Source organism: Mercenaria mercenaria, chromosome 2 (assembly GCF_021730395.1).
Source record: "Mercenaria mercenaria strain notata chromosome 2, MADL_Memer_1, whole genome shotgun sequence".
Classification (NCBI taxonomy): domain Eukaryota; kingdom Metazoa; phylum Mollusca; class Bivalvia; order Venerida; family Veneridae; genus Mercenaria; species Mercenaria mercenaria.
This window is the reverse complement of record NC_069362.1, coordinates 118747117-118819205: the sequence shown is the minus strand read 5'-3', so window position 1 is coordinate 118819205 and position 72089 is coordinate 118747117.

Sequence of the window (72089 nt, the reverse complement as noted above, 5' to 3'; positions counted from 1 at the left end):
GTATTTAAAGCCTGGTGATACTACTGAATTATTTTGCTTGCCATACTGGAATTAAAGACACTATACTATAGATATGCGTTTACGCCGACATCTTCTTCATTGTTCAAAATAGACAGTATTAGTATTTCATAAACAAAATATATATGCATTTATTTAATACTTTCAGCTGAAGCTTTAACAAGAAAGTATTCAAAGCCTCTGTGATACTACTGAATTTTATTGCTTGCCATACGTGGTATTAAAGACACTAAATTCTATATTTATGCATTAACATAAAGCGATAATACATGCATGCCAGTCAAATATTTCATGGAAAGGAAATGAAATTTTAAAATATATGTATGTATGATGTAGAAAAAAAATCTTGCATATACTTTTATTTGTCTTTCACTCCATTACATTAGTCAGTAGTGTAATAACATTCTTCTGAACTTGTCTATTGTCTTTACACTGTATTTTATAGGGCTATAAAAAGAAGTTTTATTTGTTGAAGGTACTGATCTAAAGTCAAGGTCTAGTAGGTTTTGTTTCTTGACGTAAAGGTCACAAGAACAATCTGGTGAGAACATCATGTAATATTATACATTTTTATACTTTTTGTTTCCTTTCACAGTAACAACAGCGGGTAATCGATAAGACCACAGTATTAGAAGGAAATCCCGTACTATTCATAAATTTTCTTAGATAATTTTAAATAGGTTAATTTCAATTCTTGCACATGTAAGAAGATATCTCATTGCGACGTATCAAAATTGTAATCTCCTTTATTTTAATTTGATATGCCATAATCTTTATTTTTGAGTTTTGGATAAACCATGAGGAAATGACACTTTATCATCTCATGGCATTGTAAGGATATATGAAATAGCGCGACATCTGTGGAGCACACATCGCTGGGGAGAAAATGTGATGTCTATCATACAAAGGCTGTTTGTCTGGAGGGGTGACCAGAATAAGCCTTGCTATGGAGGTGTTTGCTCTTAAATGCATTACAGCAAACTTCACTTTATCAGTTGAAACAAAACAGAATATTGCACGGCGTTTTAGATGGTTTTTATAAAGACTTTCACTGTTAAATGGCACTAAAATCGTAAACAGTATATCGCACAATTATAACACACGTGACTTTTCCTGTTGAACTACAACTTTGTCCTTGTCTGACATTGCTTACCATTATATAGGTTAACACATTTGTCACAGAGAACATACCCTCGCCTAGCTTTAAAAACATACGATTTTTAAATCGAATATAAAAAATGAATAGAAGGACAAAAAGCTATTTTCTAGACAATTTACAGTATAGGTACTTTTATGTAACATTGCCACATACATGATGTATATGTCTCATCTGGGTCTATGACCTTATGATACTTGAAACTAAATTTATAGAGTAATAAAAGAAGTTTTATTTGTTAAGGTATTGATTTTAAGTCAAAATCTGACAGATGCTTGCTTCTGGAAGTAAATGTCACAAGATCAATCAGGAGAAGAGATCATTCTAGACTTGTTTTTGTTTTCTTCCATAGTAATAGCAATTGGTGTTCGATGGCACCGAACTACCAGAAACATAATATGCATTATTCTTACTGTCCTGATTGTTTCCGAGAAATTTTATGTAAGTACTTGACGGATCATTTTTCATCAGAAATAAATAGGCAAAACTGACGTCATGTCTATATAGAATTGCATATTTATAACAATAGCAAGAAGTGGCCTGTAATGGAGGAACAAAACTGAATAATGGTGCTCACATCTCTGAATATCTCTGAATATGGGTGAAGAGATCTGAAGATACTTTACATATTATCCAAGGAAATCACGAGATTTATACATATGAATGGAATCTAAAATTGCAAATATAAGTACGATTTTCTATTTACACAGGGCTATATCAATTTTCAGACATTAGAAACTTGATATAAACTCTCTTTACTCAAAGAAACAAGCACTTTAAGGAATGTACATTGATGTGTAAACACCATTTGTCAATCCTATCCAAGGCATTTCTATGCAATGCCTAAGTTACAAAACAGGACAATATAGAAATGCATTTGATATTCCTAAACTTATTTTCTTCGATAGGTTCCATATTTGGTCTTTACTTTTACGCCTTAATACAGGCAGCAGAGAATTTTGCCCTTTGCATCAGTAGCTTTGTCAACATAATTCAGTATGTGAAATTCTGTTGGGTTTAGCTGTTTGGGTTAGAAAACTGTCTGTTTGTTTACAAATTTTATTCGAGAAAATGTCACAGTTTCTTCAAGACATTTTTGATTCGATCTTTTCAAATCACTGATCAATGAATACGTAACACTGAACCGAAGTCCAGTATGGAGTAACTATGCATGCTTTCTCAAAGCCTGGAAGGAAGTAACTGCATAATTTGAAGGAGACGAAAAGCATTTGGTCACCTAAATCTCCAATAAAGTTATAGTGGAGTAGATTCCGTTATTCCAAGTAAGAAATCTATTTAACCTAGGTTTCTTTCGGCTCAAATGACGCCTTTCCATGGTCGTTTATTTATTTTTTTAATGTTGTAAATGCAATTCACTACACACATATCTCAGATAAGTATTGCCTAAATGAAGTTTGTATTTTAGTTAAACTGGCAACATACATGCATTCATGATATTATTGACGAACAATTAGCATTAACATAAACAATGTACAGTACAAATATACAACATAGTTAAAATACAATTCTAATGCTTTTCTCTGTTAAAACTCTCTTACGCTAGAATGACGTCACGTTAACGACATCAATGTTTTTGTTGCGACAAAGATAGAGCGCTACTATATTTTATCTACTGGGTTAGATTAAAGGGCATATTAGAATCGAAATAATTTATAGCAAATCCGTGTTTTAACATTATTTATACACCCGGGCGGTAATACGTCGTACAAATAATTTCACTCGGGCTGCGCCCTCGTGAAGTTATTACTCCCGACTTATAACCGCCCATCGTGTATAAATAATGTTAAAACACTCTTTTGCAAAAAAATATTTCTTAATTACATTTTGACATTTATGAAAAGTTATTTTTTTCTATTGTTTAATTGAATAATAAAAACATATACATTCAATTTGTCAAAAAAATCAAAATTTACTGAATGAAAAGAAGCGTACATATATCGCCTACTTCGAGATTTTTCATAGTAAATGGAAGCATATGATAACAGACACAGCGACATTCTTCTTTACCATATAATATTTTTAAACTCCTCCTTTGAAAAAGAAATGCAAGTAATAATAATAATTGAAATTACGATGAACCCGACGGTATGATATACACATAGCAAGAGTATGTATACATGAATATTCGTAACACCTTCAGTGGTATTACTTACAACAAACATACAACCAAATAATAAATTTATCATATATTTTTTTTTATTCTGACGTCATGATTTAATGAAACATAGCACAATAAATTGGGATAGCCGTAAATGATTTAGGATGAAGCTTTATGTAGAGTTTAATTGCAGGAAGCAATGATTATCCATATATGTAGGAATTGTGACTATTTTGGTAGATCTACATGAAAGTTATATGTTGCATCTATGCTAAGTAAGAATCCTGAAAGTTAAATATAAAACGCAATTATCAAACAGATTTCTTTTCAAAATCGTATAACTTGTTGGTGTCCAAATGAATTGTTATTTACCATAGATTTCTGTTACCACCTTTTCAGTTTCTTAGAATGATGAATAATACGAATGGTATTGTCTTATATTTAAAGAGATATCAAATACAAGTGTGGATCAAACAGTAAATATTAACATAACGAAGGACGTTTTAAAATAGTCATCGTCATACAGATAGGATGACGTTACTGCGACCACAGCATCAAAATGATGTATACTTTTGCCAGTCTATCCAGTTAAAGGAGGTTTCTTGATCATTGACTATGATCCTAAATGTTGTCTGATGTCCTATTTAAGTTTTTTGTCAGTTTAGTCTGTTTCAAATATTATTATCATTTAACAAACATATCTACAGTTTATTGTTTCATTATTTTATGATTTTATTAATAGTTATTACACAATCAACTGGTATTAAAATAAAAATCTCATTCGGTGAGTTAATTTCTTATTCTTTTGTTTAGGTACTCATTCAGCTTACTTGATAAAGTAGTTACGAAATGAACTGAAAATATTAAAATGCTATTTATTGATATTTCAACGTAAGCATCACATTATGCTATAACTTGTTGAAACTAATTTACCTATGATAAAACAGTCCCTAAAGGCTAGATTTTAAAAATATCTTCGTATTATTGCCAGTTGTGTTGTAAAAAAGAATATGCTCTCGTACAAATTAGCTAAGTGTGGCTCCTTTCTTTTGTTTTATTTTCTAAAAATTAAACTTCGTGCAGACAAAAGTGTTTGCTGCTTTTGAAACATTATACGCTTTATCTGCAATGCAAACATGGAACACTCCGTCTGGAACAAAATAAAATCACTTAAAAGAACGGGGAATTTATACTTGGAAGAATTGACAAGAAACACATTTCTTTGTGCGTGTGTTTTTGCTGCCCTTGTCATTAATAGAGTTTTTCCATTACAGGATATTTTTATATTAAAACTTCTTTCTCCAGGAGTCGGCGATAAAAGTTGATTGATGCGAATTCTAGACTTAGAAACAATGTTTCTTGATAAAACCACCAGCTTTTAGTTCTTTAAGAGCTGATCACATATTTGTATTACATATACTACAATTCAAGAATCCGACTTATGCCTTCGTCAACTGAATGCTTTACTCCAGTGGATCAGGATCAAAGATTCCTTGTCATGAATACCATGTCAGGCTGAACTTTTTATCTACATTTAAGTTCAAAGTCACATTGAATACGTACATCACATACATGTGATAGTGATAGTATAATTTGAAAACGTAGATCAGTGAAAGAGATCCAGCAAGAAATTTAGATTATATCGGTGAAAAATCTATAAAACTATGGATTATAAAGATTTGATTATTTATCCTTGCTTAAAAAAGAACACAAAAAGCGGTAACCATTGTAATTAAATACACAATGTATTGTGAACATACAAAATAAACTTATTCAATAAAGTTTATTCTTCAATAAATGATATGTTCCGTTCAATGACAAAACCTGAATTAGTGACAAAAATATCAAAATCGAAATGACAAAATATTCATGAAGCACATTAGCTAAAAGTTTGAAGAAATTATCTTCTCTGTTTCAAAGCTTGGATTGCTTTTAAGTAAGCCACCGGAGGCATTTCGAGACGTAAGAACGTCACGAAAGCAGTATGACTTCGTCATGCATGATTTGTATGCAATAAATTATGCGTATCACGGACTAAACATCATTCATTTTGGATATTTAGAAATAGTTTGAAACAATTTTGCTAGAACGTGACTTAACCATGTATTCATACCTTTTATCTACACTTCTACATTCTCGTGATGCATTAATGCGTTAGCATTTCGGTTTCGTTTCTATGACAACACAAATAACGTTTATTTGTAAAATGTGGTAGAATTTGCTTTGCCTAAGATAACTAAATTACAATATTCTAGTTTTAAGTTTCGGCGTAAACATAAGCAAAACAATGATTTTCCAGTATTTTAAGTTGTTTATCATGCAATAAATATATTATTTCACTAATATAGGTTTTCTCATTATTTTTCATAATGATAACAGAAGGCAAGCCATTCTTAGTTAACAATAATTTACATTTAAAGTTTAAAATGAAATAAACTTCTATATCTTTGAATCTTTGTTAAACACAGTCATGAATTTTAGGCCGACTAGGTTATAGACGATTCAAATATAAACCTCCAATTCAGAGCGCTTTTCCATGATGGCTAACCAATGTTGAAAGAGCCTTAACAGTACCGGAAAGAATCGTGAAATATAAAAGTTTGAATAAAAGCCTCTCATGACATTCTTTGTTAATGGTGTTTTGTGAACAGGCCACAATTTTGCCAAAGTCATTAAATCTAGATTTACCTAATCGTTTCCCTCTATAAACTGCCAATTATTCGCAAGGGACTTTTGCATTTTGCATAGCTAATATCCTTCATATAAAAGCATTTCCCAGAGTGTGAATCCGGTAAACAGATAACACACTTTAGTCAATGATCCTGTGTATGCTTACAGCATTTTGAAAAGTTATGTTTCAAAGTCGAAATATTCAGTTTTAACTATGTATCTATATAACACTTGCATATCAATAACTACCATGTTTTGATGAAATCTTGATTTTATTGACATAACCATGGTGCACAGACGGGGTGATCAGACGCTTAAATAATTGCTGAATTCTTTTTTGTTTAAGAACTCACAATAACAAAACCGTTTTCTAGTTCATATTATTACTATAAAAAGTGTAAACAAACTATTTGAAAATACAGAGCGTATTCAGAATATTATTTCGCGAAGGTTAAAAGCTTTCATCCCCAGATTCCATTACGAACTTTTAAATTGAATCACAATTTGTCCTCCCGGAAATGTAGCAGAATTTAAAGTACAAAGTTAGTTCGGAGCTATGATTTTAGACAAAACGCTGTGAGACAATAATTTCATTTGGGAAATAACACATTTAATTTGTACAGAACAGAACAGAACAGATAATTTATTTAGATTTAAGCATTACAGCTTATCATCTGTCTCCATAACATATTAAACAAATGACATGCAAAAAGATAATGAATGGCAAATACAAATATATATACATATACATGAGAGTGTAAACAAAGTGCTGTGTCATTTATACAGTAACATTTATACTCCTATCCCTAAGCTGAAATGCCTTAATGATATAATTTGATAGTCGATGTAACAATACTTTATTATCACTATTCATCAAGTTTATGAACTTAAACATACTAGGGGAACTCGTAAAAACTGATGGTAAATATATTTTTCTCAACTGTCTGTAAGCATCACATACAAGCACAAAATGGTATTCATCTTCTAAGTCATTTTTTACACACATGTGGCACTTCCGGTCTGCTCTTGGAATGTTTCGATGCCTTCCCTGCTCTATATTTAGTTTATGCGATGAAAGTCTAAGTTTTGCTAGTGCCTGTCTATGTTTCACATTGTCTAATATACTTAAGTAGGCAGATACTTCGAAATTAGATTTAATTTCTTTGTACAGAGTCAATGCGCTGAAGTTACGTACATCTTCACGCCACTGTGATATATACATGTCCTTCGAGCGAACTTTAAACATGGATATAATATGTGTTACACTTATAAAAGAATCACGAAATAGCCAAACTTCATAAAAACCTGTTTCTTGTAAAAGTGTTTTAACATTAGTTAACCAATTACATTTGTTATTTTCGCACAGTTTCAACATCTCTACATATAAAGTATACAAAACATGATTACTATTAAAGCTATTCATTAGTTTGAACCAGTACTTAACAATTTTTATTTTTCTGTTGATAATAAGAGGATATATCCCTATCTCCCCGTACAAGGCTAAGCTATTCGTGGCCATTTTTACATTAAGTGACCTCTTTAAAAATTTTCTGTGCACTCTCAATATTATCTGCTTGGGAAAACCCCCAAAGTTCCGAACAGTAATTTAAAATTGATGTAACATAAGAGTCAAATAAGTCTAATGATATCGTAATAGGCAAGAAGATTCCCTTTGTCAGATTTCGCAGTGCAAACATAGGTTTTAATGCTTTTCCGGCTAACGTGTCTATTCCCTTTCGAAATGAACCACCCGACGATAATACAAATTCTAGATAATTAAAACTATCTACGATTTCAATCTCACGCCCATTGAAGGTCCATGCATTATTTCTAGCTATTTGTCCTCCTTTACGAAATACCATGATTTTAGTTTTCTCAACGTTTACACTCAAGCACCACCGTTACCAGTAATCCTCTAATTGGTTTAAATGTGCCTGTAGGCCGTCGGCTGTTTCGCTTAATAAGACGCAGTCATCAACGAACAGAATGAGATAAATAGATAACTGATCAAGTGTTAATCCTGAATACATGTTTTGTTGTAAATTAGTCTCGCGGTCATTGACGAAATGGCAGAACAATATTGGTGAAGTTATCTCTCCTTAAAATAACCCAACATCACATTAAAAGAAATCTGACAATGTGTTCATATGCCTCACACGAGATTTAACTTCACTATACATTGACCGCAGTAACTGCAGAACTTTACCATTAACACCTTCTCGTATCAACTTATACCACAGCCCATTTCTATAAATAAGATCAAAGCATTTCTTGTAGTCTATGAAGGCTGCGTATACTTTTGCGCGATTATCCAAGTAGTTTTTTACGAGATTATGTAGTATAAATATTGCATCAGTTGTGCTGTGCCCAGCCTTAAAACCAAATTGAGCATCTGTGAGCTTGACATATTTATCAGACCACGTTTTAATTCTAGTGTTCAATATGCTTGTGAAGATTTTCCCTTAACAACTAATTAGCGTTATCCCGCGGTATGAATTAGCATCACATGATGGTTGTTTTTTGAGAATAGGGATGATAACACCCTCCGACCATTGTTTTGGGAACTTTCCTGTATTCAGGATATTATTAAATACCACAACAAGCGGTGTGATAAGTATATCCACTCCTTCAATGAAATATTCATTTAATAGGTTTTCTAGTCCAGTCGCTTTATTTCTATTAAGATTTTTAATAGCTTTTCTTATTTCTAATTCAGAGATGGGGACGTCCAGCTCTTCATATATTAACTCCTCATTACGGGGCGAACTGTCGAAATTATTTATAAAGGACTCCACATCTTCGTTAAAGCTCGCCTCTTGAGCTTGACTCAAGGATTTAAAATGTTCATAGAAGTCGGATAAATTGATACTTTCATCGCTAGTTTGTTTATTCCGTTTAAAACGCCGCCAAAACTCCCTTGGCCGTTTCCTTCTGAGTTCATGCATTTCTCTACCTTTGTCTATGTTGTATCTAGTTTTCGTTTGTCGTACTAAATATTTATAACTTTTCCTACATTTTCTCATCTCTATGAAATTTTCGTTAATTCCATCACAATTGTATCGCTCGATCGATTGCCTATACAGAATTCTTTTTTGTTCACATTCTTGATTAAACCAGTCTTTTCGCTCCGTGTACTCAGCATCAACAAATGTTGGTTTAGCCGTTTTTACAGTTTTTTGAAATACTTGTCTGCCCTATGTGAAATATAGTTTGATAATAATGATACCGATGCTCCTATCTATGCTGTTATCTTTTTAAGAAGTTTCTATCAAATGTTCTATTAAAGTGTTTATATCGCTTGATAGGTCATTGAGAAAACTCAGTCTATCCTTTTCATTCCATTTACTAAATTCCCTAGTTTGATAAGTGTTTTTTGTACAACAAGTCCCAACGATTATGTCGAATGATATGGGTGCGTGATTCGAATACTCTTTATAACCATGCACTTTAAAGGATTTTACGAACTTAAAATTGCTATATGACGTTATAACATAATCGATTAAACTTTCTCCATTATGTATAAAACATGTAAAAGTGCCTTTATCGCTGTTCCCATATCGGCCATTTAATTTACACATATTTGTTGACTTGCAAATGTCAATGAGATTATCTCCAAAACGGTTACTTGTAGAATCCATTGATACCCGTCTAGACGGGACATCATTTGTGACATCATTAAAATCAAAATCCGTTATACGCTTGTTTTCTATATAATCACTCTTTTGCCCGACTCGACAATTTAAATCGCCTATCCACATTATTCGGCCTAATTGTGAAAATTGCCCAATTTCGTCTTCTATCAAGCTGAATATATCTTCATCGTACAATTCATGCATTGGCGATCCATCTGGTGGTATGTATGTAACTGCTATATACCAGTCCCTATCAATTTTAAAGAAGTCTTTTGTTAATTTTATCCATACAACACCGTCATTATGGCTTTTTATGAATTTAACCCTTTGCGAATAGTGTCTTTTATATAGATTATTATGCCGCCGCTTGATCTTTTTGCGCGACGATGTTGAACCTTTCTATAGGAGTGAATTAGATTGCTGTATCCATTTAAGTCAATTTTAGAATTTTTATTCGTCCAAATTTCATATAAACAAACAATATGATAGTCTGAGATAAAATCAGTAAATTCACAACTTTTGTCAATCCTTCTATGTTCCATGATAGGATATTAATACCACTCTCATGTAACCCCTAAACCTGTGCAACTGGTTGTGACGGAGGTATATATTCGTTTCCAGCGATATAAAGTTTATCGTATCTGAAGTATGTAGTTATGAATATATTCTTACACTGTACACTTTATATAATCTGATGTTTTATTAATTTTCTTTGAAATGCTACTCGGTACATTAAATTCGTTTATATGAGAAGTTGCTTGGATTGCGACATATCAGTGGCTCTTCCCTTGTCTAAATATCGCATGGAGAAGGCACTTGGTTCTACCTTGTAAAAAGCTAGATAGCTCCCTCTTTTTCTTTGTTTTATATAATCAAGTATTAGAGACTTTTATGTGCTTGTTGTATATGCTTTGTACTATATATATAAGGATTTCAGTAGCAAATGTTATACATTTAGAGACATAATAGAACACACTTTTTCATATCTTATCATTATGCTTGAACTCAAAATACAACTGTTGAACTATCTCATGACATTATTGTATCATAGACTGATTTAATAAACCTCAATCTTAGTAGGTTTATCACATGACCTCTTTTCCCATCATTTTTATCACATTTGGGAATATTTTATCGCGTTTCATATTCCATTTTATGTAAATGGTTTCTTCACGTCTGGCGACACAGGCAGTTTAAACGGCACTAAAAGCTTATTTTAATATTCAAAAATAATAAAAATGCAACATCGCATGCATAACAATAAGATGTATCATGCATAACAAATAGACGTTTTAAGTTTATGTTTGTATGACATAGCGAAACGTGTTTTTTTTCATTCCTTATATAGCTAAATATTTCAATCTTTAGAATTACATGTATCTATAAACTGTACAAGCACCATGTATATCTGGTAACACCAACGCGCACTAATAACAGATCATTTGCTGACCAATACTAAACACTGTGGAAACGAGTACGCGCGTACGGTTATGGAGACATTGTGTTTGAATCGGCATTTAGTAGATGCTCTGGTTTACAAGATCTGGGAATGACAACTAGGGTCCGTTTTGTTTTGTAGGCGTATTTTGCATTTCAGTGGTATTCATGGATATATTTATGCGTATTCCACATTATTTTATCGGTAGTTTGGAGGCTTAAAGCATAAGACATTCAATAATGAAATGAAATTGATAAAATGTGTTTCGTGTACTTTTATTAGGTAACACCAACTTACATAAATGGAGGGCCAACGTTATAGCAAAACTGTGAATTGTCATCATTTGCTCAATGCTATTTGCCAGTTGCTCATTTGCCAAATGTTATTAGACAATTTCCAGTTTGCTGGTTGCGAATTGCCATTTTTTCGTTTTATAAATACCATTTGCCAATTGCCTATTAGTCAGTTTCTGTTCGCTTGTCAGTTGAAACCATTTTAAGACGTTTGTATCCTATTAATGTGGAAACCGTTATTGTAACTCCAGCCTCTTTGGTATAGAACATGTGGTAAAACATTATTAAGCACTACCCACCTTGCTTTGTGATTAGATTTTGGGAGTAATGATATTCTTGGCAGAATTCGTTTTTTACGACTGTAATGATTTGCCCTTTAGAGCTAAAACTGTCATAACAGAACACTCTTATGAAACGGAATGAGAATATCTCTAAAAGACTTGTAATATACGAAACAACACCTCTATACTGGAAGTACAATGTCCACTGACGACACTTGAAACTTCTTGTTCATGTTTGCAACCTAATATTTCGTCATGTTTGTTCATACGTTTAAAACAAATTTCTCTTTAACAATAACAAACACTATATTTCATGTAAACGATTCAAATCATCGGAACAAATCTGTAGAAAAGACAGCAATTTGGCAAGCAAATAGTAATTGACAACTAACCTGCTAATAGCAATTAGAAAATGAGCATTTGGCAAACAGTATTAGCAATTAGAAATTGGTAAAGGAGCAATGAGCTATTGGCAAATAAGAAATTGGCAAATAACATTTAGTAAATGAGCAGACGGCAAATATCAATTAGCAAATGTGCAATCGGCAACTGGTATGTCTGACCTCGCGATCAGCAAATAGTTATAAACACTTGACAAAAAGCAAATGGCAAATGGCAATATGAATGTCCGTAATCACAGGATTGGAAAAACACTTTCAAATATATCATACTTTCCCCATTCTTAGCATAAATGCACATAAATCAGGGGCTAAGACGAACTTTTTGCGGACACATAAATGAAATTACAAGTAGTTAACTTATAAACGAAAGTTGAATGTTTCTTCTTCGTACTGATTTTTGTAATTACATTCATCAATTTGACCTACGTACATGATTTCATTTACATATACACTTCATTACACATTTAAGTGTTAGAGGCTTTTATGTCCTTATTAGGTATTCATTTTATGCACTTTTTCACTTCAAAATATTATACTTCATAATACCACACATAAAGCATTTTTCATTACTTATTAAGCTTGAATTAAATCTAGTAGAATTCTTGAACTAGCCATTCACGTTGTTAAATTATGTATTAACCGATTTGGAATTTATGAGCAGTAAAGCTAAAGCTTAGCAAAAGGATGATATAACTTAAATTTCTCCTCATTTTACACATTTGGTGATTTTTTTTTATCGATTTTAAATTCTAGTTTATGTAAATAAATTCATAATGCACAAGTTTTGAGACAGAAAGAGTTAAAACAGCACTGAAATTTTATATTAATATTCATGAATAATAAAAATGCGGCATCACATGCATACCAATTACACGTTTCATGAATATCAAATAGAAGTTTGTTAAGATGTTTATTCTTGCATGCCCTGTAACATTATGATATAATTTCCCGAAGATATGAGTACCATAGACCCGAAGGTCATTTCTTAGTTTGACGGAGATTACGTGATAATCGCGCAATCAAGCATTAATATCTTTAATACATATGTCTTAATTTATCAGCAGGCTGTCAAAAATAACTGACTTTCATCGCGTCAATTTAAGCATGAAACCAGTGACGTCATATTAGCAACTTCAATATATAGACATGTTTTCTTCTTATAGACTGAATAACATGTTGCTCTCAGTACTGTTTTGGGCGTCAGTGACCGAGTGGTTAAGGTTGCTGACTTCGAATTACTTGCCCCTCGATGTGAGTTCGAGCTTACTCAGAACGTTGATTTTTCCACGTGAGGAAGCCATCCCGCTGGCTTACGGAAGGTCGGTGGTTGTACCCAGGTGTCCGCCCGTGGTGACATAATGCACGGAGGGGCACCTGGGGTCTTCCTTCACCATCAAAGGTGGAAAGTCGCCATTTTACCTATAATTGTGTCGGTGCAACGTTAAACCCAACAAAAACAAAATCACAGTACTGTTTAATTTTCGTCAAGTTTTCTTCAAGTGTTTTCGTACGTTTTGCCGTACAGACTGAAAATAATTCACTTAAATGGAAGATTTTACAAGGAGGACTAAACTGCATGATATCTTGTGGTTAGAAGATGAACACAAAATGAAGAAGACTACTCCGCTAAAACTTGATTGTAGGTTCAGATGACTGAATAATTTTCATCTCCTGCAAACTATGCATTTCACCTCTAGGCATGGAAAAAGCATGCATGAAGTTTTCCAGGCGGATTTGAACAGAAGCTTAATTGTAAGTGATTTCACAAATATTTAACCCAGGATCATCTTTTTCGGCTAAATAACTCCTTTTCAGAAAATGATCCTTTACTTTTGTGAGATTGTATACTCTGATACAGTTAACAACATACATGTCTAAAATAAGTAGTGCATACTAAATGTTTGTATTTTAGTTACGATGTCTTTTCTGTGTTACATTTCTTAGCAAATTGTTAGATGGTTAAAAGTAATGCGAAATAGTCCCACTGAAACTGATATTTAACATGGCGGCCGTTGTAAGATTACTCAGTGTCATTGTACCTAACGATATGTTAGGAAGTTAAGCAGGGCCGTTATGATTTACATAATACCGGGCACGTGCAATAGAAAATGAAACTTGCAGTACATAACTCGAACTGCCACAAACCATTTTCATTACTATGTATAGTTTTTAAGTTCATGATTGTATTAACTAGAGAAATTAATTCTCAAATTCATTACATTAGTGAACATTGTAAGTCTTTCAACTCTGGTATTATCTGTATGCTGTATATTTACTGAGCAATATTGTTTTGCGTCTGTTTTGTTTTGGGTTAAGCGCCGTTTTTAACAGTAATTTAACGTCAAGTTGTAAGCTTTTTAAGTGCTTCGATTAGAAGCTATGTTATTGATATTTCTTAAAGTTAATGTCACAAAAACGATCACGATGAACATCATGTTATAGTTTTTGCTTTCTTTCAGAGTAATTTCAGTCGAGGAATCGATAAAACTGCCATAAAAAACAGGAAAACAAAGGAGTTAAAAACATAGTCTCAGAAACTTTTTTTATAGTTGACTTAGTACTGCACTAGATGTTTTTACCAAAAAATGACGGAACACAAAATTCATTGATTTTAATGTGCTTTTTATATCCGCAATTATTTCTTTATTTACTATCATATGTTTTTAGCTCGACTATACAAAAAATAGTAGAGCTATTGGACTCACCCATGCGTCGGCGTCGGCAACGGCGTCCGCGTCTGCGTCGGCGTCCCGATTTGGTTAAGGTTTTATATGTAAGCTGGTATCTCAGTAACCACTTGTGGGAATGGATTGAAACTTCACACACTTATTTACTGTGATAAACTGACCTACACTGCACAGGTTCCATAACTCTATTTTGCCTTTTTACAAAATTATGCCCCTTTTTCGACTTAGAAATTCTTGGTTAAGGTTTTGTATGTAAGCTGGTATCTCAGTAACCACTTGTGGGAATGGATTGAAACTTCACACGATTATTAACTGTGATAAACTGACCTACATTGCACAGGTTTCATAACTCTGTTTTGCTTTTTTACAAAATTATGCCCCCTTTTCGACTTAGAAATTGTTGGTTAAAGTTTTGTATGTAAGCTGGTATCTCAGTAACCACTAATGGGAATGGATTGAAACTTCACACACTTGTTTACTGTCATGATTTGACATGCACTGTGTAGGTCCCATAACTCTACTTTGCATTTTTTCAAAATTATGCCCCTTTTTCGACTTAGCAGTTTTTGGTTAAGTTTTTGTATGTAAGCTGGTATTTCAGTATCCACCTATGGGAAAGGATTGAAACTTCACGCTCTTGTTCACTTTTTGAGCTGATAAGCATTGTGAAGGTTCCATAATCTTTTTCCCATTTTTACAAAATTATGCCCCTTTTTCGACTTTTGTATTAATTCAATTGACAAGGCTGTTGAATAGTCGAGCGTTGCTGTCCTCCGACAGCTCTTGTTGAAATTACAATGTCTTTTAAAATCTACAAGTTATTAACTTTAAACATAATACTATTACACAAAATAGGAATGTTGTATATAATACATGTCATCATATCTTTAATCTGTGACCATTTAACCACACAATATATTTATTAATCTCTTCGGCGAACGGTATTACATACGTTTATAAAATTTATCAGACACCTTTCTCTTCGCAGGATGGTCTTATGTTGACGCATGTTGATTAAATATACCTAGCTGTCATAATACGCAGACGATACTGGTACCTTTCAGAAGACAAAGACAGCACAGAAAAATAACCATACTACATTAATAACATTAAATAAACGTAAATTATACACTCTTGATACATGTCCATTGTAAACTTATATCTATAATTGAAATTACATTTTCTACTTTTATGGAAAACAACCTCTGCGTTTTACCTCACGTAGCTTTTTCTGTTCAGACTTGATAGTCTTCATAATTCCGTAAGTGCCTTGTTTTTTTATTATACGTATTTTTTGCCTTTGGCATTAGTTAGTCTGTAGCCGTAAGGTAGTCTGACGTGTGCTTCATTTCTGGGTTATAGTAGGTTATATTGTTTCTCTGGTCGATCTGGATATATCGGAAAACAATAGAGGATGTTTTGACTATAATATGTGAAAATGTTGGGCATAATGTTCGTGTCTGCATTCGACACTCTTTGTGAAAGGAGCTTTATTTATGCCAGAACTGCAAGTTAAAAGATTTTCTTCATGAACTGTGGACGTCGATGTTTACTTTTGTTGTCATAGTGAAATTCCTAACGTTTATATAACTGATATTATCCGTTTAATATAGTCATCATTGTAGTGAGATTGTTGCTTGAAGATCATTAGTCCCGTATCAATAAGGCAATTCATTGGTAGGCTTATGGAAGGTCGGTGGTTCTGCCCAGGTGCCCGTCTGTGATAAAAAATGCACGGAGGGGCATATGGGGTCATCAAAGCTGGAAAATTGCCAGAAAGGGCACGTACTCGGCCACATGAAACTTTATTGTTAAAACACCAATACTAAAACAGGAACTGACCCACGTTTTTTATTAAGTCCTTCCTATATTTTTACTACTTCTTTAAAAATAGAGCAAGACATCTAAATCGGAATATTAACTTCCCAAAACACCATATTCAAAAGAAACTAATTACCCGTGTATTTTGTTTTGTTTGTTTTTGTTGGGTTTAACGTCGCACCGACACAGAAAGACCAAATCATAGAAAGAAAGGATTGTTTGACACGAGAATTGAACAGCATATAAAACATTACTACACAGAACAATTGTCAGTATACTGATATGTGTGTTAAATTCCTGAAAAGGACAGATTAAAGGAGCAACACTTTTAGACAGTTAAACACCTTTAAAAACTCACTATTTTTAAAGAACAGTTTACATGTCTTCGTTTTGATTCTTTGCAATTATTTATGTCCCAATTCCAAAATTTCACATATTATTAACTAGGTGGACCGTAGTTTTCGACAAGTGCTTGTTTCTATTTCTTTACAAATGACATTCATTTTTAAAGAGGGACAACTATTTCAGAATGTTTTAAGTATCCGTCGCACGGGACAGTACAGCAGAACATGTAATAATCCTTCCTCATATATCAGACATAGGTATTCGCTTAGTAAGAATTAAAAACTCTTATGTGACGCGATTTACTTATCAGAGCTGTTACGCTTATCTTTAGTGTACATAATGATTTTACAAACACTAAAACGACAGTGCCGTGTCAGTGTTTAAGATACGTAGAAAAAGTACATGTTACTTTTCATGCAATAAAGAAAAAAATCTAATGTCAAAAGATCTTTACAGGTTACTAAATTGCATCCTGAACTGTCCTTAAATGGTTTAATTTATCCAAGTAGGGCTTTAACTGCCTCGAAAACTATTTCAAAAATAACGCTAAATACGGATCTTTCAAAAACGATTTATTTCGTCCCGCACTACCGAGGTTTAAAGTTCTTTTTCTATTTATTGAGTTCGATGATTGTCCAAAATGAAGATTTTGACATTGTATTGATTATTTCTGTAAAATATGCCAAGAGTTAAAAGTTATATTTACTCCTTCGAAAAGGTAATTGGATCGCTATGAAGAAATCAATGTTTATAGCTACATTGTTTTGTGTATGCGACACAGAATTCACTCAGAAGTGGTGATATTAAGCGCATAAAATACAATTTCAAAGGTTCATAGACGCCCATTTTGTATAGATAAGACTAATTGTTGCACAAATGTGTCTTACTTTTCCATTTCTTATCAATATTGTAAATTATTTGAACTATAATATCATCTGTAGGCTGTAGATTGTATATTTAAAGAGCAATGGAACAATTTTATTTGTTATGGGTATTGATCTGCAGCCAATGTCTTGTCGGTGTTTGTTTCTTGAAGTACTGACACATGAACAATAGAAATGAAACATTATGTTATTCGCCGAGCCATCTACCTAACGAACAAAACCATACATTGTGTCTGGATTGTCCGATAGCACAAACTTTACTTTGTATTTACATTGATCGGCCGCACATTAAAAGGTAAAACTGGTTGAAATATTTTTCGTTTGATTAAACAATTTGTCATAGTATGATTTACTTGTATACAGTTGACGTTATCGCATTGATCTCCTTTCCTGCAAGATTTCGAGTTTTTATTGTTACAGCCATTGGTCTAGTTTATACTCATTACTTTATACTTTATACTTTAAACACTTACTTGACATATATTTATGTTGGAATGTAAAGAGTTTCTTATGGTCGTAATACCACATGTTCGACAATAAGATATTTCATTTACAAGTGGAATATCTTATTGTTGAACATGTGGTATAACGATAAACGTTCCAATAACTGACTTTGGTTTCGTCAAGATTTTGCGTCTTAACGATTATAACGAAAATTTTTAACAACCCATTTCTAAAGCAATAAACTCGTTGAGAAAATATTGCACTGGTTTTCAAATTCAAAAATATATTGAAAATCAAGGTTGTTTATAAACTTTATAAATATGTATCAGGTTTTATACTAGTATTTTTGAAGTCGTTGTACTGATTTCGACAAAATCTTCTGTATCTATTTTAGCTCGCTTTTCTTGGCTCTCGGAAAAACTCACATGTTTTATTCCGAAGTGAAGGTTTTCTGCTGCATATTTAAGTTTGGTAAAGGTTTAGTCCTGTGGATGTAACTTGAGTGATAAAGCGACGTACCTGATTTAAATGCTCATGGAAGACCAAATGTGCTCTTCTTACATAATTTCAGGAATGTGTTTTTGTGGCTGGGTATAATCAAACAGGACTTACTTAACAACTCTAATTGGGTCCGTTCGAAATCAAATCAGTTAACACAACCTAACAGCAGCGTAGACCCAATACTTTTCCTAAAGTAGCTATAATATGGAAAAGTTAAATCAGTTTGTACACGGGTTGTATCAATATACAATTGTCTACGAACTATTGTGATAAAGCAGACAGGGCAATGCTTTTTTCATTTTGAATTCTGCAATAAACAGAGTTTACTGTCAAGATGGAAAGCCTCAGCTGTGTTTGCAATAAATCATTACACATAAAAAGCGAAGCGTTCCAGGGGAATTTGGTCGATTCTTTACCCCATCAAATTCACGTTTCATTTGTCGTTGACATATAGGAAATGTTTCTACTGTGCAATTTCTTTTGTCCTGCTAATGGGCTTCTTACAAGTTGCTTTTTAATCGCAGTATGTATTATTTGTTAATTACAAAACGAGTAGTAGACTATAAATTACAAATACATTTCTTCTGCAGGGCTAGAGGTATCATAGATTATGTAAATATTAAACATAAACCAGATTAAGTTTTAGAATTTACTACCAGTTTACAGAAACAACTTTGACGAGGTATATCAAATCCTAATTTATATAAGGATGCTGTTTATCAGCTTTCGGGTCATGGCAACTTTCCAGTTGTATTTTTGAAAAGTATTGTAAGTTTTATAAGAAGAAAGAGTCAACTGTTTTGAGTAAAGCGGAATGTTTGGTGTCCAGCTCTCTTTTATAGCTAGACACAAATCTTTCTTCTTTAATTATCTTAAAGTCCAGATGAATATAGCCATATGGCTTGCTTTATCTGCCATGTTAATATAAGAACATTTTCGGCTTGCTTTATGTCACCGGTATGCGTATACGCGATTCATCTTGCGGTCATAACTCTTATTTACACTGCCCGGAAACTTTGGAATATAATCATTATTATGGTGGTTAATATTGTTTTTCTGCATCATTACCCTGTTTAAATTCTCGAGTTGTTCTTTGCTTCAGACCGCTCCGACCGACGCGGTTGACTATTGTGTTCCTGTATTGATTCCTTTCATCATCATTGACTTTATTAATTGTATGTATATGTGTTAATCAGGTGTACATCCATACATACACTGATACAGGATCTTGCGTACTTGGAACATAGCTTACCGTAAGGCTTGCTTTTGTATACTGACTTTTGTAGCTCATTTGCGCTTTGCATTTATGAATAATCTTTATAACCTAAGTATTGCATCTTTATTTACATTTAAGCGGTTTTGGGTTGTTCCCCTTGAGTTATCATGTTATATAGTTACCCACTCACAGTATCAAATAAGTGATTATTTTGATGCTGGGGTGTTCTGGGGTTTCTTGGGGTAAAAAGACCAGCCCGTTACGGCTTGTTACGATCCGTTATCCATTTTAAATTTGAAAGTTTCAACAACTTTGCCACATGATCATATCTTATATGTCAATGTATATTATGTAAGTACTATATGTACAAATTACTGAATAAACTTTTGTTCTGTTCTGTTCTGTTCATTAAAGTAATGATTTGTAAAATTCGATGCTTTAAAATTATTTAGTACAGATTTGAAATGGCACAATTCAAACTTTCCTTTGAGATGAATATAATTCTTTTGGCAAAGAGGCAGCTACATATTATACAAACGGATTTAAATAATATTAAATGTATATATCCGACTGATTCCTTAATGCGGACAGCCATTTGTTGCGTCTTTCCTCCTACTAAAATGCAAGTAACGTGTCTAAATTCAGGCAAATACAGTTGATAATTCTAACTATTTTCGAAATGCTTTATCATAACCGGGACAACTAGTATTGATTTTAATTGTTTAGGCATTTCCTTTTCATGGTAATTGTATCTACCCTAACATAAATGTAAGTCTTAAAGGTATATTAGATCCAAATTTCATATTTAAAAACAAAAACAATAACTACATATAGTTTATGTGAACATAAATTAACAAGTTTAAGAGTATTAACAGTACTATGCATTAGGTTTAAAATTGTACACAGTGTATAGATAAACACAGTTAAATGTCTACTACCACTAAAATCTGGCTGTTTTTAACAATCAACTGATTCTGCATGACCTTCAATCAAAAATGTAGTTTTATATGAAAACTTATTTTTTATATATTCAGTAAAGTTAAATATATTTGATGAGGATTTTATACATTTTAAGTAATAATCTAATGATAAAATATTTGAGTGAAAGATGACCATTGGATATCTTTAAGGTAAATTTCTAAACTATAAAAACCAATCTCATAGGCTTTGAAGTATAGAAACAAAAATATTACTTGCTTTCATAACTCCTTTAGTAAATATGTTTATAGTTCTATAAACCTTTCCTTGTTTATTCCCTAAATGACTTTAAAGTCAGGTATGGATTTCGGAGAAAATCAGACAAAAATAAGAATGAACTGGTTTTTGCTTGAACGCTATTAAACAGGATATGTGAGTCCTTTAAGTTCAGCATCATCCTTTTCTAAATTTCTAAATCTTTATGGTTCCGAAGTATTGAAACAAAAATATAATTTGCTTTCAAAATTCTATTAATTAATGCGTTTATAGCTCATCAAACATCTGACAGTTAAATTATGTCTTTTATATGTTCAGCACCACCCAATAGTGGAAATTATACCTGTTTTACAAATTAAGGGTTTACAACTTCGTGTCAGCCTGAAATATATTTCCTTTACCTGCCATATAATACGTCCATTCTTTAAGCTTTGAATATTTTTATATCATGCAACTTCTTAAAAGGCAAAAATTGTACTAAACAGCATTACATGCCAAAGATATCGTACACGATCGTGCTGAGAAAAGTTCTTTGTGACATTAAATTAATATTGACATGCAGACGGAACAATAGATTTTTTCAGTTAGACTTTTCTCATGAACAGCAGTTTCTCACTAGAAAACCTCCACTTGCTTTTGTTATGAATCACAACAAATGATACGAGCTGTCAGGAGAACAGCGCGCTTAGCTATGCAAAAGTATTTGTCAATCTATAAGTGAAGTTACTAGGAAATGCGGATTCCATAAATTGCAGTCTTGTTTTAATATGATAAAAATTTATAGATACTTGTCAGGCGTTAAACAGTGAAAGGATGGAATAATGACTGTATGTTTTAATGTATGATTTGGAAGTTACTCTCAATGACCTTGACTTTTAGGGTTCCTACTTTTCCGAAATCTATATTTTCCTCTAAGTAAATTTTTATACCTATTCCCGATGACCCTCCCTTTCTTTAGATATCAGTGACCCTAAACCGAAAAGAGGGTTGCCCCATACTAAAGCCAATCCTTACATCAAACTTGAAAATATGAGTCCTTAGATGACAAGATATATGAAATTGAGTACTTTGTCATTAACTTAAAGGCACACAGACACCTAACGTAGTAGCATTTAATGATGATATAAAAGAGTTTTAACGCATTTAATGTTACAAGTTAGAAATAAATTTGAAAAATCTGAAGAAGTGAAAAACTTAAGAAAACAGTTCAAGTATTCAAGTTTGGTATAATTTTGCATAACGTATTTAATTTTTTAAACTTTAAAAATAATTTTCATTAAAAATAATATTCATCATGCAGTTCACCTTTAAATACATCAAGTAAATTGAGATAATAATTTTGCTGTGAGAACCGTTTTGTATCCTAATAAAGAATAGAATAGAACGTATAAACAAATGCATTGGAACAATAAAATCATAATTTAAGATAATCATGTTTTGACATGATAAATAAAACAAAGACAAATTTATAATCTCCTGGAGCGAACTATTACAAAGCACTAAGCTCTTCTTATTTTGACATGTTGTTTATCTTGATTTCGTTTGAGTATTGATGGAGATGACATTTCGGAAATATCTTGGGATTAAACATTAATAGAAATGACATTACTAAATGTAGTAAAAATATCTTTATTGAATAGGGTTTGACTTGCTAAGACAGATTTAAATATATTCAGATTTGGAATATTAAAAATTCGTGATATTTTCATTAAAAATAATATTCATCATGCAGTTCACCTTTAAATACATCAAGTAAATTGAGATAATAATTTTGCTGTGAGAACCGTTTTGTATCCTAATAAAAAAGAATAGAACGTATAAACAAATGCATTGGAACAATAAAATCATAATTTAGGATAATCATGTTTTGACATGATAAATAAAACAAAGACAAATTTATAATCTCCTGGAGCGAACTATTACAAAGCACTAAGCTCTTCTTATTTTGACATGTTGTTTATCTTGATTTCGTTTGAGTATTGATGGAGATGACATTTCGGAAATATCTTGGGATTAAATATTAATAGAAATGAGATTACTAAATGTAGCAAAAATATCTTTATTGAATAGGGTTTGACTTGCTAAGACAGATTTAAATATATTCAGATTTGGAATATTAAAAATTCGTGATATTTTCTTATATAAAGACAAAGGGAAAGAGTATACACAATTGCAGCATTCGACGAGTTATCTTCCCAAATGATTTAACAGATGTCGCTACGGGCGAATAGGTCCTATCATGCGGTGTACTACTGGCTTTTATCATAGTGTTAAAACTCTTTTGTTAAACTTTCATGCGTTTGACAGCTGAATAAAAAAGTGATTGAATTATTCAAAAAGATATAATTAATATCATCTATTTGATAACTGTTTCTTCTGTTTTTAACATAAAATTTAAAGCCTTGTGGAATTTTCATCATTTCAAAATGCTGGCCAGTAATATATAACTGAAATATTGTTGTAGCATTTATTTTGAGCGAGGCGAGTCACATTTCTATTTAATTTTTTAGCAAAGTGGGGCTAGCTAATTTAGCTAGTTGAAAATATTGCTAAAATTTACAATTGTTTCAAAAAGACAATGATTACTTTACATATTAAGTTTGCACAAAAGTTCCTATCCACTGGCTGCATACTGATTGTTATCACAAAAATGTGCATGCCATGTGTCCTGTTAACTCTAGGGGGTTCAAGAATATGTCCTTGAAGCAGACTTAACACTTCCTGCTCCCACTTGGGTGTTAAATATTGGACAGTCTGATGTTAATGAAATGTATATAATAAGTTTTCCTAATACTTTTAACAATTTGAAATAATGTCTAATAGGTTTCACTTTTGTTTTTTTTATTTTAAAAGCTCTACAAATTTGTGGTCTGTGTATTAAAAATCCTCCCGGACCGGGTGTTTTTATTAAATATAAAGATTTATATTCTGACATTCTTGTTATATTTCCAGTTTGTTTTCTATAGTTAAGAAATAAACGTGTAAACAATGTCAATATTTATGTTGATTAACAATATTTCAACTAGTTGTTTGGGTGTTATCTCAACAAAGCGATGCTTTAAGCCCGACAAACATGCGGGTGACTACTTCCCCATAAAGTACTGTGTCAAACCCACAGTGAACAATTAATTTAAGAGATTGAATCAATGACCATTTTATTGGAAGTTTGTATTTCACTTTATGTGGGCAAGTTGCTGTGAATATAAATTGACTGAAAACTAAAGAGGCAGCACCATGAAATTATAATTGCAAGACCTCATTGCATTAAGCTGTACATGCAGATCTTTCCGATTAAGCTGTAACATAAGGAATATATACTGATAAAAGGATTTTCCAAGGAGGGCATTTTAATATTGAAAAAAATATTAAATAGCTAAACAAAAGCATTTATTGTCATAATTAACAAATATAACAATCATATAGTCCAAAAATAAACTGACACACAGAAAATGCACTTTAAAACAGTCCTTACAGCTAGTCTCATATTTTTCAAAGCATAGAATATCAATAAATATAAATACATTTTTTCCCCAAAATTACTCAAGCGATAAACAGCTGAATTTTGATGACATTGCCGGAAACTTTCCAACTCTACTAATATTTTGAAGTGACGGCGACTGAATCACGATATACATAATGTAAACAAACTTTTCTAGGACCTATTTGCATGTAGTGCTACCTATACGCGCACCTGTTTAATCAGGGGAATTAAATGACCGATATCGACCATGTGACAACACATTCATAGGATGCATTGGCATGATGAGCATTAATTATATATACAATCGTTATTAAAACCAGTTTAAGTTAAGTTTCAAGGCTTCAAGTTCGTTCGGTTAATATTAACATGAAACGATTATTCTTAATAAATTATCTATCATTTTTATACTCGAATGACCCTTTTCTTTGTATTTTAAACTCTTCATTGTTTTGTAAGGTGGATCTTGAACCAAAAATTAAAGATTCAATCTACTAAGACTGAAGGAAAAATATCATATATAAGATAGATAAAAATGGAAAACCACAGGTCGCCCAACACAACAGAAATGAAAATGTTGCAGGCTCGGTTTGATTGAGCCTGTTCATGGACGGTATATTAGTTGTAATAGGTATCAAAGTCCAAATTCATTTTTTTACCAGAAAACGGATTAAAACAAAACTGTGACCTCAACATTTTAACATTTCATTCCTCTGAAAAATGAAGAGAACAATAAAAATACATCAGGTTGATATACATACAATTTTGTAATTATATTTGTAAATTTTGCATTTTCCATGTGCACTGCCATACGAATACATCTGCGGATGTCTCTAAATCACATTCTGGTACATATAACATGTGTAAATGTTGAGTTCTGCTAAACCCGGAGCTAGAGGGCGTGGACGGTAGCTTGCAATTCCACTACCGTCCCTGAACAGTCTCAATAAAACCGAACCTACAACATTTTCGTTTATGTCGTGTTGGCGACTTGTGGATTTCCACTTTTTTATTATTTTACGAGGTAAATGCTAAAACTAAGCTAAATTCCCGGTCACCGAAGTGTTCGATTACTGAAGATGTCAATGCTGCTTTAGTGGTTTAGCCTTGTATTATTTAATTGTATACAGCCAGGTGTTTACAACTTCTGTTATAGCTTAGCTCTAAAGAAGAATTTTTTCTTGTATTACTAACTGTTCCAAGGCAATGTCACTTTTCTCAGCTCGTCTTTCCTTTGTCCCGATTTCAATGTTTGTGTTCGCCTTAATTATTCCTCTCTTCTTTAGGAAACAATATATAATCAGTTTTTGTGGCATCTTCTGGCTTTTTCTTTTCTGTACAAGGCAAATAAGCGTTATAGAATAGGTCAATCAATGTCTTTGCTGTGGAAATATTGCCTCAGAAACATCACGCTTGGATAACAATATCAATGTCTTTGATATACGCTAGACATAAATATTCATTTTTTGGCATGTCCCAGAACATTTGTCACAAAATAAGTAGTTTTTTCTATCCAGCTTTTACCAATACTGATGTAGTCTGTTGTAATCACGGTGAACTCCCGAATCATAAAAAAAATAATGTAATTAAAATATCAAATCAAATAGTGTTAAGATTTATATGCTATATGTTATGTAAGTGGGTAAGATGGTTAGGGAAAAGTACGAAGCAATTGTATACGGTCTAGCATGTAGCAGTTTTGTTCTCTGTCCTAATTGTAGAGTGGGGTTGTGATTTCAAACGCGTAAGCGTACATATAAGATGCCTTTCTTCATTTCAGTAAGCATCCGAGATACCGAAATTTAGAACATAGCAAGTAATTTACAAAATATAGCTTTAAACATTGAATGGAACAAGTAAAATCAAGCTTACATGTTTTCAGTGTGAAGATTTACTTGTAAAGAGCGATTCGACTGAGGTCAAAAAAGTTTGTATTTTGTGATTATTACATGTAGCCTAGGAAGTCACGTTGTCTCTGTTTTCTTTTCATTAAAGTTATAATCCTGGTCAGATTAGATTCCGTAGCGAATGTAATAGGAAGGTCATTTTTCTACAGTAATGCATAAAACTTCCGTTAACTAAGACATTGACTGGATAAATTTACTTGTAAATTGATAGATTCCGCCGATGGAGACCGATATAAAAATGTTACTTTCGATATCAGTGATACAACCGCCATCAGTCGGATACGTCCGTAACTAGGCTAATCGCACGGTCGCGTATGAATAGTGCAATAACCCGCAAGTAGCTATTCTTACGGCAATTTTGTATTACATTGTACTGAAGTCATTCAACTGATATATTTTCAACCGATTTCTTTACTTTTCTTTAATTTTCAGTCGCACATAAACAAGAAGTGATTTCGAATATAAAAAAGGCTAATTCTATGTCTGTGTGCAATAATGTTGTCATCGTAATGATATATATGCAATAAATCAATGATTGCAAGTGTGAATAATAAAAATGTCATCAATAGGAGTTCACATCATGGTTTGAATATCATGTAATATGCTTACTTTTTCCTTCATATTTCGGTTGATAAGGCTGGAAATAATAGTTCGACAATATTCAGAGAGAGTCTGTCTGTTTGTCTGTCTATCTATCTATATCTGTATCTTATGTATGTATTATCTTATTTCATTATTCATGCTGGAGAGCCCTATTCACTATTCATATATCAAGTATATCTGTTTCTTATGTATGGAGTTCAATCCGGATAAGTGAGGATTACTCGAAAGAAAAAAAAACTGTCATCTACAATTATACACCCCATAATATAGCATTAAAAACTAGAGACACTGCTAAATACCTTGGCGTCACACCAAGTAAAAATCTTAGTTGGTCAAAACATATTGATAACATCACATCAAAAGCAAATAATTCACTTAGATTCATCAGAAGGAGTGTCAAAACAAACAACAGGAAAGTAAATGAAACAGCTTACAACGCCTATGTCCGCCCAAAGCTTAGATATTGCTCTTCTATAAAATTGGACTAAAATTTACATGTCTTCACTTGGTGTTGGCAGTGTTCCACAAGACTGGAGGAAGGCTACAAAAAGAGCCCACGAAGCAAAGCCAGCAATTACAGCAGGCATATTTTCTTACTTGCATTGCTTCCAACTGATGGAGCATGTTCTAGTATGAAATATTACGAATCATCTAGATAATAAAATTTGCTTAATTCCTTCCAACATGGCTTCCGCTCAAAGCACAGTTGTGAATCTCAGTTAACTGATTTTAGTCAAGAAAAGTTTGATAACATTGAAGCTGGTAAATACACAGACCTAATAGTAATGGATTTTAGCAAAGTGTTTGACAAAGTCGATCACAATCTGTTGGTCTACAAGCTGTTTTAATAAGGTATAGACAGAAAAAACATCCATGTGGATTAAGTCTTTCCTTAAAAAACGAACACAAAAGGCCGGCCACCAACCAGATATACCACCTATGGTGTCAAGGGTACCCCAAGGGTCTGTCATTATGCCTTGCTTTTTTCTAACAGATCAGTGACCTGCCAGACTCACTTAAAAGCAGTGTAAGACTCTTTGCTGATGACACAGTAGTTTATCTCACTATTAATATCATGCATGATTGTGAGACTCTCCAGCAGGACCTCCATAAATTAGAACTTTGGGGAAAGGCCTGGTCCATGGAGTTTAATTCTGATAAGTGCGAAGTGATTAGGAGATCAAAAAAAAAAAAAAAAGAAAGAAAAAAACATTGCTTTTCCCTTTAATATCCATGAATTAAAAACTATAAAAAATGCTAAATATTTAGGCGGACCATCAGTGAGGACTTCAGCTAGAAAACACTTACAAAATAAATCAAACAAGGCAAACAAGACACTAAAATACATGAAAAGAAATGTTCAAACAAATATTAAATATAAAATCCATAATCACCCATAATTGGAATATTACTCAACTGTTGGGCATCCATGGCTAAAATTTCTAACATATAAAATTGAAAGAGTATGGAGGGCTGCAGCCAGATATGTTCTAATCAAATATGACTGTAGATCAAGCATCACAGAAATGTTAACTGTACTTAAATGGCAAACGTTAGAAAAATAAGAAATTTCACACCCCTAATTATTTTATATAAAATCCATCATTCCATTGTTTTTGCAGATCACCAGTACCTACTGGAATCTAGGGACCTTAACTTTCATATTCCCTCCTCTCGCACACATTATCACATGAACTCTTTTTTTTCCTAGAACCATATATGTTTTTATAATCTTTTAACCTTTAATTTGTAATTTAGCAGTACTGATTTTAATATTGCACACTAATTTGTGTTTTCAATAGCGACGGCCGCCTCCCAGTCATAGTCAGTTATTGACTGTGGGGGCTATCATACAGATGTAGATGAATTGATTGTTCTTACGTGACCGTACAAAGAGCCACGCCAAATTTATTTTAAGAAACACAATAACAACATGTCTAGCACTGCCGTGTCGCATTTTCTGGTACACTGCCTTTACTGTTATTGAACAACAGGCGTAATTTGATAACATAAATGTATTTTTTGTAGAAATGGCAAAGAAATGCAAAATATTTGTAAATTTCTACATTTATCCGCCGTCTTTACACAAATTCCTATCACAGCCAACCAGCCACTATTTAAATTTTCGTCAGGTGACACTGTCTTCTTTGATTTACGGAAATCGGCGAAGCGTAGCGGGTTAGTTAGGGACCCGCGGGTCATTAAATATACTACGATTTTATATCCATTCGTATCTCAACAATATTTGGCCATCCAAGTCAGACTAACGGGCGAATTTGTTCATAAAACTGTTTTCTACAAATCTACAAAGTTATTTGCTTTCTTTTTACGGTGATTTTGAACAGGATTATAACAATGGTAAACAAGAGTTATTAGTAAAACACTCGCGCCGACCAAACCCCATCAGCAGATACACATGCAAAAAAGTGTAATCGGAAAAAAACTTCAATTAATATTTATATTCTTGACAAAATATTCAGTCAATTATAGACGTCTGAAAAAGTTATCATTAATTAAAGATAAATGTACGCGTGATAAATGCTAATTATTCTTGCTCAAGCCTTCTTGTGATCGAAATATATATTTATGTTAGAAAGAGGCTGTTATCTGGTTGCTAAAGAAATTCGTTTTCCTGTTCTGCGTTGTTTGGCTGTCCCAAGTGCAGAAGAGTCTAGGACAAATAATAACTGCGATTAATCATAGTATTAAAGTGTGCAGATGAATGAATACCTATTGTTTTGTAAACTTCCCATTTTGCAAGATATGTATGCGTTATATTAATATAATATATCATTGTATAGTCACATAATTTAAAACTCAGAACTTGAAATACAGGTTTTTAGCCACAAAATAGCAACGTAAATTTATCAGAGGAAAAACCAGAACAATTCTGCATGTGAAACGTCTTTTGGTACATTATTAAAAACAAGTAAATCACTCCCTCTATTTAGAGTTGTTCTGAAAAATATAATTCAAACTTCATATTATTTTGTATGTATTAAATACTTGATGCAACGATTCATCAAATAGTCAGAAAAGGCAAAATCTGACATTTTTTGTGACTCTTGCTTTTAAGATGGATGTGCATTATGTTGAAAAGAAGTATTGTTTGTTTTAAACTGTAATGGTTATAAAAATTGTTAACAACAAAATGTTGCATTACTTCAATGTGTAGACATTGTTGACAACAGAACTTCGCGTAACTTTTGTTTATATTAATTGCTGACAACAGAACGTTGCGTTACTTCAATGTTCAGACATTCTTGACACCAGGGGCCGTATTCATAAAACATCTTAAGTATAAGTGTAAGAAATTAATTATTTACTTAAGTATTTCTTAGGTAAGAAATTTATTTTACTTAAGTATATTTGTTATTCATAAAACAACTCAATAAGTAATTCTTGGCTTTTATTGTGGACGAAAACATTAAAAAAACAAACATTAATTTCAGACAGATACAACATGCACAATTATGTTTTGAAGTGCTTTTATTTGAAAAAAAAAAACAACAACACTTTAATAGTACACTCGACGCCATTTTTTCTGACTTAAGTCATTTCTTACGTATCTTAAGTTTAAGCTGTTTTATGAATAGGACTAGTTTTTTACTTAGACTTAAGCTGAAATCACCGCAAACTTAAGTAAAATCTTCAACTTAAGTCAAAACTTATACTTAAGATTGTCACAAACTGACATAAGGGCCTCATTGTATCTGTAGTGTAAATGCAGGTATTGCATCATCTTTTTGTAAATTTTTGAGTTATTGAGGTAAATCTCAGATTTTATGCATGAAATACCTCTCATGTTTTTCTGTATTTCATAACTTAAATTTCCATGTAAATTTTATTAAATTCGGTTCAGTAATAAGAAAGTTGATATTTTATAAACTTCAGTAATTTATGTTTTTATCCCCAAAACCGTGTGGCAATTGGTCTGCTGATGCGCCAAGTGTGGTGTGCTGTGTGTTGTGTGTTTGTCACCTTCCGCTTTCAGCCTCCACCGCTGGCTAGCCCTCTGGTGAAAAAGGAGCCGAGTGCGTAAGTCTTCCCTGCCAGTACACAGCCTCTCTGCAGACAAGCCCTTTTGCAGTGCCTCCGAGTTGGCGCCACACGGTAACTGAGCACCTTGCGGCCTCAGGCAGAACTGCAGAGGACTCGGAGGAGGTCTGCCCCCAGACATGTGGCATGTCAGGCCCACCGGTGTGTGGACACGCCCAGATGCCTTTGAACAGACCTCCAGCTATGTGACAAATAGCTCCTGTGTTCCCAGGATAGGGTTTTAACTCGGAACTAAGGGTGAGGTAACCCTGAAAGAAACCTAGAGAGTTGAAGACAGAGGTGCTGGGCCATTGGCACTCTCTTAAAGAACCACAGCACCATGCAATATCGCTATGTCTACACAGCCATCCGGTATTCACCAACGTGGTGCTGAATCTCTTAGGTCCCTCCAGGGGATTCAGTGCCGGGTTCTGAGCCGCGACAGAGTCCACCCACAGCTACTGGGGGTCCCTCCTTCAATCCACAACATGCAAAGAGAAGAAGGAGGAACATACCAAGAAAAAGAACCAATCCGCATCAACCTTTCAGGCTGATGCATTGGAATGCGGAGGGTGTCTTCAACAAGAAAGCTGAACTTGAGCATATCCTCCACGAGAAAGACATCAATGTCTGTGGCATTCAAGAGACACACCTACAGCCAGAGAAATCCTTCAAAGTCAGAGGATACCAGTGTTTCCGCTGTGACAGAATTGGCAGACGAAAAGGAGGCATCATGACATTGGTCAGGAACAACATCAGCGCTGTCCAGACCAACACGCATATGGATGACTCCGAGTTCTAAGTTCTGAGCCTCAGAAAGAACGATTTCCGATTGAAACAAAAAACATGTGAACTTACTCCAGAAAGCTCTGTCCTTGACAAAGTTACAACTGATGAAACCAGGTTCAGAATCTACAGGCAAAGTTATCAGAAGCCAGGGAGGAAGCAGAAAACAATCCCTCACAAGAAAATAACCTCTCTCTACAGCAAGCCAAGGCCAAATTCCTCAGGCACAAATGGGAAGCACAGAGGAAGAGCTGGAGAAACAAAACAGCCTCGCTCAACCTAGAGCGAGATGGCCAAAAGCTGTGGAGATTGACGAGACAGCTGAACGATGAAGAAACAGGAAGAGGCTCAGTAACTTTGGAAGAGAATGGTGAACTGTTGACGGGTAAACAAGCGGCAAACACTTTTGCCTCTAATTACAAAGATGTTTCCAACATCCCCATCAACAGGGACCGGTAAAGGGAAGCCCGAAGAGAAAAAAGGGAAAGGCAGACAAGCCAAGTGACACCAGAATGCATGAAGCAGGGTCTTAAACTGCATGAGCTACAGACAGCTCTTAGGCAGTTGAAGACAAAGAAGTCTCCTGGACCAGATGGAGTCACAAATGACATGCTGACCCATCTAGGCACTGAAGCAATTTGCAAACTCCTGGAAATTAACAACTACAGCTGGACACAGAGACTGCTTCCACAGATATGGAAAGAGGCAGTCATGATCCCCATCAACAAGAAAGGGAAGGATCCAAAGAAGGCTGCAAGCTACCGCCCAATCAGCCTAACCAGCAGTGTTGGAAAGACCATAAAGAGGATTGTGAATGCACGCCTGAAGTGGTACATGGAGACTAACAACCTATTTGCAACGCAACAAGCTGGCTTCAGACAATTCCGCTCCACTGAGGACCAGGCCACTTATCTATCGCAAGAGATAGAGGACGCCTTCCAAGAGCAGAAAGTCATGCTTACAGCATGGATTGATCTGCAGAGGGCGTTTGACAAAGTCTGGACTGATGGACTCCTCGTCAAGCTGATGAGGACTGGAGTAGGAGGTCACATGCTGAGGTGGATTAAGTCATACCTCCACAACAGGAGAGCAAGAGTCAGTTTAGAACATGCCAGTAGTAGGAAGTTCCTGTTGCGTCAGGGTGTCCCACAAGGTGGAGTCTTATCCCCTACACTCTTCTTGCTTTTCATCAGTGATCTGGTGTCTGAACTACCGAAAGGAGTTAAGGCTGCTCTCTACGCTGACGATCTGGTGTTATGGTGTAAGGAAGAACATGCCACTACAGCCACATACAGGATGCAAGAAGCCACCAACAAGCTTTCAGCTTGGGCTGAAGATTGGTGTGTATCGATCAATACAGAGAAATCGTCCACCACACTATTCTCCCTGTTGTCAAAGCAGAGGGCGAGTAAAATCAAGATGGGAAATACTTCGCTGCTTGAAGCAGACGAGGCAAAATACCTTGGAGTGACCTTTGACAAACGGCTAACCTGGAAGCCCCACATTAGTCAAGCAGAAGGGAAGGCCCGTAAAAAGCTTGCCATGATGCGCAAACTTGCTGGAACAACGCGGGGAGCAAACGAGCAAATACTCAAGACAGTATATCAGGGAACAGTGAGACCCCATTTAGAGTATAGCTCAACTGCCTGGTACACTACTGCCAAAACTAACCAACAGGCTTTAGACAAGATTCAGAACCAAGCATTGCAGATCATGACAGGTGCTACAAAGTCTACACCAATCTCCTTCATGGAGAAGCTAACAGGCACACAGCCGTTACAAGACAGAAGACATGCAAAGGTTCTGCTTCAAGCAGGCAAGTTCAGGTCTTTTCAAGACCATCCCATGAAAGCCAAGCTAGATGGCTATACAAAGAATCGGCTCAACTGTAGCAGCTTCGTACATGAGGCAAAGAAACTCAACCGAGAGTTCAAAACTGAGCTGAGCATTCCAACGACTCCCTTAGGTAGTGAAGACATCATAAACCCACTAGCGAATGATCTGTCCTCAGTGACTGTGAGACGTGCTGTTCCTCGTCTTGACCGCGGGAAGCAAGAGGATGAAGGCATTCGGAAGAGCCTTACACTTGCTATGATCAATGAAGACTATCCTCCGGAATTATGGACTCATGTCTATACAGACGGATCAGCCACATGCGCCGTCAAAGATGGAGGAGCAGGAGTTTTCATTCAGTACCCATCTGGCAAGAGAGAAACACTACATGCAGCCAAAGGAAAACACTGCAGCAACTATAAGGCAGAGACTGAAGCACTCATGAAGGCCGTCTCAATGGTTGAAGACTCGACAGAAGAAAGCTCCTCAGTCGTCTTTTTCACAGATGCACTGTCTGTCATGGAAGCTCTGATCAACAATAAAGCTCCGCAGCTAGCCAGGAGAATGCAGAGCCTGAGTATAACCTGCAAAGTAGCACTTCAGTGGATTCCATCCCATTGTGGACTTGCAGGCAATGAAGAGGCAGACAAACTGGCTAAGCTAGGAGCTCAGTCAGAACAACCAACAGTACCTGTGAGTTACAAGGAGAAAGTCACCATCAACAAGGCACTAACGAGACCAAGGATGGAGGAAGATGATTTTCATCTCCTTGATCGGTCTGAACAAGTGATGATGGTCAGGCTCCGCTCAGGGCACAACAAGCCCAATGCTCACATGTACAAGAAATACAGACTGACATCATCGCCAACTTGTCCATGTGGTGAAGAAGATCAGACTGCGGAGCATATTACTTCAGAGATGTAAAAGGCACGACCAGGAGCGAGCTGCTACTTGGCCAATAGATACCTCAATCCACCAGAAACTGTATGGAGGCATTGAGGATCTTAGGCAAACCACAAGTTTCGTCGAGGCTACTGGTCTGAAAGTGTAGATGCGAACGACAAGAAGAAGAAGAAATCCCCAAAACCACTATAACGGGCCTCAAATTGTCAATTTCAATCCGCGCAAAAGTAGTCAGATTTCCCGGCTATATCATGATTCCCGTGGAAAAGCAAATAGTCAGAGTTCACGCAAAATTCGTGAGTCCCATGAAATTTAGTATTTGGCGGGACATTACCCTACAAATGGACTGGGCTAGATATGCCTAGCGCACACCACATTTCGACATTAAACGAATCTATGTCAAATTGATTTTCTTGATAGAAATTTATGCTCGATCGAGGTAAGAACTTTATTTGTTAGATTTTTGTATGATTTTTGAATTACGAAATTTATTTAGTAAATGTTCGGTCATTCTACAGAATTTTGTAACAGATTTACTTTTTGGCACGTGATTTTGGCTAGCTTCGGTATGTCCGAATTATTTATTAAATTTTTCAGACTTTTGTAAATTATTCCGAAAGAGGAGTCTATAAGCTGTAAGATTTGTACTGGAATTTGTGTAACGTGATAATTGCAAAGTACTCTTTTTCAAAAACATATGTCAAACATTTCGTTGTAAATTATGGAACGCCATTTCTGCATTGTATTGTAATGTATAAATCTATATGGCAAGTCTAGTACTGTGTATGTAATATTATTGTAATTTGAAATTGTGTGCCAGTCTATAGCATATACATACAATGTCCGTTTTGTTGTATGGCAGTAGATATTATATTGATGCCGATTATGGTATAACGTTTGATTTGCATTGAATTTTGTTAATTTGTAGTTGTAAATAATAGTTGCAGTTTATCATTTCCGTATCTATATTTTTTCATCATAAACTTTTCATATCTTTTCCATACTTTTACTTTAGACTTTTAAATAATTAATTTTGTAATAATGGAAGTAATTAGTAACGTATTTTAATCACGTGACGTATGCATTTAGTAGCACATATATTTTGTATAAGTAGCACGTATTATTTATGGGAGCCTACGGAGGTATGGTGTACCCAAAGGAGCAGTTTTATGCCCTGACTTATTTGTTTTGCTATGGTGCTTACCATTTGGTATATATTTTAGCTTCTTCCACCAGACGACTTTTACCTGGTGATGCTGTCACGACCCGGAAGTACAATACCCGAGGTTCATTTGTCTTCACTCGCCTGGATGTGATTTTTCCAGCGCAGAGCTTTCGTTCCATGGTTGTGCCGTAAACCGCAAAGACGATGATTTTTGTTATCCTCTGAAGTCAGCTCAGGGATGCAATCACCTACCATCATAGGGAGCCAAAACGGAGTCAACGTATTCACGGTTTAAAGGGACTTTACTTGAAGATATGTTGTATTTTGTGCTACTTAAAGTTCGAAATTAACTTTATATCTAGAGATACTGAGCTCAGATTTTTTTTCTTTCTTTCTTATAATCAGATTTTTTTCATTTATCATTTATTCATTGTAAATAATCATTTTCTCTAAATAAATTTGTAAATATTGTAATGGGTGTTGATTTTGTTCTCATAGTTATTGTCGCCGGTACGTCCATCCTTGTCACAAAGATGCTTTATGAATACGGCCCGAGGTCGTCGCGTAATTTGAATTTATATTAAAATTGTTTTGATAACAAAACGTCGTATAATTTCAATGTATAGAAATTGTTGACAAGAGAACGTCGTGTAATTTTAATGTATTTTCCAATATATATTGTTGATGACAGAACGTCGTTATACTTCAATATATGTTTGTAGATAATGTTTGTAGATGAGGAATTGTGGTACAACAGTCTGTTGTAAATTTGAGTCATTTTTAACATAGGGCAAAATATGAACCCCAATCAGTAGTCTGAAGTTGTTAAGAAATATAACACAAACATTAAAACAGTTCTTAAATTTGTCCCCGTATACTATATGAAATAGTTTGTAAACTACGGAAGTTTAAATATGACCCTTTCTTTATTCAAATGTTTGTTAAATGTATTAAAAGATTATAAAGCGCAAACATCTCAAAGCACAGTGCGTATTTCGTTATTGACCACTCAAAGCGGGGACTTATTTTTATTATTAAAGCTGGTTGAAAAGTTTTGGATTGGCATGCCCAAAATGCATTTAAATTCCAAGTTTCATTTACAAAGGTTATTGATCGCTCAAAGGCGATGCTCATATTTTCAACATGCTTTTTGTCCGTTTTGCTTGACTGTCCTCTTTTTACTTGCCTTTTCCCTTCTATATATCCTATCCCCATATATCATTCATATTATCAAAAAAAATTATTGTCGATGGGTGTTTGAAACAACGCGTTTGCTATCTTTCTACTACAGTTTCTTCTGCGCTTAGTTTTTTTTTGGTGATATGTGTCTTTGGTTGTTTATGCTGTGCCTAGTGCTTCCAAAGCGTCTACTTTTGTCTTTCTTTTATTTTCGCTAATGAGTGATGACAGTGAACCAGCAAGTTTTGTTACACATAGTTGCATTACACTATGTCAAAACATCCAACATGAAACGTTTTTACTAATGTTGGTATAACCGTCCATTGTCATTGAAACGTCTGGATAATAAGCTGAATTTCTTTGATATATGTATAATTTTTCACCTCGGCATTTCATAACAATATTTGTCAGAAAACAAGTATCGCTCACCAGTACTGATGTATTCTTTCGTGGTAACTGTAAAACTCCGCCACATAAATATCGTTTATAGCGTACATCGGATATTGTTAGAACTTTAGTCTGCAGGTGAGATTGTCGCGGAAGGATGTACTGGGTCAAGTCAAAAGCAATAGAATGATCGAATTTTCATAAACATTTCTTACTGGGAGAGAAAATTCAACATCTAGTTGTTGTTAAATGGTCATGGGAAAACTTTGTTTATTTGTAAAACATGTCAGAGATAATCATTTAAGAGCAATACTTGCAATACGAATGTATAAACGTTGTTCCGGAAATCATTTTTAATCTAAAACAGTCATTGAAAACAGATGTATAAAATTAACGAATGGTAACGAAATGTAAAGGGTTCGTTCGAAATAGAAATATCAATGGTTCGTTACAAGAGCTAGATGTCTGGTATGACAGGAAAACAATATCAACAACAACAACAACAAAAAAAACAAAACAAAAACAAACAACAAACGTTTTTTTTTACATGGGTACCCCTTATATTGCTAACTACAGTGGTTTAGGGGATGACGGTGGGCAAACCGAGTATGTTCCTTTGTCTTTATATGATGACAAATAAAATCAATGTTTGACACGGATTTGTCCCAAACTCTAGATACTTCGATAATTTACATATTATTTGTTGGCATTATCACTATTTCTTATAAGCGGTCAATCGTTCTGTTTTAATCCTTTTCAAAGCCAAAGAACAAGAAAACATATTTTCGTCTATTTTATAGTGAGATAAAAGAAAAACAACTTTATGCTGTAGTCTCAGATACTAGTTACACGCTAAACTGGCTTTAGAAACCGAAACCATGTGAGTATTATAATAGCATTGCAAATATATTCTATTTAAAGAATGAAATGGGAATGGAGGTAATGACATGATATGAGAACTGTGAAACTGACCTTTATCTTAGCTACAAACAGTCGTAAGCTTACCTACTAATTGTTAAATTTCAGGACATAAGCTTACAGGAAAAAGTAAAGACAAAAGAAAAGTAAAAAAGCCCCACAGATTCTATTCCTATTAGATAACTGTAAAAATTTATTGTATTCGTGCGTCTGAAAGGTCACTACAGTGACATTCATTTAAATACACTAAACATTTTCTTGTCACCAGCAGCAACTACCTTGTAGAGAGATACGCTTCTACAGATTTACTTTTCTTAATGCATATTCTGTTGATATAAAAGCCTTGTTTCAACGGTTCCTCGAGAAACCCTTTTATTTATTTCATGTACCTTTTTGTCCCCGAGAAGCCTTCAGATATATAAAGGGTTGATGTGTCAGTGTCTTGGTTTGTGACATTATATTTATATTTGTTATAATATTGCACTTGAACCTAATAGCTTTTAGGCCTTTTTCATATATTTTCTGTTAAAATAGTTATTTACTGTCTGATAAAACACGTTGTTTTACAACATTTAAACGCTGTTTCCGGGGCTTATTTATCAGTATTTCGCTTATTTCTGGTAGATTTGAGTAAACTGCAAATAATGGATGCAAATGAGGTATTATCTATTGAACGGCACAAAATGTTTGTTTCATTAAATGCGCTTGTTTCGTGTGGATCATTAAAATCCTAGCAGAGATATCATTTAGCTATAGTAAGCAATTGATAATATCATCTGCAAGTAATCTAAGCTTGAACTCATTTCGAATAATTGTCAATGAAACTAAAGTAACTAATTTTATCATGAAAACGTATCTAAGACTACTAAATACCTACAAAACAATAATTGTTAAAACATTTTGATCTGAAGCCAAGATCGGGTCGACGCTTATTCCTTGGAGTAAATGTCACAAACAAAAAGAAAATATAATTTCTTAATTATTGTAGTCAGCCACCGATACGACAAAATTCCGGAAAACGTGTATTAGTTTATCGATAGTGCCCAATACATTCTTTTCTATTTTGATCTATACTTGTTTTACTAATAAAAATAGGAATAAAGCACGAGGAGTCAAAAAGGTTTTGCCTTTTGATATTTGCATTTATATACTGTTTACTAGCATTTGATTTTATGTAACCTTATTTCTAGTTATTTGTTTGGCCGTCCGATAATGTCGACTATGTAAAACACTGAAAAAGCGTATGCGTCTCTGTAACAGTTTTAAACAGTTCAGATAATTTTGTTATTCCCCAAAGCGACATCGAATGTATTCGACAAAAGAAATAGAATACCGCTGAGTAAACACCGTAATGGCTGCAATAAAAATGCCTGTTGGCATATTATATTAGGCTGAATAAACACTAGTTCTGTAGAATTCAGAATAACGTCTTTACTGCGAGTAACATACAGTATTATAAAGCTCTACACATTCCGTTAAATGACCGCATTATTTCGTAATATTGCCTACAGAAATACAAGGTTTAGGACTGAAGCCAGGATCTGGAAATCTTTATTAAATTAATTAAAGCATCACACGTCGTACAATTGTTCTGTCACAGTAACACATTACAAAGCTGTTGGTTGAAGAGATTTATAGACATGAACAGGACACTTTGGTGAGAAAAGGAAACGTTTTGCAGTGCCTTTACATGGCTTATATACTGCAACAATTATTATGTCATCAGAATTACACAGATTCCCATATTTTGAAACGAATTATTGGGCAGAATAATGATTGTCAATTAACATTTTTTTTTTCATCTCTTAATTATAAATAGGCACACGATTGCTATATTAAAAGCAAAGTTATAAAGACCTGCGAAAAAGTCGTAACCCATTTGGTTTTTAATTTCATTGGAAACTTACGGTAGTTAGATAAGCTGGTTTAAGGAAACATCGTAAAGTCTAATCATACCAAGGTTTGATCAAAATAAACTTTGTAAGGTCTAATTATACCAAGGTTTGTTTGGAAGAAACATTGTTAGATATAATCATACTGGGGTCTGATCGTTCCCATGCAATAAAGTATTAATAAAAAATAGAAGGTTCAAAGTTATAGTAATTGATGTTATTAACAGAATTCGACATGCGCATTGTTGTTCTTTTTCCATCAGTATAATTCAATATTTGCCAAAAATAAATGAAATACCATCCTTTATCAAATGGAAACAATAACTTGATTTTCTCGTGTTAATCAGTTCAATTCTATTGATGTAACTGGAAGAGACAGTTGCCCAAACAAAAAGCAATGTAGTCTATTACAGTTAAAGCTTAATGCGTAGTTGTTAAGAATTGCATTACGTGATGAATAGAATTAACCACCCACATAAACATGTAACTATAGATATTGTGCACCGCTTGAGATTCTACACACATTTCAATGATTGACCGTATACACTGGGTCAATATCTTTAAAATGCAGCTGAACAGTTATGTAAATTTGAACGACCTCTCAGTATATACATGTACTAGACTAAGGCCGGATCAGACATTTAAAATTAACACATAATACAAACTGCATAATATACGCTGTGGAAATATATTGTGCAATTCATGGGTTACGTTCAGAACATGAAATCTATGGCAGAGAACTGGTGTCACCAGATACGTTTGTAGTAACTTCTGCAAACGACTTATTAACTTGAATGTAGGACAAGGTAATTCGTTAGTAAGTTTTACGTAGGGCGTACTAACTCAATATGTTTGACTATTTAAATTTTACTCGGGGCCTCCGTGGCCGAGTGGTTAAGGCCGCTGTGTTCAAATCATTTGCCCCTTACCAATGTGGATTCGAGCCTCACGCGGGGCATTGAATTCTTCATGTGAAGAAGCCATGTAGCTGGCTTACAGAAGGTCATTGGTTCTACCCAGGTGCCCGCTCGTGATGAAATAATGCACGGAGTGGCACCTGAGGTCTTCTTCCACGATTAAAGCTGGAAAGTCGCCATATGACCTACAATTATGTCGGTGTAACGTTAAACCCAGCAAAAGAAACAATTAAACCTTTACTCGTTCTCTCTCCTCATTAGACCGCATTGAAATCAGTTTTCAAGAGTACAATCTGATAGAAGGAGCCCTGGATTGTGCTTAAAACTGTTATATCGTAGGGTAAGTAAGTGCTTGGTTATCTGGGACCATCATAGTGTTGTCTGCAAGCAGAGTGCATGATCAAGGCTACAATATGATACTTTTTTTCACCTGAATTTCTACCAATCACACGCCTCTAGAAATATACGACCGGGTAAAATTTAAGCGAAAAACATTGACATTTCTAAAGGAAGGAGAGCCCTAAGTGGAGCTTAATACTATTATATCGTAAAGGAAGTGCTTGGTTACCTGGGACAATCATAGTGTTGTTTGCAAGAAAAACTTGCGGGGACGGAATTTGTCGAAAACCGTTACTATCTTAATCTATGTAAATAGTACACAATTACAAATGTCCATTTTTGGCACTATATTTAGTGAATTGCTGCTCATCCGTTCAACGTCACATATCAAAAGGCTTAATGTCATTGCAGAGTGCATGTTCCAAGGTACAAATTGATACCTTTCACTTGTATTTCTACCAATCACACGGCCCGGGAGAACCGCGTGCGGGATTAGATATGTACAAGCCCGGATGAAATTTTACCAATAATATTGACAACTGAAAGAACGGTAGACCTGGGTAGGTTTTAATACTGTTATATCCTATGTATGGAAGTAAGAAGCTTGACTATCTGGGGCCATCCTAGTATTGTTTGCAATGACATTTTCCGGGCCAAAAATTTGTGGCGATTCCGCTACTTTTTATATTTAGTATATTGCTGCTCAACCGTTCAATGTCACATTTCAGAAGGCTAGATGTCGTTGGAGAGTGCATGTGCCAAGCTACAATATGATACTGTCCTAGCGTTTATTGCAAGTGAAATGTCCGGGAACAGAATTTGGGTCGAAAACCGCTACTTTCTGTGTACATATGTATATAATTACGTATAAGAAAAGTCAATGTGTTTAGCGTACTGCTGTTCATCAGTTCAATGTACCTTACTACAGGAAGTTAGTCATTCTGACAAAGACATTTGTAAACAGTGACATGTTTTCTGGTGATTTATTTTACCGCATATTGATACTCGGATAAATAAGAATGTGTTATGAAAATTACAATTTTTAAATTTTACATATTCAAAATTAACATAACAATCTTTTTCACTTGTTATTTGTTACTGTTTCAACGATGTGACTCACGAGCTTAGGGAATAAAGACTTTCCCGTTATTTGTGAAACCTGAATATCATGCATTTAGAAATTGAAAGTCCTAAGCTAGAATAATGGTTTATATTTCTTTATCGAAAATGTAGGAGGAATGAGACCTGAACAAGAAGCGTCTCAAATATATAATCTATAGGACTGGTACTCTATACTGAGCGAAGTGCACCTTTTGTTCGCACGTCTATATTTTTGAAGTTGTTGAATTCCACATCCACACAAAATCATTAAGCCATATGTATGATGTTTGTTAAGCAAATAACGCATATAGAATAATTAAGCCATATGCACGATATTTGTTGAATTCCACATCCACACAAAATCATTAAGCCATATGATCATGATGATTGTATGATATTTGTTGAACTCCCATCAACAAAAATCCTATGAAGGCATGAATGATGTTTGTTGAACTAATCACTCATATAAAATCATTTACCAATATGTATGGTATTTGTTGAATCCTAGATCCACATAAAATTATAAAGCCATATGATCTTTGTTGAACTCCACACCCAATAAAATCATTAAGCTATGACTGGTGTTTGTTGAACTCCACACCCTCACAAACGCAAAATCATATGTATGATGCTTGTTGAAGTAATCACCCACTTAAAATCATAAAGCCATACGTGTGGTGTTTGTTGAACTAATCACCCACTTAAAAACATAAGTACGTATGGATGGTGTTTGTTGAACTTATCACCCACATAAAATGAAAAGTCATGCGTATGATGTTTGCAGAGCTGATCACTCACTGAAAACCATATAATCATGTACCTAGTATGTGTCGTTTGAGATGACACACATGTTTAATTCATTGACAATGTGCATTCAAATATATTTGTCTGTGAGAATTAATCTGCATGTCTTTCAGATAAATATTATACTTCAGAATTACTTCTGTACTTCTGACATTTCATGGACTTGGTGATGATAAACGTCTCGTTAGATCACAAAATATTCTTAAATCCGCTTTTGTTAAAAATGCTACTTTACGTGACTTCTGAGAAGACGCAGTCACGATCTGTTTCAAATTGCAGGATCATACGCAGTAAACTCGGTGTTAAAACAACGGTGACTTTTATTGTATCAATTTCGTCTCTATAATTAATTTTTGTCACGAATAGTTCTGTATAATGCTCGTCTTATTATTTGATACACATATCTTGTAAGAGAGAACTTCCATTTCTGAATCGTAAAATGCATTATCATAGTCTAGTCATTTTATGAGTTTTTCTTGTAAGTGCTGTCACCTGAAACTATGTGACGACGTCAGTGCATTGAGGCCAACAAATAGTTAAGGGGAAATTGAATACAGCTCATACATATATTTCACCTTTTTATTAAATTTTCGCTCGACTATTCGAAAAGTAAGTAGAGCTATCCTACACACCACGGTGTCTGCCTCGACGTCACACCTTGGTTATGTTTTTTGTACCAGTCCGTATTTTGACAAAACCTTTTGAGATAAAGCTTTGAAACTTTCAACACTTGTGTACCATCACCATGTCCAGTTTTAGGCAAAAGTACATAACTCCATCAAGGATTTTGGCTGAATTATGGCCCCTTTGAACTTACAAATCTAGGTTAAGTTTTACGTACCAGATCATATTTTGTTTAAACTGTGGTTTGAAACTTTTGTCACTTGTTCATTGTAACAGTCTCTATCTGTAGGCAAGAATACATAACTCTGTCAACTATTATGGCCCTTTTTGGACTTGGGGAAATAGGTTATACAGTTTGCGTACAAGTTCACGTTTTGTCAAAAATATTTGACATGTGGCTTTGAAACTTCGAACACTTGCTTATCATCATAATTTCCATCTGTAGGCAAGAAAACATAACTCTGTCAACTATTTTGCTAAATTATGGGCCTGCTTGGACTTGGAAATCAGTTAAATGTTTCATATCAGTCCATATTTTGCCTAACCTGTTTGTCTTATGGCTTTGAAACTTTGATCACTTGCGTACCACCATGGTCACACATTGCCATATACATGTAACGCAAGAGTTATTCAGATCCATAAATACAGGTACATTGTTTGTCTTATACACTTTTCTTCTTTTGTCCGAAAATCTGTGTTTTTTTTACCCCAGTCTTCGAAAAGTCGACAGCTTTAGTTTCATACTTTGTTGTCGAGAAAAGGAATATGATATTGAATGGTAACATAATTCACAGGGCATTAGTGTAATCCATGTGGTAAATCGTCGTAAACTAACATTTCGTCGGATCAGGTAACAGTACAATACCTCGGTTTCAAACAGTACATCTACGATCATAGAAAATGATGCTAAGATTTTAGAAATGCCTTCATGCAAAGCAACAAATTGTATCAAATTAATCTTTTTACAAATCTAATGAATATCTTTTCGACTGCAGTCTAGATTTGTTTGCGAGATACAAAATCAAGACATTGATGGCGTGTATATTTGTTCTAATATTTCCGGTCAAGGGCAGCAACAAGAAAACCTAAAATAGTTTTGTATATATATATGTATGTATACCCAAATCTCGCCCTTTTGCCTTTCAGAATAACACTTTTCACACATCAAGTATTCTTTCAGTAAGCATGAAATTACTGGAAGCAGCCATTCACTTCTGTCAGTGGTGAAAATGTCGTAAAGTAATCATTGCATCTGTTCAGAGAAGTAGAGAAAAATGCAATATCATTAAGTATGAGAGTGAATTATAGTAATGCCTTTCTGATATTGTTACTAGTATTGTCTAACCTGTGTATCACATATGAACGTACAGGTTCATTGTTTTTTGTTTATCATGAGACAGTCAGCAAAGACCAGTGTTACCAAGCATATTGATTTTAACGAAACATGTTTTGCCTGGACAAAACAAACTAAGATACAGAAGTCGGATGGAAATATAATCTGTGTTTTTAAACATTGTGATGAACCAATAATGCAATAGAGCAAGCGATTAAGATATTTCAACATTGCAAAATATCCTTGTATTATTATATCCTTGTCACAATATATTTCATTTATGGTAGCGAATTGATGCATGAGCTTAGGGAATAGATATTATGTCCATTCCCGTTATTTGTGAAATCAGAATGTTATCCGTTTTCGTAAACAAGCAAATGGGTTCTAGAATATTTAATCAGGCATGTAGAAGGAATATAAGGTCAGTAATTCGGTCGAAAATGTGCTTCCGTGGTGTAGTCGAAAGAAGTCCATAATAAATAGATCCTAATGTTTCCATTTTTGCGCAAATTCGTATAGAATAGAGCTTTAATCACTCTTTTTCACTACTAGAATCCATTCTGCATGAAATGAGACGGTTTTTATGTTCATAAATCCCACAGCAAGTTTTGCAGATCGAAACCGGAAGTAGGTATTTATTGTGTGGGCAAGAGCAAATATGCGCCATTTTTAGGGTAGCAGAACACTACTGACTGGCATTTCACTAGGAACTATTCAACTCCCTATTTTCTTTTCATTTTTTCGTTAATTTGTGATAGAACATTCATGAAAAATATGTGTAGGAAAAAGTGATGTTCTATAAAGATAAGTAAAGACGATCTGAAGTTGTCGTTTTTTATATGAAACAAAGAAGGATTTGAATTGCTGGCCGTCAGCCTATAAGAGCTGAAATAAGACTTTTCGCGAAACACAACACAATTAGTCTTAATAGTCATAAATCGGTTGTAGATGTTATAAAATGGTGTTACTAATGCAAAATAACCATGAATTTGAAAACATTTGAATTTTGACCATATTTTGAGTAGATGCGCCTATTTCTGCAACGATTTCTGCGATTAAATGGCCAATATTTTGTCTCCAGAATGTTAGAAAATGCACAAAATGCATCCATTTGAGTCATATGCATGACGGAATGAATGATATTCTACAATCCAAGTGAAAAATAATGCATACATGTGAAATATCAAAGTTTACAATGAAGCGACCATAGGGCCTAATTTAGCCCTGTAAATGGGTAGGGGGTGGCTTTAATTAAATATCTATATTTCTCTAAAATCTCGAATTTTCACAATGAAACTTGGTAGTATGTTTGGTATTACATCTTTCTTGAAAATAGAGATGAAAATGGTATGAAATTTAATAAGAAATACTTCTTATAGGAATAAGGCCAGTAATTCGGTCGAAAATGTGGTTCCGTGGTGAAGTCGAAAGAAGTCCATAATAAATAGATCCTAATTTTCCCATGTTCTGCGCAAATTAGTGTAGAATGAGTGCTTTAATCACTTTTTTTTCACTACTAGAATACATTCTACATGAAATGAGACGGTTTTCATGTTCATAAATCCCACATGGCAAGTTTTGCAGATCGAAACCAGAAGTAGGTATTTATTGCGCGGACAAGAGCAAATGTGCGCCATTTTTAGGGTAGCAGAACAATACTGACTGGCATTTCACTAGGAACTATTCAACCCCTTATTTTCTTTTCATTTTTCGGTAATTTGTGATAGAACTTTCATGAAAAATATGTGTAGGAAAAAGTGATGTTCTATAAAGATAAGTAAAGACGATCTGAAGTTGTCGTTTTTTTTATGAAACAAAGAAGGATTTGAATTGCTGACCATCAGCCAGAAGTGCCACAAATGTTTCATTATTTTGCTAAGTATATTAAAAAACTTACACGGTATGTCGAGCTTCTTTCATAAAACTAACTTTGATATAGTATAAGTCATTCGATAAAAAATGCCGGATTTTAGTAGTAGTAAAAGTTCATACTATGGCTAGCTACACATTTATTACTAATACTACTGTTTGTACACACAAACCTGATTATTTCTTTCTTATATAGATGTTGCATTCTAACTGTCATTTTTGAAATATGACATTCGGGTATAAGATCTCTTCAATATATGTAGTAGTGTAATACCAGAATATACGAGTACTGTCAAGATATTGTATATTGTATTTATTGTAAATTTAAGCCATTTCAGAGACCACACCGTTTGTTTGATTTAAGTGTTTCAAATAAAACAAATACCCCAAAAGGGAGTTCTATTATCGCACTTTACTGTTAATTCTGCTGGTCTTCGTGTGCATAAAATGAATGACAATTTTTTTCTGCGCGTTGAAAAGCACTTTAATTAACTACATTAACTACAGGACTACTGTTTTTCTTGTAATGATTGAATGCTTTTCGTTGCAGATGTCAATTAGATTAAATAATTCTTCCTGAGTGAGTCATTCAGCCAGCCAATTTTACAAATATTAATCTAATATTCAAATTCTTAAACAGAACTATTAAAAGAGCCCAATAGATTTAAATTTCATCGAACAAATACAGAAAAGAACATCAAATTAGCGTGAATTGGATCAGTGAATTTCAATTAGAATGTTATTATACCTCAGACTGATGCAGCCATACTTTGCGCGGCAATGCATTCTGCAGTAACTAAAATTAATCGCCCAAATAAAATAAAAAAATTAATAGACATTGCGTCTCCTAGAATAGTACATTAACACATTTTTCACAACATTGTACAGAAGTCAAACATAAAGGCTAATATATTGCCACCGGCCGTTTCAATGCGATGCCTCACTGTGCTCATATAAGGCACCTGCCCCTCGATCGAGAGGTCGAAGGCTCGAGCTCTGTCAGAGGCGGGTCTTGTTACTGAAGAGAGACCGTTTGTTGAGCCGCCAACTAGTTAAATAATGGTTACTGAGTGCCTGTTTGCCTGGTGAATAGGAATCGGGAAGTAATACTGTACAATGTATGTATGTATCTCATAAGCCAACTTGGCTGGCCCTATCAGTAGGGATGACACTATAATAAACAAATACTTAACTTTACTTTTCTTATATTATTCCTTCTGTTCTTTTGTTTATCTATGTATTGTTGTGGACATGTTATTTACTAAACAAACACAGCTTAGAGTTACAGTTTTAGGGGACTCCGTTTTTGAACGCTGCTGTTCGTATTGGACATGTCCGTGTTTTACGAGCCCGCATAATGAATCTGGCAAGTTTTGACTCGGACATACGTCTTTCGTAAAAAGCAATCTCTAGGTTAAATTGATCTGGCTGCTTTTTGGAACATTTTAGATTTGCTGTTCTTGGGCCTGTTTCACAAAAGTTTATAATTTTCATGTTCTCTCCTGATATTACTTAGATGTCCTTAATTCATTTTCATCACAGATCTGTCTTATTTTTGTCCGGGTGAGGCTCTAAGATTATCCGAATAGTTAAAATGAAAATACTTGATGTTTGTGAAACAGCTTACTGTTTAATATTAACTTTGTCCTAAGTTGGCAGTGGAATCGACCCTTGGGCAATAATGGTGGCAATGTGAATATTTATGACTTGATTTTATGATTAGTATGTTTAGATGTCTGGGCAATTACTTGGACTAAATAGTACTGCTCATGACGACATTAAACATGTGTTAACAGTGAGATACACTCACGCTCTACATATACTTTTATGCGCATTCCCTGGCAAAGTGTAAAGGTATTACGACCCTTTAATAGATAGTTCAAAAGGGAATGACGTCAATGTTGACAATCCCTCGCAATTCATGGACATTTAACAATTTTGATGGACAAATTAACAATAATGTTAGCTTTTCAAGTGTTATATAATACATGTAGCTCTAATTACTGGGCTTGAGGAGCAGCCAATCCTTGGAGAATCTGCAGATGTTATAATACAATAAAACGTACGTTATACTTACATCGCTGATGAAAAATTAACTTTTTTCGATTTGATTTACATTTCTTATGTGACAACATTATATTGTTATAGGCATGGCAGACAGATTATTTAATTAATACTACTTTCTAAACGGGGGCATATTCATACAGGGATAAAACGTCAGATTCTTCATCAGGAGGTCGCGTTTTCGAATTCTAATGAGAGCAGAATTTGATCATAGACCATTTCTTTACTACAACCATGGAGCTGGTTAGAAATTTAGTAGGCTACCGTCTAGGGTATTTAACTTAAGCTATGAGAACTTGTTTACCATTGTTACTGAATTACTATGTTTACTATAAACTAACCGTGTAAATATCCCAACCCGGAAAAACTATTTTCTGCCGATTCTGCTGTACAAATTATGAACGACACGGTGCTACGTTGACTATAAATTTAAAAACACGTCGGTAGAAAACCAGTTAATGAATGCTTTGAAAACACAATTAATGACTTAGAAGACTTTACACGATATCTTATGAAAACAAACAGTTTCACATTATTTAAAAGTTTTGCTTAAGCAAATAGCTGCAAAACATTTGGTAAGGTTAGTCAACCGGATTTTGGTTTAATTAAGGATTATTTCGAAAATTTAACCTGTACATATTTACCCTTTACATATGTTCACTAAGGTTCCCCCCTTCATTATAAATATAAATTCTATAAACATACTTTCCCGATGGAACAAAAAGAAATAAAGAAACATTGTATCTGACGATTTATCGACCAATGAGTTAAGCGTAATTTTGGGCATAATGCTTACGTAATTTTGATTTTAATGTATATTATATTTGAGAGTTCTCGGATTCCATAATTTAAATAAGTTATACCGAAAACTGATGGAACCGAAAGAATGGTTGAGTTCCTCGGTAGCAAGATTTCACAAACTTCATACCATAAACAGAGATACATCCTATCTAATTAAATGTTGTCTGCTTTATCTTTTAGGAATAAAAACATAAGGTAATATACGTATAACTCAAAATGTCCCTTTACAGGGCAAAAAGAAAATATCTTATTTAAACGGAAACATGTTTTACAGAAATTTGACATAGAGTTACAATAGTCTCACCCTCAACCCTCTAAATGCTAATTTGTACTCTTTTTAGCGCATGAGTATTTTTTTCCTGTGCTGAATGCAATTGTACATTGGCCATCAAATCACTACTGTATTGATTTACAAGTTATCTCAAAAGCAGGCGAAAACCTAAATAGCATTCGAAATAAAATGTTGCAAGAAAAATTTGTTTATAATGTTTGAATCAAAAGTTATGTCTTGATAGAGTAAAGATAGGAAGTTACAGCACACTTATCAGCCAATTTATATAAATATTTTTACAATATTCTCAAAATTTTGTCCGCAATGCTTTACATACGACAACTTACTTATTTTCTTTCAATTGCTTGTCGAAAAGATCTGCTTCTACGTCATGTGGAGAATTTCACAAAAAGTTATGGTATCTACATTTACTGATGTATGACTCTTCATGTTATTTCTTGCGCTGACTGATTAAACTAAACATATTTGATGACAGACTTTGCGAGTGGTTTTTGATAAAACAGTGAGAATTATCATCCTTTCACTAATATTTTGAATGGTATGAAACCCTCAGACAGCAAAATGGAACTTAAAGATAACTGAAATACAGAGCATTCTCATTTACATGGCTAACAAGAACTCTTATTTACTTGGTCCTTAACTCATTTAGTTACAGCTTCTGAAGTCAATACCTAATTTACATTTTTAATTTGTGTTAAGATGAAAAATAATAAGTTCATTGTCTGCCACCAAGAACCCCTGAATTAGTTGTTTAAACCCTGTTTCAGTTTATTGTCTACCGACAGGCAACAGCTATGACATATTTTTGGTAAGGATTTTGAAAATCTACATCGTTCAGTAATTCTTACAACAAGTTTTAGACTAAAAAATAACTTTTTCTCGTTATAACTAGTTCTGGCATCCAGTGATTAGTTCAATGAAAAATACGATTGCTTGTTTGTTAAACAAGAATAAAGCGTAAACAACATAGTATTTATATGTGTTTGAATGACTGTTCCAGATAACCTGAAACTTTTGTAGGGATTAGACCGAAAACAGACAGAATTAATTGTACACCAGATACTCTGGTAAAAGAACAAGTCAATGAAAATGATTAAGGAAGTGCCATGTCTTTCTTATGGTAGACATGGTTGCTACTCGGTTTACTCTTTCACAGAATATTTGTTAAGGGACGCGATTTGTGCAGGTTATAAATTGTCACTAACCAAACTACCATAGGTTGCCAAATAAAATATTATTTTATGTAAACAGAAAAACAGAATCAAATACCATTGATATTTCTATAGTTAAAGTATCTAAAATTAATTATCTAATTATCTACATGTGTTATTATCTATATTATCTAACATCTTTTGTAATACGTATTTACTATACTTCTTTCATACCACTCAGTCGGTAAATGTTCAGTGAACACCCCTTCGAATAATAAAATTTAATGGTATTGCCCAAGTTGAATGATGGACATGCCATTTTAGAAATTTAGCAGGCTAAAGGTTATTGGTGCAAAAGGTCAAAGCAAGCTTCATTTGTTCTCTCAGTATCATCCTCCTTGCAGTGTAAAACGCGTCATTCTTATTTAACACTTGATGAATACACGTTTGGGCCAAGAGTTGTCAAAATTTACAATCATATGTTGAGCAATTATCCTAAATGATCTATGGATGTCAGTAACGTTTACACAAAAGTTTTTAACTTGCTTTTAGTTATATGAATTCCGCAGGAATCAACTGCTTAGCTGTTTGCTGTGCTTTTCCAACTTTCGCTCAAAAGCTAAAGTATCATTTCTGTGAAGATAGGCAAAAGTACATTCATAAATAGAGGTCGTGGACGGTAGCTTGCATTTCCACTACCGTCCACGAACAGGCTTAATCAAACCAAGCCTGCAACATTTTCGTTTATGTAGTGCTAGACAACCTGTGCTTTCGACTTTTTCTATTTTGTTAATGTACACGTACTAATTTGCCCAAGAAACTGTATTTATACAGAAAATGTTTAAAAAGGTTTTATCAAGTATATGGCTTGACTGTTGTCTGAACAGCGGTGTCTATGTCATTGAACATTCTAAAACGGCGCTGCACAGTATTCCTCAGTTAGTTTTTGTCCTCGTTGTCTGTTTATTTCACTGTCTTTTTATCAGAAATAAACATTAGTGAAGTGTTAAGAAATTATTTGGAAGTCTTTGTCAAAACTATTGAAATTCTTGCATATTAAAATGATTTATTAGCATTCTGGTACACCAGTCAGACAAAATGATTGACTTACTGATCTGAAGACTGGCTGTTATATATCTATTGATCTTTTATTATTCTGTCCTTTCTTCAAAGTAGTTCGTCCGCTTTCTTTGATTTGATAGAAATAATTCGGTTGTCTGGTACTACTTGCAAAAATCTTTTATGTAAAATCATTTAAAAAAATTAATTAAAATTTAATGTCGTTGTAAAATCACAGCTATTTCAGGCATCATATCTTAAATTTGTGACCATATAACCACACTATATATCTTTTGATGTCTCCCGGCGAACAGAAATAAATACTTCTAAATATTAAAAGCATTATCCTTCATAGGGTAATCTTACGTTGACGCATAGTGATTGCATATGTCGAGCTATCCTAATACGTAGACGATACTGGTACCTTTCCGGAGACAAAGACAGCACAATAAATACCATATTACATCAATAACATTAAAAAAACTTAAATCATACACTCTTGATACAAGTCCCCGGTAGTTTTAATTTTAATTGTCACGGGAAAATCATAGATCAGTATCCACCAGATATAGCACGGTTCCTTTTGTTTGTAGCTCACTCGGGAAAGTAAAAGACGGAGATTAGATATATTAGATATTTTACCTTAGAAATGTATTTTTAAAGAAATATTCAAAACTGAGTTAAAAAGAGGTGGGTCATTACCAAAAACGTGGTCCAATACCAGTTTTCAGCCTTGTACTGTGTTTTTTAACAAACGTGTCTCACATACCAAGTATGTGCCCTTCAAAAATATAAACCATGATGCCTCTCATGGTTTATATGAAACAAAACCGATTGGAACGTATGTTTTCTTTAACAAAATGGCCGCAGTACGTATTTTCATTTGTTAACAGAACGCTGCTATATTTTTCTCATTGTATACAGAAAAACATTTTCAAAATGCTTAAATGACATATTCGTTAATTTCTACACAGTTCGTCATTTTTTTCTATACTTTTGAGCTTGATAACACAATACGAAATAACGTTATCATTATTTCAATAATGTAAGAAAAAGAGGAACATTTTAATGATTAAGGTTTGAAATTGCTTGTAATTATAGCCGGAATAATCAATATACATATTGAAATAGACATGTCAATTTTTTATTTTTTTAAAAGATTTGTATAGTTAGAAATTAACATATAAATCAGTTTGCAATTCTACCTATTTACTATTTATGTACATTTAATATATTTAAATATTTTCTAAAACAAGGGTTATAACGTCAGACCCCTCTTCTAAATTCCATTTTGTTTAGTTCTGCCCATTGTTTTCTCGTTTGAGGCAAACCCATTATTTTATCTGGGGACCATACGCCGCTTTTCATGGAATTACACGCCACAACACGTGTATCATTGAAGGTTCCATGTGCACCGCCGTATGAATACATCTGCGGATGTCTCTAAATTGCTTTTTGTACTTTTAGCATGTGTAAATGTTAAGTTCTGCTCAACCCGGGGCTAGAGGGCATGGACGGTTGCATGCATTTCCACTACCGTCTATGAACAGGCCCAATCAAACCGAGCCTGCAACATTTTCGTTTTTGTCGTGTTGAACGATCTGTGGAGTTTCCACTTTTTCTATTTTATAATTATACATTTTAGCAGTACAGGCTACATTTTCGTTTACAAAGAACGGCAGGACGTAGTATAAAGTACATTATTTTAATATGTGCAGACTTTAAATTAGACGAGAACGGGTGGGTTTGTTTCCTCATTTAGGAGACAGACGCATTCACTTAATATTGAAAATTAAAAAAGATCTTGTTCTTACATAACACGATGTACTTGCTAGAATTGTAACCCTTTTCTTTAATGTACACACTTATTTTGCAAATCTATCAACGACAATGCCGTGCCAGTGAAAAAACAAACAAATGCATGTTTATAACCTTGCAGTAATTGTCGAAATAGCCTCATCTTGAGCTGTCCATACGCGTGTAAAATTTATCAAAGTAGAGATTTTAACTCCCCCGAAACCTATTTCTCAAATAATGCTAAATATGGATCTTTCAAGAAATATTTTATTTGCCTCCTTCTGTAGAGGGTTAAATATCAAAACCTTTTTTTCTATGTTTTCTGTTTATTGTGTTTGATGATTGTGCAGAATGAAGGTTTAGATATTGTATTAATTATTTCTGTCTAATATGACAAGAATAGCCGTTCTTTACACAGGTATATTTATTCCTTCTCAAAGGTGATTAGATTGCTACGAAGAAACTGTTTATGGCTACGTTGATTTGTGTATCAATACAGCCCAGTGACACATTTAAATAAAATGATGATATTAAATACATAAAATACAATTGCAAAGGTTCATAGACGACCATTTTGTATAGATAAGACAACTTGTTGCACAAATTTGTCTTACCTTTTATTACATATTTTAAAATATTGTAAATTTCTTGATGAAATTCCATCGAACTATAATATTATCTGTAGAGTATATATTTATAGAGCAGTAAAACAGTTTTATTTGTGATGGGTATTGATCTGAGGCCAATGTCTTGTCGATGCTTGTTTCTAGAAGTACCTTCACCTGAACAATAGAAATGAAACATTATGTTATTCACCGAGCCAACGACCTAACGAACAAAACCATGTATTTAGACTGAGATTATATTGCATTGTATAAATAGTGTCTGGATTTTAATGTCGTATTTGTACCGATAGCACAAAACTTTACTTTTTATTTACATTGATCGGCTTAAACTCATAAGCATAAACTTATGGACATATTTTGGTTTGATTGTAAACAATTTGTCTTAATATGATTAACTTATATACAGTTGACGTAATCGCAGTGTACTCCTTTCCCTGCAAGATTTAGAGAATTAATTGTTAGAGCCATTGGTCAAGTCTATACTCGGCAGCATTAAAGCATATAGTTGTGCTGGAATTGACCTTACGGTCGTAATACCACATGTTTGACAATAAGAGTTTTCACTTACAAGTGAAATATCTTATTGTCGATCATGTAGTGTTACCATAAACGTTCAAATATTTGACGTTGGTTTTACATATTTCGCACCTCGGCGATATATGACCTTTTTGTGTCGGTTCGCCGTAAATCCCAACTCATTCATTTACATATTTCGTCAAGAATTTGCGTCTTAACGATTATAACGAACATTTTAACATCCCATTGCTAGAAATTGCTAAAGCAATAAATTTGTTGAGGAAATATTGCCCTTGTTTTCAAATTAAAAAAAACTTGTATTTCTTAAAGTTGTTGTTCTGAAGTCAGCGATCTTAACCACTTGGTCACGGATGCCCCTTCTATATACCTGGTCAATATATAATCTTCTCTACTCTATTTGTAATTAACAAATATAACATACTGCGATTTAAAAGCACTGTTTAATAAGTTCATTAACAGGACTAAAGAAAATGCACAACAGAAACATATATGTCAGTGACAAATGAGAGATAAAGGATCGACCAGATCCCCCTGGAACGCTTTGCTTTTTATGTTTAATGATTCACTGCAAACACAACCGAGGGTTTTCTGCTTGATAATAAATGCTGTTTATTTATTTATTGGAAGATTCAGAATAAAAATTCATTGCCCTGTCTGCTTTGAAATAGATATTTATAACTTAAGTGTTATATTTGGATGATCGGTTTATCACAGCTGAGAGCTACTTGTGCAGCTCGAAAATATAAATGAAACATTATTTGGTAGACAATTGTAAGACAGCGTGCATATTGATACAGTCCGTGTACAAAATGATTTAACTTTTCCCTATTATAGCTATTTTAGAAAAAGTATTGGATCTCCGCGGCTGTTAGGTTATGTTAGCTGATTTCGAATATCTTACCTCTCAGATATAAATTGGAACGGATCCCATTAGGGTTGTTGAGTAAGGTCGTCGTCCAGCTTGATTCCACCTAGGTACAAAAACACATTTTTGAAATTATGTTAGGACAACACATTGGCTGTTCCTTCAGTATTTTAATCGGGCACATCGCTTAACCACCTAAGTTACATCCACCGAACTAAAACTTTACCAAACTAAAATATGCAGCAGAAAAACCTTCACTTTTGCATAAAACAAGCGAGGTTTTTCCGACAGCCAAGAAAAGCGAGCTAAAATATATACAGAAGGGTATTCAATATATTCAGATTTGGAATATTAAAAACTCGTGACGTTTTCTTACATAAAGACGAAGAGAAAGAGCATACACAATGCGACAACACATTCATAGCATGCATTGGCATGATGAGCATTATATATATATATTGTTACTAAAATAAATTCAAGTTTCAAGTTTCAAGGCTTCAAGTTCGGTTAAATACTATTATGAAACGATTCTATACATAATTAGTTATGATATATTTTTGGAAGTTTAAGCGCATATGCATATTTTGACTGAAGGAAAAATAATATATTTACATATAAAATAGAAAAAAGTGGAAAACCACAGGCCGCCCAACACGACAAAATTAAAATGTTGCATTCTCGTGTTCAAAGTTTTGTATATAAGTCGTAATAGGTAACAAAGTAAGCATTTATTTACTTGAAAACGGAATAAAACAAAACTGTGACCTCAGCATTTCAAAATTTTATTCCTCTTTTGATAATGAAGAGAACAATGAAAATACATCAGATCGAAATACATACAATTTTGTAATTTTATAGTAAATAGTAAATTTTGCTTTACAAAGTAATAGACTAAACTAAGCTAAAAATGTTCGATTACTGAAGATACTGCATATAGGTATAGCTTTGTAATTATTTAATTGTATATAGCCAGGTGTTTACCACTTCTGATACAGTTTAACTCCATGGAGTTTCAGACGTTACTAACATGCCACTTTTCTCATCCTGTCTTTCCTTTGTACCGATTTCAATGTTTGTGTTCGCGTTAATTATATCCTCTCTTCTTTAGATAGCAATAAATAATCAGTTTTTGTGGCATCTTCTGACTGCTTTTTTCTTTTCTACACGAGACAAATAAGCGTAATCAATGTCTTTCCTGCGGAAAACATGCCGTAGAAACATCGAGCTTGTATAACAATATCAATGTCTTTGATATACGCTAGCCATAAATATTCATCTCTTGGCAATTCCCTACAACATTCGTCACAAAGCAAGTACTTTTTCTATTCAGCTGTCACCAATACTGATGCAATCTGTTGTAGTCACGATGCAACCCTAAATCATAAATATAGCAGCGGACATTGAATATAATTATTATTTATATGCTATATGCTAAGACAGTGGGTCAGATGGTCGGCGAAAAGTACAGTTGAATCTCGATATAAGGAATTCCAAGGGATTGAGCAATTACTTTGAGTTAACCAAAATTCGACTAAAGTGGTATTTTGTCATGTGTTTTTATAATGGGATTTGAAGATGTCTTTGAGATGTTTAGATGAGAGAGTTCGAGATATCGATTTTAAACTTTTATTGTATATGATCTAGAATGTAGCAAGTTTGTTCTGTGTCTTGATGAGAGAGTGCTTGTGTTTTCATACTCGTATGCATACGTATAAGATTTCCTTCTTTATTTCAATTTTCTTCTATGTGCCAAAATTCAGAAAATAGCAAGTTATTTGCACAATATAGCTTTAAATGTTCAACTGTACCGGTAAAACCAAGTTTACATGTTTTCAGGGTGTAGATTGAGGTTACCAAAATGTTCAACAGACAATTATTGTATTTTGTGATTACTGTCGACATTGTATTAAGAGACCACCCAAGGGACTGGTAAGAAGTGGTCTTTTAATGGAATGGTCTCTTAATGAATTTCAGTCAGATGAAAATGAAAGTTATTTTCTAACTGTTAATGTTACTGTATTTATTATGAACATGATATATGGTTTCAAAATCTGTTTTAACACCGTGAAAACTTTTCCAAGTCCAAAAACCGTGAAAATTATGGCTAGATTGTTTGGCAGTTTGACTGATACAAAGTGCCTTCAGTCACGTACCAAACGTACTCGCTAATTACACAGATAAAAAAATGCCCAGTAGAATTTTGGTACCCGGTCGCTTATTAGATACTTTTGTCGAATATTTTACCTGTCGGGACTACATTTATGCGGTCGCTAGTCGTTTAATAAAAACGTCGTTTAATGGAATGAATTTATATACTGAAAACGTTCGGGAGGGATTTTGACGGGTCGTTTAATACAAAACTCGCTTAATAGAGGTGGTCGCAAGTACGATGTCGACTGTATTACATATAGCTGTACATTAAGGAAATCGCATTTTCTCTATTATTTCATTAACAACGGTAAACAAAAGCTGTAATAAAAACAGCTATGCCCCCATGATGTACCAACCAAATCCTATTACACGGACACATATCAGGAATCTGCGAACAATCTTCAATTTATATTTGCATTCTTCACAAAATATTCAGTGACTTCTAGACGTCTGAGAAAGTTATTATTAAAACAAATTTACATGTGATAGTGCTAATTATTCTAGCCCATTGTCTCTTTTTATCGAAACGTAGATTTATGTTAGAAAGAGACCGTTTTCTCGTTGCTTAAGACATTAACAACTGCGAACAATCCATTCTTATTAAGTGTACAGATTAATGCATATCTGTTGTTTTGTAAACTCGCCAGTATGCAAGGTGCGTATGCATTATGTTAATGCTAATAAATCATTCTATAGTGACTTAATTAAATATTCTTAATCTGAAATACAGCATTACAGCCATAAAAATGGAAACTATATAAATATATTGATATGGTATGTTTTATTGCCAATATGCGTCGTCACATCCTTTTTTATGACCTCATACTTTTTATTTGCCTTTTCCTTCTCCATTTCCCCTCCACGTTTTTATATCATTCATATAATAAAAATGTAATTGTTGATAGATATTTGGAAGAACGCGTACAGTTTCAATTTTTGTTTGGCCTATTTTGTGATATGTTTCTCTGGTTGTATCAGCTATTCTCCCAGAGTGTCTAGTCCGTAAGAGTTGAACACATACTTGCATGAAACCATGCCAAAACATGAAACGTTTTTGTCAATGTTTATGTTATTATCTATTTTCATTGAAACGTCTGGATTATAATCTGAACTTCTTGGATATATGTAAGACATAAAATTTCACCTCAAGTATTGCTAACCAGTACTGATGTATTTTTGTGGTTATGGTAAAACCTCGCAACATAAATGTTAGAACTTTAGTTTGTGGGTGAGATTGTCGCGAAAAAATAAATTGGGTCATGTCAATAGCTATAGAAAAATCGAATTTTATAAACATTTCGTTATGATAACAAATAAAATCAATATCTGATACGGATTTGTCCCATACTCTAAATGCTAATTTACATATTATTTGTTGGCATGATCGCTATTTCTTACAAGCGGACAGTCGTTCTGTATATATCATTTTAAATGCCAACGAACAAGAAAACATGTTTTCGTCTAGCTTATTCTAAGAAGAAAGAAAAGCAGTTTCACGCTACTGATTACACGCCGCTTAACTTGCTTTAGGAAACATCTGTGCATTCCAACTAAAAGGTACCAACAATTTTACAGAAAACACGACTATTATGATAGCAATGCAAAAATGTTCTGTTTTGAGGAGAAATGCTTCTTGGCCAAAGGGGAAGTATCAATATGATAATGGAACTGTGAAACCTGAACGTCGTCTTATCTACAAAACATTCATAAGCTTGCTTACTGATTGTAAAATTTCGGGTCATAAGCATACAGAAAAATAAAGTTAAGTACATTCTTATAAAATAGAGAAAAGTGGAAACTTCACAGGTCGCTCAACACGACAAAAACGAAAATGTTACTGATTCCATGCAAAGTGGAAAAATCGACATAGGAAATAACAATAATATGGCGTATTCACCATCCATCAATCCTATGTTATGAATAATAAAGTTACGTAAATCTATTCAGTATCAAGTGAATAATTTTACTTTTCAGCCAGGTTTTCATTTTATGTCAAACAATTTAAGCGTTTAAAGGGTTTGCCCTTTAAAAAAATGTAGACCAGCACATCTGTTTAGATATTATAATACCATCTTAATAAATAAAAATTAATTGTTTTTGTCAGATTAGAATAATTCACTTAAAATATCATTTATATTTGTTTGCAACTGTGAATAAAGACAAAAGGAAACTAAAAACACACAATTTTTATTCCTACTAGATAACTGTAAATATTAATTGTATTCCTGCTTCGAAAAAGTATTGACAAATTCATTTAAATGCATTTCAACATTTTCTTGGCACCGGCAGCAGCTACTTAATAGCGAGATATGCATCTACAGATTTACGTTTCTTATTTCATATTCTGTTGATATAAAAACCTCGTTTCAACTGTTCTTCCAAAAACCCATTTTAAATTTCTTGTACCTTCTTGTCCTCCCACCCCCGAGAAACCTTCAGATATATATAGAGGGTTGATTTGTCAGTGCCTTGATTTGTGATGTTATATTTATGTTTGTTATAATAATGCGCTTGAAACTAATAGCTTTTTCACACATTTCCTGTTAAAATCTTGATATTCATAATTTTAACACGTCCGAAACATTACGGAATGATACTAATTTTACTTGGGTAATGATTACATTTTACTCGTACATTAACATAGACTCCTTATGTAAAATCTCAAACTTTAAACTTAAATCAAACCATTAAATCCATACAATATTTCAAGGAAACTTCGAAGTTTTGTAGTTTGTAGCATCATGTGAAGTCTTAATTTGACTTCTGAAATAGTGCAATATTTGTTTCTAAAATCGCTATATGTTCATTGTAAAAACACTTCGTTTTACCCAGGCACTTGAAAATGCAGCACTCTGATTGGTCAATTAGAACTCTTGATGTCATGATAAAGTTATGAATACTGTCTGATAAAACACGTCGTTTTCAACATTTAAACGCTGTATTCTGGGCTTTTTACTAGTATTTCGCTTTTTTTCTGGCAGATTTGAATTTACCGCACATAATGGATGCAAATGAGGTATTATCTGTTGGACATCTAAACCGTCTCAGCACAGAATGTTTGTTTCATTAAATGCGCTTGTTTCCTTTTTCGTGTGGACCATTAAAATCCTAACAGAGATATCATTTAGCTAGAGAAAGCAAAAAACTTCCTCTTGAAAATTTCTGCAGATAATCTAAACACGAACTCATTTTGGATTATCGTCAGTGAAACTAAAATAACTCTTTATCATAAAAAAATTTACCTCTTTATCTCCAAGACTACTGAATACCAACAGAACAATAATTGTTAGAACATTTTGATCTGAAGCCAAGATCTGGTCGACGTTTATTCCTTGGAGTAAATGTCACAAAACAACAAAAAAAAAATATCATGTCCTAATCAATATGACAAAATATCGAAAAACGTGTATTAGTTTATCGATAGTGCCGAAACCATTTTCGTTTATTTTCATTTATACTTGTTTCACCCAATAAAAATAGCAATAAAGCTCAAGGAATTGTGAAATAAAAGCCGAAATGGATTACTTTTTGACATTTGCACTTACATGTACATACTGCTAACTGGCATTTCATTTTATGTAACCTTATTTCTAGTTGTTTGTTTATGTGGAATATGGCCGTCCGATAACGTAAACTATTAAAACACTGAAGCGTCTCTGAAATAGTTCAGATATTGTTATTCCCCAAAGAGTCATCGAATGTATTCGACACAAGAAATAGAATACCATTGAATAAACACCGTAATGGCTGCAATAAAAATGCTCGTTGGCATGGTATATTAGGCTGAATAAACGCTAGTTCTGTAGAATTCAGAATTAGGTCTTTTCTTCTTTACTGCCAGTAACATTCAATATTATATAGCTCTACACATTCCGTTAAATGACCGCATTATTTCTAAACATTACCTTCATAACAACAAGGGTCTGAAGCTTGGATCTAGAAATCTTTATTTAATTAAAAAAATTTCATAGCACATGTAGTACATTTGTTCTGTCATAGTAACATATTACAAAGCTGTTGGTTGAAGAGATTTATAGGCATGAACAGGACACAAATCTTAACACTTTTGTGAGAAAAGGAGAAAGTTTCGCAGTGCCTGTACATGACTTATATACATGTATAATGAGGATGCAACACTTATTATGTCATCAGAATTACACAGAATACAAAATTTTGAAAATGACCACAAACACAGGCTCAGAGCTACGCATTTCCAAAGTAGGCCTACAACAAAAAGAAGATGTAACTGAAAAATATTATAGACGGGTTACTTCAAAAATCCAATACGTACATTTTAATATTATTATGCAAAATATAGAACAAGGGGGAAGGGGGGAGGAGTAGGGTATAGAAAGGTGTGTGTGTGAGGGGGTGGGTGGGTGCGGGTGTTGGTGGTGGAGTTAAGCCAGTTAATCATTTACACTGGTTGAAATAGTTAAAGCGCGAGTATTACAGATTTTATGAAGATTATCTCGCCTTGTGGGCATATGAATGCGGCTTTCACATTGTTTTTATTTGATCATTTATCAGATAACCATCACCAGTGATACATTCTTTTTAACGTTTATATCCATTTAGTGACAAAACGTTATCAAAGTCCCCGTAGGCAAGCAAAATCGTTCCGCTTCAATAGAATTCTGTCTATAGCCTTAATACAATGCAATGTACGAAAGTAAACACTGTGTACGTGCAGAAACGAATGTTTGTCATGGTACGAATTAATACGTTTAACTAGTTCCATTTTACTCCTCCCTCCTCATTAAACCGTTTTGAAATAAGTTTGAGTTAAATTGATAACATGGTCTCTTAAAACTAGCTTTAAGCAAAACGAGATCGTTTCTTGAACACAAACTTACGTTTTGCCTCATTGAAAAATGAAGAAGTCTTCGAAGATTTAAGGAAATCATCTAACTGTCTCTCGATATTGCAATTCACTAGAGACCCGTTAAGCAGTACATCGTATTATCAGTATTCTGAAAAGGAAACTACAATACAGCCCATAAGTGTAGAATATGTATTACAGTTTGATACACAACACACAGCTGTGTAATGTGCACAAGAATTGAAGAAGCACTGGACTGCAATAACTAACGTATTTTAACAAAACATGTAAAAATACATTCAGCAATCAAACAAACAAACATCCATTTAGATTGTTTCCTAATAATCTTAATGAAAATATAACATTGCCAATGATTGAAACATTACCTTTGAACTGCTATTATTTTGCTCGGTTGCATTCTATGCTAAAAAAAGATCTTATAAATTTTATTGTAATTTTCCCAAGACGTTAGATGTAGGAAACACTCCATATGCAAAATTTGTACAGGTCATGTCCAATGTATTTAGCCATAATTGATCGCAAAATAGACATTTCAACGTAATACTTCTATCAGACTAAGAATGGCACTGGTGGGCATTAATGTTGTTGGCCGTTATATATACTAGAAATGACAATATATTTCTTGGCATTTTACTTCGACAGAAAGAAGCGTTTACTTCATCATGCTTTCATCTATGCCAGTGTATTCTTTTGTTGTCATTGTTGAACTCGCCAACATAAATATGACCGATAGCATCCATTTAATATTATCATCATTCATACTGTATTAGTTTTGTCCGTGCAATAGATTGCCACAGAGATATAATAACAATAAAATTCCCCGGTCCCGACATTACTACATCTACGGTAGTAAAGTATTTTTAATTAAGATACTAATTATTGCCAGAGTGGATTTCAATGAATTTTGCTATTTTCATCTTTCTATATTTTATTTTAATATCTTTTTGTCAGCAAACTAGCTTTCTGCTTGAAACATAACAAAAACGCTTATCAATCCGTGTCTTTTAACATCGCAATTAACAGTTTCGTTTTGAGAAAGTTCGACGACTTTACAGTAATATTTAAGGATTCATGAATATTATTAAAGCATTGTGAAAGCTTTTCTGTTTGTATTGTTCCTATTGTGTGTTTCCAAACAATAGGGGATTGAGATTTGAACTATAAGAACAATGCTGTAAGCTTGTTTATTGGTTCTAGAATTTCTGGTCTGGTATGCAGGAATAGACACTAGAACAGATTTACCTCTAATTCTTTCTTTATTGGGTAGCCCCTACACCAACATACACATGTACAGACCGATATTACATACGGATGGCATTTTGACGGCAATATGCATGTTAGTTATATTCTACATGCTGCTACTGAGTATTTCGGACGTTAGCATTTTTGCCTACCTAACGGGGAATGCTATAGATACATATGTAGTAGATCACCTAAGGGAAAATGTATTGCTCATGCAAAAGACGAGCAAACTGTTACTAATTTCGCTCATTTTGTCCAATGTTCTAATTTTTTGCAGTCTGGCTACTTAAAACTTTCAAATTATAATCTACCACAAAAGCAGTGTGGAAAATAGTTTGAATTAGGAATAAATGATCTTACTTGCATACCTGTGTGGGACAGTTGTTTTCACAACCCCCGGCCCTGTGTGGATAAAATCGTTTACTGATGCTCGGTTTTTCATTGTCAGCTGTGCCTCTGATTGGTATAAACCCTATAATATATGTAAACACATTACCTCTAATGAACGGACTAAACCAAATAGGGGCTGCTATTACTTTCCTTGCTTCTAGCAGATCTTATAGATTCTATTGTCTGAACATTGTAACATTTTATATGCCAGACATAGATATAATTGTTATGAATGCACGTATATACGTTAAAGTATAGCTATAGTGATTTGTCAGAGAGATCATTATGTTCTTTGAAAGGCAACGACAACATTGCAACTAAGTGCTAATGGATACGTCCAAATTCAGCTCAATGCTATTAACTGTATGCAAACATACTAAGAAAAATACTTAGATATGCTAAATAGTAGGGAGCAGACAAAATAAGTTCTTCAGTAATTCAGTAATTCTTTCTCACAAATAAAAATCATGTCAGTATTCTTTTAAATATGGCGCCGTAAGAAATCATATTTTCATTTGTGAACGGCAAGTTTTATTATGTTGTCACGGCGAAGCCCGAGAATACAAGTATAAATGATATCATCCATTTAATATGACAGTCGATCATGTGGTATATCATCAGTCAACAGAATAGATTATGGTAGAGAAATCAATGCATCTGGTCACAAATGATGCAATAAAATGTTCAGGGTCAGACTATTATTTCGTTTATGTGGTAACCCATATTTTGTGATCAACCATTAACTCATTAGATTGACAAAGGTATATCATTATCAAAATTATCATAACACTCTGTTTACCTGTTTTTTGTTACTATTTCAACGATGTGACTCATGAGCTTAGGGAATAAAGCTAATGGCTTTCCCGTTAGTTTGTGAAACCTGAATATTATGCATTTAGAATTAAAAGTCGTAAAGCTAGAATAATGGTCTATATTTCTTTATCGAAAATGTAGGAGGAATAAAACCTGACCAAGAAGCACCTCAAATACTAGACAAAACAGCTAACCCGCCATTAGTTCTTTTGCAAGTAATTAAAAAATTGCTGAACGTACAGTTTTGAAATTTAGTCTACGCTTAGAACAGTATGTTGTTGATAATTTTACACTAAAACACCTAGAATTTACAAACTAGCAAAAAACAAAAAAAATTATGCGGAAAGAAAATGACGACAAAAACAAAAGAATGATGTTGTCATGTCCTATAATAAAAAAAACATTTAGATAAATATGTGTGTGAAATTTAAACATTTTCTGGTAAAAAATCAAAATCTACACTTCCTTATTTCTATAAATTGCATTTATTCATTTTTCTAATAACGCATCTTTCATGTGTATTTTTGTGACATTTTGAAAACAGGACTGGGTAGTAAAATGAATAAAGTTATCTTTTTACGTAATTCAATACTATTGAAATTTTGATATATTAATATTAATAGATCGATCTTACTGCCCCCTAAATTATAAAGCCATATGTATGATGTTTGTTTAACTCCACACCCACTTAAAGGCACTCGCTACAGTTTTTCAGGACGGGTCGATATTTACCCGAACACCGTGCCAATTTGGTTTCGATGTAGCTCACTGCAGACTTGGTGCGGTCTTCTGCGCATGCCCGGAAGTGATTATCTAATGTCGCATACGGCAAAAAATCGCAAATTATTGTATGTTCGCATGCATTTAATGTACAAAATGTATAATATACTAACTAAAGGTAAGGGTAAGTATCACCATGGTTACAAAATATATACATTTAAAGTACTTTTAGTTCAAATTTTTTCAATCCAACATATACTGGAGTCTGTTATTTATACCAGCGCTCAAACTCTGATTTGAGTCACAGCTGTTTCTGATCCCGTACCGTACCCATACCGTACATTCGTAAACTATAGGTTTTGTTAAAAAAAGGGCGGAAACTTGCATCGTTCTATGTCAAATACTTCGGAAACACCTTAAAATGCGCTTATTAAGAAATCTGCCGTATGATAATATATATATATATATATATATATATATTTCTAAGTCTTTTGCTCAAACACTATATGAGTATTTCGTACCAACCTGCGTTGTATAAATGCCTACCACACCGCACCTCGCTGTAATTTGATTTTAGCGAAATCTAATAAGGTGACCTATCAATTTTCTTTTTGTTTTAGATTAGGTAGACATAACCAAAGGTATGTGCAGAATTTGATTAATTCTATTATGTGAAACTCGATAAAATAGCAGAAGTACCAACTTAAAATTGACAAAAATATGCAAAAATAGCCCTTGGGTCTGCTGAACAAGTATTCCTTTCTTTGCAAAATCATGTTCTTTTGATTTCTCTGAGCATGTTTCAAATAGATATATTGTTTTCCGTTATAAAAATGCTTAGATAATCAAATTTATGCTGATTATTGTACTTTACTGAAATATATTTTAGGATTACTGAAATTTTGAAAAATGTTTAAAACAGCACCATATCTAGGGGCAAATTAAATTGAAACAAAGCTGGTGACCTAGTATTTTTATTTCATTTTTCAATACATCATAACCTAATCTTTTAATACAAGACATTTCAGCAAAATCTATTATTGAGAAAAAAATTACGAAACTGTAGCGAGCGTCCTTGAATCATTAAGATATGTATGGTGTTTGTTGACCTCCACGAATACACAAACTCAAAAAACCATAATACATATGATGCTTGATGAAGTAATCACCCACTTAAAATCATAAAGACGTATGGATGGTGTTTGTTGAAATAATCACCCACATAAAATCATCAAGCCGTATGGATGGTGTTTGTTGAAAAATTCACATACATAAAATCATCAAGCCGTACGGATGGTGTTTGTTGAACTAATCATCCACATAAAATCATAACGCCGTATGGATGGTGTTTGTTGAAATAATCATCCACATAAAATCATCAAGCCGTATGGATGGTGTTTGTTGAAATAATCACATACATAAATCATAAAGCCGTATGGATGGTGTTTGTTGAACTAATCACCCACATAAAATCATAAAGCCGTACGGCTGGTGTTTGTTGAACTAATCACCCACATAAAATCATAACGCCGTATGGATGGTGTTTGTTGAACTAATCACCCACATAAAATCATAAAGCCGTAGGAATGGTGTTTGTTGAACTAATCACCCACATAAAATCATAAAGCCGTAGGGATGGTGTTTGTTGAACTAATCATTCACATAAAATCATAAAGCCGTATGGATATTGTTTGTTGAACTAATCACCCAAATAAAATCATCAAGCCATATGGATGGTGTTTGTTCTGAAGTCATGCCTATGATGTTTGCGGAGCTGATCACTTATTTAAAACCATATAATCATGTGCCTTTTTGTGTCGTTTGAGATGACACACATGTTTGATTCATTGACAATGTGCATTCAAATAATACTTGTCTGCGAGAATTAATCTGCATGTATTTTAGATAAATATCATACTTCTAAATTACTTCTGTACTTTTGACATTTCATGGACTTGGTGATAATAAAAGTCCCGTTAGAGCATAAAATATTCTTATGTCAGCTTTTGTGAAAAAAGCTACTTTACGTGACTTCTGAGAAGAGGCAGTCACGATCTGTTTCAAATTGCAGGATCATGCGCAGTAAACTCGGTTTTAAAACAACATTGACTTTTACTGTATCAGTTTCGTTTCTATAATTCTTTTTTTGTCACGAATAGTTCTGTATAATGTTCGTCTTATTATTTGATGTACATATCTTGTAAGAGAGCACTTCTATTTCTGACTCATAAAATGCATTAGTATCGTATTTACGGGAATAAAAAGAGCAATTTATGATTATTTTTTAATTAAGTGCTGTCACCTGAAACTATGTGACGACATCAGTGCATTTTGGTTAACAAATACTTAAACGTTTACCGAATAAAGCTCGTGTGAAAAATAAATGCCAATGTATTTATTTTATGATAAAAACAACCCTTGCCACAAGGGTTTTTGATTGCTAAAAAAGTCTGTTCTGCAAGAGTCGGACTATGTTATTTCATATGAAAAGGGTATAAGGAAAGTTTGTTCCAATTGGAAAAGTGAATCTGTATAACAGAATGCGGAAAGTAAGATATGTAGTTTTTCAGTTACATTAATTGCTTATATGTGAACGTAATGCTGCTACAGAAATTTGACTGACTTGAGAATTTCTTACTGGAGAATCTACAATTTATTCTACATACTAAGTTAAGAAATTTTCAACTATCGAAATGAAAACTTGCATTTCTTCTGTTCGGACTGATTCTAACATCAATCGTTTATGTCAGATCTCGAATTATAATTTGTATAAAACAATCTCAACTACTATAATGTACAACGAAACAAATAAGTTCAAAGTATATTTCAAAATATATGTGCTATTAAGTCTGCAAGTGGCCTCCCCTATAACATTCAATGCAAAATGTCATTCTCAATAGCAATTTATGAATAAGGGCCAATTTTCACCGGCTTCCTACATTCATTGAAACTGATCTAATAGTTAAACCAAAAACATTTTTCTTAGATAGTCTTTCAGTGAATAGCGCTGACCTTTCTATTGTCTTTTACATCTCAATAAAATGATATAGCTTCACCGGAACGAACCTTTTTTTTACATCCTTTATATTCATTTTGTCCAAAAGAATGATTTATTTTGGCTTTTATCACCCTTTGCCTGTTTGAACGTCGACAGATATTTGAATATTAATGTCTGATTTAAGAAATAACTGATAAGATATTCCTATAAGTTAACATGGAACATAGTACGTAATATGTAACTAATAAAACATAAAAAATCTATGTAATGTGTACTGAATTTCTATTATATTACTGAAGTCATGGCTGTTGGACATTTTTCAGAAATTAGTAAGGATTTACCTAAGCTCCCGTGATAAACGAAAGTGATCGAAAACTAAAGTAATAGTGGTTATTTTCTTTCGTTTTACATGACCATTATTAACATAATAAACTGTCACCGTAACGGTCGCTTAAGCATAGCCTGTACGTTTAAGGCCATCTCTGACAACCGCGTCAGGGAAACGACTCTTTGGCTCAGTGGTTAGAGCACTGTACTAGCACCCGAGCAAGCCGGATTCGAACCACGCCACGGGCAGCTGGGAATTGTTCGTCATAAAATGCCATGCTCCCTGCTCAATAAAGCAGACACTGCTTAAAAGTTTATGGAATTAATCATTTTTATAGAAGCTATTTTGTTTCTCAGTTGTGTTCTATACTTCCTAATTATTTCATCAAAGACCTCAACAGCAGGTTTTAAATGCTGTGTGGCGGCCTTAAAAAGTCTCCATCTATGTACTCCAACTCAGGTTTGTTACATTTTGCAGTCCTTTGTTATCATGAAGTCTTTTAAGTGTATCAGTTAAGTATAATTCCACTCAAGCCGACACTAGGGATTGTGACAGATGTTGCACATTTTATTTCCTGTAATGAACAGGCTCAGTCAAATCGAATCTGCTATGATTGTGCTTGACTAAGTTCTGTTCTTTCAAATAGCCTTCTTGTTAAATTTTTATTGTGTTCTTGTAAAATAAGGTTTAAGTTAGTCCTATGATTGCAATAGATGCATATGTACAAACATGTTGTACTACCTGGAAACAGAAATGCTAATTTTGCTGAAGTTGGGAATACACGAATATCTCTTATGATAGTGAACCCGCAATTATAATCGGCAAAATATATATTTTCCATATGCGATTGCAGCATTCTTCGTATCTTTCGGAATTCCACCATGAACTACATTTAGGCATTGCCTTATCACATTGACATTGCCACTACCTTAATTGCCAGGTATCAATACCTTATTGATTAACTTTCACAAAACAAAAGTGTCTATATTAGCACATGATTCTGAAGAAGTCTTACATGAGCTGTTTTTGTAATCACTCGAGTATTCACATTGACAGAGTAATTTATTTCTTTCAAATTTGTATCTTAAAAAGCTGCTGTCAACATGCGCGTCTGAAGATATATACGATGCATACTGAATATACGAAATTCATTGTTTGATATCATCAATATCAAGTCAGCTGAATGGCTTTTCTTATATACTAATCTTAAACACGGCTAGTGTTTCAAAGGCGAAGCGGTACAATTTGCAATTAGTTTTTAACAAACAAGTGTACTCTAAAACGCATTCGCTTTCCAAGGTTCACCTCTTGTCATTTCACTATAACATATTTCACCGTTTTATTACATTTTTTCATACTTAAGTGTTGTGTAAAGGAATAATATAATAACTGGTATCATGATTCACTGGAACATTTCATTGGATAAGGTAACAGAACAATTACTCGGTTGAAAACTTTACATCTACGATAGTAAATGAGGCTAAAATTTGTGTCATGTCTAAGTATAAAGCAATAAGTTGTATGAGATTCGTAATTGTACAAATCTCATGAGTATCTTTTAAACGACAAAAATAGATTTTTGCCAGGTATAAAATCAAGACATTGATGGCGTTTTCTTGTTCTAATATTTCCGTCGAAGGGCAGCAAGAAGAAAAGCTAAAATATTTTTGCCTGAAAATATTGATTTCTTTGCGTTATTCAGCAACATGCCAACATATGTACTCATATTTAAATTTACATTATGTAGGACATCATAAAAGACAGATTTTCTTTTTTTCCTATTCAGCTAATCCATTTCTACAAGATGCAATTAAGGGGTACAAAATGCTATAAGTCATTTTTCTTGTAAGATGTTCCATACAAAAGCTTTCAGAATATCAAAGAAAAGTGTAAGTTACTGAAATATATGCCGGAAGGTCACTGTTTTGCCTTTCACAATAACACTTGTCGCACAGCAAGCATTCTTTTGGTAACCATTGGGTCAGTTCTGATGTATTATTTTGTTGCCACGGAAAATATGACCTGTAGCACCCATTTATTTCAGTCAGAGGGGAAAATACCGTAGAGAAATCTCTGCATCTGATCAGAGAAGAACAGAAAAATGCGATGAGTTCGAAATATCGTTGGGTACGAATTTAAGTAATGCTAACGCATTTCTGCCATTTCACAAAGCAATTCGTCTTGTTATTATCTAACCTTTGTATCACACACGTGAATGTGTAGGTTCATTTTTTGT